The sequence below is a fragment of the Sesamum indicum genome, linkage group LG8 (genome assembly GCF_000512975.1).
Source record: "Sesamum indicum cultivar Zhongzhi No. 13 linkage group LG8, S_indicum_v1.0, whole genome shotgun sequence".
Lineage (NCBI taxonomy): Eukaryota > Viridiplantae > Streptophyta > Magnoliopsida > Lamiales > Pedaliaceae > Sesamum > Sesamum indicum.
The window spans coordinates 6,254,819-6,311,485 of NC_026152.1; the positions used below are offsets into that span (position 1 = coordinate 6,254,819).

General features: G+C 35.0%; 1 pseudogene; it reads right to left on the bottom strand.

Moving 5' to 3' along the window:
* On the bottom strand, positions 9,868 to 35,586 carry LOC110012419 (annotated as a pseudogene).

Sequence of the window (56,667 nt, forward strand, 5' to 3'; positions counted from 1 at the left end):
TAGTCATAGAGGAAGTAGATTTCGAGCAGGGGATATTGTTAGGCATGGCAATAGGGCATTAGTTAGGGAAAATGTTTCCGAAATTTGAAAATATAATAACATCTTTGAAGAAGAAAATGAACACTTCAAACAGTTTTTTGAATTCAAAAAGGAACACAAAAAATTAACGACTGATGAATCATCATCCTCAGCATCTTACGCAAAAATATTGCAAGAGGATGAACATGAATTAATTAATTATAAATTCAGTGAACATCATGAAGTAATTATAGTTCTTGAAAATGATGATTTAAGATGGAAAACTGATCCATGATATTTAATGAAGAGATACTTTAATGTTGCATCTTTTACCGCAAGGGCACATAAACCAAGGGCACATTATGAATGTATTCTTAAGGCCACCCAAAGTGTTGAAATTAATCACACATTCTCCAGTAATGAAAAGGAGTTTTAATTATTCGAAAGCAGTAATCAAGAAATTCATCACTACTGTAGGATGAGGAATTAATCCATTAGGAGAAAAAGAATATTTTCACCCAAAATAAAAAAATACTATATAATTCAATTATTGGACTATGCTGAGACATTTAATAAAGCTTTTAAATTATGAAAATTATAAGAGAAAACATACATGATTTTTCAAAATTTGCCCACTGGTCTTCTAGCAAGAAATATCGAATTGGGTGTCTCAATGGTGGATAAGTATTATTTGGCATAAGAAGGAGTACGCACTACTTGTAAGTTTTCTTATTTATACATTACTACTGCTGAAATATTTATAACAATGGAGATAGCAAGGCTAAAAAAAAAAAAAAGTATCTTTTGTTACTGATGAATATATGGAGAAACTGAATAAACATAGGGAAAAGATACTTTGGGTCATTGATTTAAATTATAGGTTTGAACAAGGTTGGCCTTGCCATTGCTGTCCGGTTTTGCTGCTCTTTGGCGTTGTTTTTGGGCTTTAGTGTAGTATCTTTTGATCAAAATTCATGCCTATTAATTTAACTCAATGTAAAAGGATCCTGACTTAGCCTTCTCTTACATAATTTCAGTTCTCTTTTTATCTGTCATAATAAAAAATATTCTTTTATTGCATTCCGCCTGCATGGTCGGTTTTTCCTACCACCTACATGGACGCATTTCTTCTTGTTTATTCTTATGCATTCCACCTACATGGTCGGTTTTTCATACCGCCTTATTGTCAGATTTACGGATTGAGAATGAGAAAAAGAAAACTTTAGTACATCACTTTGTCTCGGTTCAATTTTGGTACACTAATTTTGGCAATATCAATTTTAGTACACTATCATCAGCCTATTTTATAACCTTTTTACCCTTTCAAAATAGCTTAATAATCCATTTTCATGCTCTTAAAACATCTCAACATACTTCCAAAATAAATTAAGAACCCATAAATTCATACCTTGCTTTGACCGCTCTTTTTCCGGGTATTCAAAGTCCTCGGTTTAACAGATTTCTTCCAACCACACTACCACAACAGATGGTTTCGCTGGCATTTGGCTCATTCAGTAACAAAACAGCTTAGTCCTATTTTGTTTCCCACCTTAGGGCGTAAAAGGGACTCCAATATAGGGACCTAATAGAATTTTGAACAAGCAAGTTGAATAGAAGCCTAATTTTTATTAAAAAAATGTATAGAATATTACATAAATATTATTCCTCCATTGGAGGAGACAACTGTTTAGCCTCTTAAATTATAGAGGGTTTGACTTGTTGGGGAAACCCCCATAAACTGAAAAATTAAATCACTAAAAAAGATTAAAAAGACTTAGAACTCTAATGCATTGAAGAGCAGGAGAAGTTTTCTGATGATCCCCCTCTACTTCATTGCATCTTTATTTATAGGTATCCGCGGACTTCAAATTCGGACTCCAAACTAGTTTTTTGATGATGTCATTACATTCATCATCATCTTATCTCTTTCGAATGACGTCACTACATTCGTCATTGCCGCGTCCTTTCCAGCTATTAGTTATAATGGCTTATCGATAATGTGATTTCCAATTGGCTTTCCTACTTTGCTGACTATTGGCCTTTGTCGTTTTCTACCGACAGTCTTATCCTTGATCTTCTACATTCTTTACTTTTTACTTCTTTTTTTATCTCCAGAACATCGCTTCTCTTAAAGTGGGGGTTGTTTTGCCATGAATCAAAGACCATCCTACTAATTCATTCCAGAAGTTTTGAAATTTTCGAAAAACTTGGTGATATAGTATTAACTGAAGCAAGAGCTCCAAAATCATACCATTCTCAGAAAATCTTCTGATTTTGACCCTTCTAACATCCAAACCCTATATTTTTTGAATTTTTTGTTAATGGTCTTGTCTGGGTTCACTCCTTTGCGAGAAATTAATTTTTTCCACATGCGTTGATATTCCTGCCAAGTAGAAGAAGATATCAATTCGTTAGTATTAACCTTAGAAGTGTTTGTCATTGGCCTAAGGCTAATCTCCCCCTCTTTAACCCTAGAGGTACTGGGTTGACTTGAATCTACAGGAGTTTGCACTTCTGTGACTCAACTTTTGCCATTTCACCAGAGTCTGGTAATGGTCTTGTGCAAACAGTACCTGAATCCGACACTACAAGTTTAGAGCCTTGTACTCTAAAGGCATGTTTAGGGTCATGCTCCCTCAACTCGTGAGTCATCCCTGAAGGTGATGCCTTCCGAATTGGTTCTCTTAAGTCGTTCCATAGCGATGTGGATGCTAATAAGGAACTCCTTATTGCAACCTGGACTATGTCTAGATCAACTATTTGGATTTGTCCGGCAACTTGGGCATTCACCGCTAGCTATTCGAACTTCCTGTCAAGCTGCTCGAGGTTTTCCTAGAGGTGCCTTAGTCTCAACATGATGAAGTTTGCTTCAAATGCCTCCATCTCTTGTTAGGAGATTTACAAGACCATTTTCATGAGATTTTATAACGACAATATTATAATAAGCCATCTGATAATACGAGCTTTCTCTATCTTTGATTAGAATTTATTTTTTAAGAAAGCCCTAACATTAATATATCAACCTTTAAAGTAAATATTTTAGCAAGTAAAAGTAAAGGTCATTTCTTAAAAGCCTTCCAAATCGCAAAGTAAGCAATTTCATAAGTTACTGGACCTAAACAAAAATAGACATAGTTATCGGACAAAAATTAAAATTAGACATACTTAACGGACTAAAATAATACTTTTTCCTTTTACTAATGATATTATTCCTAGTTAGCACAAAATATTGATCTATCGATGAGCTCATGAGTACGAGCAATTGTAATGCGCTCGATATGTTTGCAAATTTAAAACTAGTATGTATAAGTGTGCAATCAAATAGAAATACTTTAAAATAATTTTTATTTTTAAAATTATATGTTTTCATAAAAAATTGAAAAATACTAAAAAAAATTTAAAAAAATGAAAAAGTTATAAGAAGTTAAAATTAGTGAAAGCTGAGAAGAGTTGTCAACTTCGCGATTAAAAAACATGGGAGAAAATTTAAAAGAAATTATTGCAACAATGCGGAAAATAAAATAGATAAAAATATGAGACGCCAAAAAGGTGTTCCCTTAATAATAAAATATTAATTTTGCTACACTTTTGTCGGTTTAAAAAAAAAACTAAAAGTAAATAAATAATTGACTAAAATTAACAAAATAAATTAGTAATACGCCGGAATTACCGATTATTGCAAATTAATTATTTTAAGGTTCTCATCTTAATTAATACATAGTATAGTTATGCATAAAAATCGCAAGTTGTCAAATTTCTTAAAAAAGCCAGAAACTATATATATTAAAGGCATCAAAACCGCCCAAAGTAGCAAACTCGTTTAAAAAGAGGAACACATCAAAGTATGGAAAGTTTCTTAATGCGTAATAGATGTTGATGGGCTTCAGTTGATTTTTCTACTCCAAATTATGGAAAAATTCTAATGTGAATTCGACTCAATTAAATTTAAATCAGTTTATATGGTAAGTATAATATATTTATTGTGTGATTGGTATACAGATAAAAAAAAATTGTGATTGATTTCGTCCGAGCAAGAATTTGCTTCAAATCAAGCTGTATCTTTTATTTCAATTTAAGAAAGAATTTTATACATGCAGTATACACATTATTTGGACGTATTATACTGATACCCTCTGATATTAGATTAAACTACATAAACACCATCTGTATTTTACAAAATTATTGTTACACCCCCTGAGGGGTGCTAGTGTAATATTTTTCGGACGGTGCTTCCATAAGTTTTATATTTGAATAAGGGGTACAGAGGTAACTAGAATTATAATCTCAGAAAATGTAGCTGCAATTCTACAAAAAATAGAGAGTGTTTGTGTATTTTAGCCTAACCTTAAAAGATGTCAATATAATTTATCTTATATATTATTCAAAATAAAAAAATACAATAAAATTTGGAATAGAAAATGAAGGGTATGGATGGGGTTTGGAACTGCGCATGCCTCAACTTACATAACATGTCATGTGGTAACTGCTTAAAAGTGAAAGAAAGAAAGGGGGTTTCCGAAATGGGGTGGACATGGAAACTAGACAACAACATTACATAACCGATGCCCATCAAGAAAAAGTCACTTTTTGTCTGAGTTTAGTGCATGTGTGATGTGCCTATGTTTCCATCTAACTGAACAAGAGTTAGAACCTAAGAAGGAAAATGGTTGAGTAGGGAGGTTATCAGTTTGTTATTTTTTTTTTTAAACAAAAACTACCTAAAGATAGGGGAGCTTTTCGGAGTCCCTAGTCTTTTTATATTAAAATGCATAAAAATAGTTGCAGTGGGGAAGCTACCTCCATAGAATTTCTAGCCAAGCCATAAACAATGAGTACTACTCCCTTACAAATAGAGCAAAATTAAACAAGGAGTACTACTCCCTTACAACAAAAGACAAAAACAGGTTTATAAGAAAAATATAGCGAGCCAAAAATATTTTTGTTATCCCACTACATCGTGAATCGCAAAACACCTAAAAATAAATCTCTACAAAAAAACCTAGCCAGAATGTGTGTAATGTTCCAAAAGGATAAATAAATGACTATTAATATTAGCGTGGAGATCATGTCTGTATGACTGACAACCGTTGAACCTGTGAAAGGGGTTCAAAAGACCTGCAAAAAATATAACAGCAAGCAACCAAATAAATAAGAACAACAGAAGTGACAAAATCAGAAGGTATCCAGAGAAATATTAGCTACAACGCCAACCATATGAATGAGTAACCTCCAAAGAATCCATATAAGTACAATCCCATAAACAACATAGAAAAAGTTCAGATAGGACAACAAGTATGAGCAAGGAACCAATCAGTAGTGAAATACCCCTAATTTCAAGAAAAATATTTTAACTGAAATTAGAGGTACTAGTAGTTTTTATTCTAATAGCAGGGAAGGAGCAAGCGTCAAGTCTAATCAAATCTTTACCTATGATATTATCAGGAATAATATGGTGAGATGCTGATTGAAACATGCTTGATTTGCAAAATAATCGGTCACTTGGTTACCCTCTCTAAAGATGTGTGATATTTTAAATTCGATTTGGGACAGAAGATAACTAATTTGTTGCAATAGATTTTGAAGGTGTCATGGCCCTTGGGGGGGAAGAGGAGATGAGTTTGAGGGCGATGTTGGCATCTGTTTCCACCCAAATTTACCTAATGTTGCTACGAATGCACAATTTAACACCTCTATATATAGCTTTCAGTTCTGCTGCTGTGTTGAAGATGAGGCCAAGATATTCTAGAAATGCGAGGACGGTTTGACCTAGATGATTTTTTATGTTACCACCTGCCCCTACAACGCCTGGATTTCCTTTTGAGGCCCCATTCGTGTTCAATTTGAACCATCCCCTATCTGACTTAATCCACTTAATAATTGAGATTCTGGATGATATCTTATGAGGGGGGAGTGCAATTTTAATTCACACATAATGGTTACTTACACCGCGATATTAATTTCTCAAATTACTAAAAATGTGCTTGTGTATTTTTAAGCACTCCTACTCAACTTTTAATTTATATATCTATACTAATATGAAAATTTCACTCACAAACATCAGTTTGTAAAACAATGATAGTAATTTTTTTTGAGGTCGATAATATCACTAAATTAGTTTATTTTTAATTAATTATTTATTTCTTTTAATATATGCCATAACGACTAGTATATATATATAAAGGATTTATTAGAGAATTTTTTTATGTATTTAATTTTTGTATTTTCCTGAATCGCATGAACTTTACAGGCATTCATAGATTAAATGAATTATAGGACCTAATGCAAAATTTCAATTAAAAAAAAAGTTAGTTATATTTTGGCATCTGAACTATGATCATTTTTATATTTTAACATCGATTTTTTTTTGTGCCAACATAACATATCAACTTTATATAATTTTGCACTTTGCCATTTAGAAATATGTTTTAACCAAGTTTATTTTTGAAAAACATCAAATGTAGGGCGCATGTAATACTTCAAGGTTATGTGATGTGATATTTTTTTCACATATACACATTTGATGTTTTTCCAACAGAAGAATCAATGAAAAAACGGTCATATATAGTAAAATGCAAATTTCACGCGATAACATTATGCTTGCACAGGAACTATTTACAGTGTATAACCAAGTGCATCTCCCCCCTAGATGTGCCGTTAAGGTGGATATTCGGAAAGCCTATGACACAATGGAATGGGACTTTCTACTAGTAGTTTTACACATATTTGGATTTGTAGCACAATTTATTCGGTGGATAGAAGAGTGTGTAACAACATCCTCGTTCTCGATGGGTCTGAATGGGAAACCCCATGAAATTTTTACAGGTTCACAAGGGTTGAGGCAAGGTGATCCCATATCGCTTTACCTATTTGTTCTTGTGATGGAGGTGTTACATCTTTTATTCCTACAGTTGATTGAACAGGATGGGCGTTTTTCATTCCATTGGAAATGTACTCCTGCTCGACTTTTTCAGCTTGGTTTTACAGATGATCTGTTGCTATTTTGTAAAGCTGATATGAATTCTATAGGGGTCTTCAAGCAGGGCCTAGATATGTTCACATCTTGGTCGGGTCTGTGGCTTAATGCACATAAGAGCCACCTTATTATCTCTCACTTGGCACACGGGATTCGAGAAGTGTTGTTGGCGATGCTGGAATTTCAGGAAGGGCAGTTATCGATGAGATACTTGGGACTTCCGCTCCTCTCGTCTCGATTATTGATAATAGATTGTTAGCCATTGTTATTGAAAATTGACCAAAGCATTAAAGGATGGGAAGGTCTGGCGTTGTCGTATGCTGGGAGGATTTAGATCATCAAATTTGTCCTTATGGCGTTGAACATTTACTGGGCCTCAGCGTTCCTATTGCCTAAAGGTGTTATAAGGGAGATTGAGAAGCGACTACGAGCGTTCTTGTGAAAAGGGGGGATGACTAGGGGCTATGCCAAAGTAGCATGACAAGATGTATGTAAGCCGTTGTCGGATGGTGGTCAAGGCTTACGAGACATTGCTATCTTAAATCGGGCTTTAATGTGTAAGAAGCTCTATGACATTATAAGGTGTGATAGGACGTCTATTTGGGTGGAGTGCCTCTATCATGAGCAGTTGCAAAATACATATATTTGGGCGGTTCTAGACCGTGGGGGTTTGTGGGGTTGGCGGAAATTACTTCGTCTACGATCACTTATTCGGCCGATGGTGGACTTTCGGGTTGGTAATGGGGCTACGTTCTATCTTTGGTAGGATCCTTGGCACCATCTTGGGCCCCTCATTGCTAGATTTTTCCATGGACCGCCACTCCCTGAGCTTGGGATTTCTACCAAGCTCAAAAGCGTTATCATAGAGTGACAATGGCAATGGCCCCTCATTATAGACATTGAGTGGTTGGAGATTCTACAGTCCCTGCCTCAGATTCATGGTGGTGTTGATCGCATCATTTGGTGGTGTGAAATGCTAGTCCTACATCCACATCTCTATACAGGTCACTGGTTCCTCCAGGACCCAAGGTAGGTTGGTCTTCACTACTTTTAGGTTCCCTCAAGATCCCCAGGCATAATTTTATTCTATGGCTTGCTATATTGGGGAAGTTTTCGACAGCTGATAAACCATGGTTCTCTTACCTAGGCGCTTGTGTTCTATGTGATGAAGGCGCGAATGAGACGCATAGGCACTTATTCTTCCGATGCCGCTACGCCCGATGGTGCCTTATAGTTATTCGACGATCTGTTCGCTTCAATTGGCCGAACCGAGACTGGTCAATGGATATAGATTGGGCTACAAGAGAATGGAGAGGGCAAAATATTATTAATCTGACTTATCATACGCTACTGGCTTCATGTGTGTATCATATTTGGAAGGAACGAAACTTGAGACATTTTGAGTAGTCTGAGCGAGAACCGACCGAACTTGCTGGACTCATTGTGGAAGAGGTTAGACAGAGGATTCTTAGTGCTTCTTTAGCTTTCTCTGTTAGTTCTTGTGCATTATATAGACTTTGGCGTATCCCTTGGCCTATCGAGGGAGACGCCACTCATTGAGCACTGTTGTACTGTACAATTGTACTATTTATTTAATGAAAATTACATTTACCTATAAAAGATGCAATTTTCACAAAATTAAAATTGTTAAATTGATATAAAAAAAATTTCAATGACAAAATATAAAAATAAATATAGTTGGAAGGTAGAATATAATTTATCATTCAAAACATTCTTAATTGCCTTAGAAACACCCTTCAACTACGTAAATATATAACATAGATAGAGTGATGATGACATAAAAACTATATTTTTTATCCCTAACTCTTTAGGGTGGCATTATTAGGTCATTTAAATGTCAATATGACAAATTTACTTCATTATTATTTCAAGTTTGTGGAATCCTAATCTATTACCCACCAGAAAAAATGTTAATATCTTTAGAACCTGATTGTTCGAAGGTTAAGTCCTGTAACTTAAGAGAGTGAAATTAATTTTATTCCTACAAATTAATTGGCAGCAAATTAATCTTTATGCGCATACGAGTCCAAATTTTTCCTCCAAATTGAAAAATCTCTAAGTTTGTGTACGTGTTAGCACCTTATCAAATTCTATCTAGAACAAGAATTTCTAACAAGCAATGTACTAAAAATTACGAAAAAGTAAACTAAAATAAAATAAAATTGCGACCACAATATTTGAATATTTTGATAATGGAACTCCTACGATTAGGACCCAAAATGCTGTTCACGACCCCGACCATCTATGGTGTAAAAATAATTGAAGTATTGTTAATTAAATAAACCCTGATACATTTTGTACATTTTCAATTATGTTGAATTAGTAAATTATTGGGTAAAAAAAATTTTTAGTCCCATAAAATAAGGATAGAACCTGTTTTTTACCACAATTATAAAAAATATCATTTTTAGTTTCATAAAATTTATAATTAGATATTTTTAGTCTCAAAAAATCTCGTGCATTGTAGTTTTGGGACTAAAAAGGCGTTATAATTTTGTGACTAAAAATGCCAAAATCATATTTTTTGGGACTAAAATAAATTTTAGTCTATTTTATGGGACTAAAAAAATATTTTGCTCTAAATTATTCGACCAGAATATGATCTGACCCCACTACATTACAGAAAATTTTTATGGCTCAAATTTGATTGAACCAAATCAATCATAAAGTAAGTGTATCACACTTACTGTGTAATAGATAATATTTCCTAAATTATACACCAATCGCATAATAAATATATTACACTTATCGTATTATTGGTTCAATTTGAAGGAATCAAATTGGAAGTAGAATTTCCCCTGCATTACTTAAAAATTCCACAAATTTCGTTGAATTCATTCATACTTCAATAAATGTTACCTCGCTGAAGGAGTCGGGCAGAAAATGACGACGTAGTCCGCGGACTCGTAGGTAAACGTGTTGGTGCCGTCATGTAAGCATAGTTGTAAGCGTGCGGGCACGCAGTCTTGAAGAACTCCGAGTATGCGCTCAGCTTGCAAATATCCGGTGTTGCGTACTTGCCGCTGCAACAATAATTGGGATCCCCGAACGCCTCGCAGGCGCTCCATGCATGGTCTTCCTCCTCCACCGCCCCGGCCATTAGTGCTAACGGCGTTCAACACCTGCAACTCCGACAGACATGAGGAGTTGAGGTCGACGATGCAACCCTTGTTCGAACAATTTCCGCCTGTCCCGCCCTGTGGGACCACCAGTTCCCAGTTCGGGCTGGGCTGGACAGGAGCGATTATATATATTTTTTGGAAAAATTACATTTAAATTCATCATTTCTCACATTTTTGGACTCCTAAGAGACCTAGTCTCATAGGTCCCGAATTTTTTGCTGCTAATTTTGATAGATTCGTTGGTAACTTGTGGCTGGTGTAGAGTCCCTGCATTTTCAGCAACCAAGCTATGCATCTATAGTTAGGCTCAAGCTTCTTTCATTCAACACACCAAATTCGAGAGCCTCTTCTCTACTTTCTTCCTCTGCTTTCACTCCTCTTCTAAGTGTTTTTTGTTCGTTGTTTCAAGTTTTCTTCCACGAGTGCGCGTGTAATAGAGTTATAGTTGTGTTAACCTTGGGGAGCGATCGATTTATACTATCTGCACCATGGTAGTACCCAAATTTCTCTTTCAAGGCAGTGGTTTTTCACGGCACAGTCTTTCATTTTTCAACAGTTGAAAGCAAAAATTTGTTATAATAGCTGTTCCAATTGCTAAAACACTGCCCGACCTCTCCAAGCTAGAGCCACTTGACGGGACCATCTATAAACAGGTCACAAAAATTGTTCATATTTTTCGAACAATTGGACGTGGACTATGTGTTCTAGAATCCACCGAAAACTCCAGCAGAAATCTTCACTCTTCCCATTACTGCAGCAACGATCCCCACAGAAGGGAAGACCCAAAAATCTGAGAATGAGGCAAAAATATAATACGACAGAGACGATAAAACGGTGAGAGGTCACCTGCTTAATAATATGAATAATTTTCTGTTAGATTTATTTGTTAACTATAGGAGTGCCAAAGAAATCTAAACTAGAATGGAGGCAAGATACGGAAGTGATGACGGTGGAAGGAAAAAGTATGTCGTTGGTAAATGGCTTCAATTTCAAATGGTCGATGAGAAGCCTATAATGGGCCACATCCATGAGTACGAGAACCTAGTGACTAAAGTATTAAGCGAGGGCATGACAATGTGTGAGATTTTACAAGCCAATGTACTACTTGAAAGATTCCCTCCTACTTGGAGTGAATATTGAAACCACTTGAAGCACAAGAAAAGGGATCTTACCCTCCAAGAATTAATCAGCCATATGAGAATGGACGAAGCAAATCGCCTAAAAGATAAGGAAGCTTCTCTCTCTTCTCTTTCAGTTAAAGCTAACCTTGTTGAGTCTGCTAGATCTGAAAATAGGTTTCACCAGAATAAAGGGAAATTTTTTCAAAAGAACAATCAACATAAGACGTTCAAGGGACCTAACAACAAGATCCAAAAGAATAAAAAATCATGCTACTGCTGTAGGAAATTAGAACACAAAGCGTATCAGTGCTACCAAAGAAAGGATCAATAGAAGGCAAACCAAAAACCAACCACTAAATCTACTCCACAAGTCAACCTAGCTGAAAATGACATGATCATTGCTTAGGTAGTTGTAGAAGCCAACCTAGTAGAGAACAAAGAAGACTGGGTACTAGACACTGGTGCATCCAGGCATTTCTACTCCAACAAAGCCCTATTTCATGAACTTAGTGACGCAACAGACGGCGAGTGTGTCTTCATGGGAAACTCTGCAACTGCCGAATTCTTGGGTAAAGGAAAGATCTTTCTTAAACTTACTTCTGGCAAAACACTTGCTTTGAATGACGTATTATATGTGTCTTCTTTACGTAGAAATCTAGTTTTTGATAGTTTATTGAATAAAGCTGGCTTGAAAATTGTGTTAGAATTTGATAAGGTTATAATCACTAGGAATAATAACTTTGTAGGAAAAGGATACTTAGTGAACACCATTTCCACTGCTATTAATAAAATTTATTCAAGTTCTTCTTATTTGATGGAATCCATTTATATTTGGCATGGTAGATTATGACATGTGAATTATTCCTCTATTAAATGGTTGAAAACTATGAATCTTATAAATTTTTCTGACACAAATGGATGCTCTAAATGTGGAGTCTGTGTAGAGGCAAAATACGTAAAGAAACCTTTTAAACCCATCACATCTAGAAGTACTGAATTGCTAGAATTAATTCACTCAGATCTAGCTGCTTTCAAAAACACATTAAGCAAGGGTGGTAAAAAAATATTATATCTCCTTTGTTGATGATTTTTCTAGATACACTAGGATTTATCTATTAAAATCAAAAGATGAGGCTGCTGAAATATTTTTGAAATTTAAGGCTGAAGTTGAAAATCAATTAGATAAGAAGATTAAAAGACTTAGATCTGATAGAGGTGGAGAATACAATACTAAGCTCTTAAAAGAATTTTGTGAGATTAATGGAATAATCCATGAAATGTCTGCACCTTATACACCTCAACAAAATAGCATAGCCGAACGAAAAAATAGAACTCTAAAAGAAATGATGAATGCTATGCTTTTAAGCTCATGTATGCCTGATAATATGTGGGGGGAAGCAACTTTATCGCATGGTATATCCTTAATAGTGTCCCACATAAAAAATTGAATAAAATCCCTTATGAATTATGCAAAGGGTTTGTTCCTAACTTTGAACTTCTTAAGGTGTGGGGTTGTCTATCTAAAGTAGCATAGCCAAAATTTAAGAAAACAAACATAAGACCTAAAAACTTTTGACTGTGTGTTTATTGGATATGCCCAAAATAGTGCCGCATATAGATTCATGTGTTTAAATGATAACTCTCTTTGTGAATCAAGAGGTGCTGAATTTTTTGAACTAGTTTTTCCTTCGATTAAAACTACTAGAATGGACGCTACTCTTCAAGCAATAAACCTTTGTTAACTTCCTCTAATTCTGTAGTGAATGAACCTAGAAGAAGTAAAAGATAAAAAATTGAACGTAGTTTTCGACCAGACTTTCTAATTGCTTTCTAACGAAATACCAAGGAAAGTTAAGTGAAGACTTTGTTTCAATGTTTCTAGTTGAAGATGATCCTAAGACATATACGGAAGCAAAAACCTCCATAGACTCTATTTTCTGGAAGGAAACCATTAGAAATGAACTGGACTCTATAATGTTAAATTATACTTGGGATTTAGTGGATTTGCCTATAGGAAGTAAGCCTATAAAATACAAATGAGTCTTCAAGAAAAAAATGAAATCAGATGGGTCAATAGACAAATTTATGGCACGATTAGTGGTTGTGGGTTATACATAAAAGAAAGGCATAGACTATTTTAACACATACTCACCTGTGATAAAGATTGAAAGCATTAGAACTCTAGTTGCACTATAAGCTATTCTTGGCTTAATAATCCATCAAATGAATGTAAAAACAACATTCCTAAATGGTGACTTGGAAGAAGAAATATATACGGAACAACCCGAGGGATTTATGGTACCTAGCCAAGAAAATAAAGTTTGTAAACTTAGAAAATCACTATATGGACTAAAACAAGCACCCAAACAATGGTATGAAAAGTTTGATCATATTTTAAAAACTAATGGATACAATGTATCAGATACATGTGTATACTCAAAATTGTTTGGGACAGAATGTGTTATTATATACCTATATGTCGATGATATGTTGATCTTTGGCAGCAACATAGAAATCATTGAGAAACCAAAAGATTCTTAGCAACACAATTTGACATGAAAGATTTAGGAGAAGCTAATGTAATCTTATGCATTAAAATTGAAAAAATTGAAAATGGGTTCTCTCTTTATCAGTCACACTACATAAAGAAAATCTTGGACAAGTTCGGTGGTCAAGATGAGATACCAGTCAAAACACCTTATAACCCTAGTGTATGTTTCAAAAAGAATAAAGGTGGCAGTGTATCACAAGATGAGTATGCAAAAATCATAGGGAGCATCATGTTTCTCATGAACTACACTAGACCTGACATAGCTTACGCTGTGAGAGACTAAGTCGTATACCCATAATCCCAATAATGAATACTGAAAAGCACTACATCGCCTATTGAGATATCTAAAGGGGACTATAAACTTGAGTTGGCACATTAATAAATTTTACCGCAATGCTAGAAGGATTTTGTGATGCAAATTGGGTTACTGATAATGATGAAGTAAGCTCAACTAGTGGATTTATTTTTACTTTGTGTGGGGGAGCTATTTCCTGAAAATCTGCAAAAAAAAACTTGTATAGTTCGCTCTACTATGGAATCTGAATTTATAGCTCTTGAATTGGTAGGTCCAGAAGCAGAGTGCCTGAGAAACTTATTGGGAGATATGCCCTTAGAGGGGTCAACTGTGCCAGTGCCTCTGTACTATGACTCCCAAGCTGCTATTGGAATTGTCAAGAACTATGCTTATAATGGCAAAAGGAGATATATTTGGATCAGACATGAAGCAGTAAAAGAACTTCTAAAGAATGGGATAATCTCCTTAGATTATGTGAGGTCCGAGAGAAACTTGACAGATCCTCTCATGAAAGGACTTACTAGGAGAATTATTTTTGAGTCTTCGAGAGCAATGGGGCTAAAACCCGTTGATTGATGGAATATGGTAATGACCATAGAAATCCATAGCCCTGTGTTTGGGTGGTCCTAATAAGGACTTGACAGATAACCCTAACTTTGTTCAGGAAGATAGCCTCATAGCTCAGTTGTTGAGTAGTCTATAGACTTGATTAAGCTATTTGGATGAGTGTGGAGGTGGGTCGCCTTCTATGAAAGGAAAATGAAAGTTCTTTCTGGAACACTCATTAGTACCCAAGATATAAGCGCATGGCCATTAATAGCGCTTGGAACTTTATCACGGAACAACGAACACTAAGGAATTCTTAGGTGATTGTGGGGGTCTCAATTTCAGCTATCGAACGTTCAAGAGTTATATCACTATCGTTAGCCAAATTGATTGTCTCCCTTCACTATGCATTAATTTAATCAAAAGATATTAATGCTTAAGTATATTTTTTTCTTTACTCAGAAATCATATTCTACTTCTACACTAGCCATTTGTGGGGGATTGTTGGGAATGACTAATGCACCTTTCCTTGTCCCACATAGAAAACATAAACAACTTTTCTCCTATATATATTAAACCATCTTGCTACCTTTGGAATGAGAAGTGTGGGTAGGTGGATTTTGGAAGAATCATCACAGGCGCCCGCCCGCCCGTCCTATCCCGGTCCGGGTGGGGCTGGGCACTCTCGATTATATATATTTTTTCAAAAAATTATATTTAAATCCTTCATTTTTCATATTTTTGGACTCCTAAGAGACCTAGTCTCATAGTTCCCGAATTTTTTGCTTCTAGTTTTGATAGATCTGTTGGTAACTTGTGGCTGGTGTAGAGTCCCTGCATTTCTAGCAACCAAGCTATGCATCTATAAATATGCTCAAGCTTCTTTCATTTCAACATACCAAATTCGAGAGCCTCTTCTCTGCTCTCTTCCTCTGCTTTTCTCCTTCTCTTTTGAGTGTTGTTTTGTTCGTTGTTCCAAACTTTCTTCCATGAGTGCGCGTGTAAAGAGTTGTAGTTGTGTTAACCTTTTGGAGCAATCGGTTTATACTATTTGCACCATGGTAGTACCGAAATTTCGCTTTCAAGACAATGATTTTCCACGGCACAGTCTTTCATTTTCCAACACCAGCATGGGCAGATTATAGCCGTCCACGAGACTGATGTCATAGAAGTGGCTGGAGGTGCCGCCCCTTTGCCGCCGAACTCAAGGGCCCTGAAGCCGCAATCTCTGGTTACATAGGTGAATTTCCCTATGGTGGAGTCTTGGGAACAGAGGGTCCGGCCTCCCACATGCGGCCAGACCAGGAGGTGGGGACAAAAATCGAAAATGAATCGATGGGAATGAGGGCAAACCCTGTGGTGAAAGTTGCGGGGTGCCGGCGTTAGACAATATCCCCGGCCACACAGTGTAACTGCACCTGTTTATGAATGTAAATGTTGCTGAGAACACACTGCCTGCTGTATTGCGAACATATTTATTCTATAATTAATCACTTTTCTAAATTATACATCAATTAAGCGATGAGTGTGTTGCATTTATAATCAAATAAGTTGTTATTTCTTAACATATTTTATTTTAAATATTTGTAAATATTTTTATAAATAATACACATTAGTTTAATTTTAAATAATAATTTAACAGATAATCTTTTTATAATAAGATAAAATAACGTATTATTACTTAAACTTTTGAATAAAAAATATATATGACCATTCATACTAGTCGAATATTAATATAGATATATAATTAATCTTTGTTTTTGTTAATGCAATGACTATTTTTAGTCATATAATTTATAATGTCTTGAATTATATTTTTTAATAAATATAATATCAATACTAATTTTATTTTTATTTAACTATAATAATTTATTATTAAATGATAAAATAATTTTTTTAATATTAGCAAAATTAAATAGCAAAAGAATTCTTTAATTCTTACTATGTGTGTGTCTGTGAGCGAGAGAGAAAGAGAGAGAGGAGAGTGTGCGTATTATATCATAGGGGATCTTTTATTTTACGATATATTAATTTTATAAAATTTATAATAATATGTTACAAAAAATGTTAAAAAATCTAATTTTTTTAAAGAGCTTATAAAATTCAAAACATTTTATTTTGAAATTTTATAAGTTTTTTTTAAAATAAATAGCTAAACAAATATTTAGAGCTTATAAACTCTCAATTTGAAAAAGAAAATTCATTTTTATGTTGATTGAGATTCATACATATTCTTTTTTATGTATATTTTGCATTTTAAGACATAAAATATATTTATTATATATATATATTCTTTCTTTTCTGAATGTTTGGTTGTCATTTTAGTAACATCTCTATTTTTTATTATAAAAAATAACATTATTAAAATACACAATAGTTTTTAATAATCGACAAATTATTAAAGTACACGAGCTTTTTCAATTTTACTCTTCATTAGTAGAATATTTCATCCATTTTCATTAAATTACGTTGAAATTTAACAATGAAAAACCATAATAAGATCTATTTAAAAGATGAGAGACTGTTACAGTTCATTTGACAAATGAGGGACGAAAAGTGAAAATAAGGGGCAATTAACAGTGGTGGGCGTTCGGATCGCGACCCAATCCGAAAGGGTTCGGGTAGATCGGATCGGATAAATTTTATAATGTTTACAATTTTATCCAAATCCAATTTTGAATAGATCGTGTCGGTTATTAGGTAGAGATAAATACCTAATCGGGTTAATCGAGTACCCGATATCTAATTGAAAAATAAAAACATAAAATAGAAAATAGTTATTTGTTGTTACTAACAAAATAATAAAGTAAAAAAGAAAATGATAAATGAGTGGTTGATCAATTTATCAAGTTATTGATATTACGAATTGAATTATTTTGTTTATTAGTTTGAATTAATTGTGATGTTATATTATCTTTTAACTTAATAAATTGATATCTTGATTTATATTAAATTATTGAATAATATTTTAATAATAAAGTCACATTATGCGTACAAATTACAATTTATAAGTATAAAATTTTCCAAAAAAATACATGCTTTTAAATATGTATTGGATGCTTCTATTTTCTTCAAATATAAATTAACAAAAAAAAAAAAATGGGTATCCGATTTCGAGTACCCGACTTTAATAGGTACCTAATTTATCGGGTTTGTGTCGGGTCATCAAATATACTACCCAACAAAGTCGGGTACCCAACCAGAAAAACCCGAAACACCTGACCCTCTTAGGGTTGGCACACGAGTAGAGTCGGCTCGCAAGCTTCGAGAGCCGGCTCGATTTTGAGCTCGACTCAAGCTTGAATTTTGAGTTATAGCTTCTAAAGAGTTCAAGCCCAAGATTCTAACGAGTTTGAGCTCGAACCCAAAATACGTTGTTCAGCTCGCGAGCTTTTCTCAAATTTTTTATTTTATTTATATTTTTTATTTTTAGATTTTTTATATATATTTAACCATATATTATAATTATTAAGTAATATCACATATTTTAAATTTAGCTAATGATAAAATAAGCTATTTTATTTATATATCTAGTCTCTATACAAAAATAAGCTTAATCAACAAATCAGTAAATTCATAGTATATTTTGTTTTATATTAATTATTGGCTTTTAAAATTATCTAATAGTCGAAGAAAATCAGGTAAATATTTTTGTTAAAAATAATTTGGACTTGTCAATCTAACATAACTTCTAAAATAATTCTTTTTTAAATGATAAAATTAAAAAAAAAAAAAAAAGAAAAAAGCTCGAGCTCCAACCAAAATATTTTGAGCCTGTTGAGTTGGAGCTTGGCTGAATTCGACTCGTTTACACCTCTAAACCCGCACCCACCGCCTCGTTTACACCTCTAAACCCGCACCCACCGCTAGCTATTAACGTACAATTGGACAAAAATGGAATGAAAAATATAAATAAGGGACTAATAAAAAGATTTTGCCTATTATAATTTATATATGTGGTCAAATACAATACACGTAGATATAACACCGAAATAAGATAGAAGTTCCAGCTGAGATGAAGCACAATATCTCTAATTAACTCACTTAACCTTAAACAACATATACGCAGGATTACCATTTAATACAGATAGAATTAACAAATTTTCAACATCTTTCTGCACTACTGTTCTCCCTCTAGAGTGGAACTTCTATGGTGGAACTGAGGGATCTTCCTTCGCCCTGCAGTCTGTGGACTTTGCCTCAAGCTGCTGCTCTAACAGCTGAAGAGAACCTAGCAAGTTCTGCGTCATCTCAGCATCCATCAGACTACAATAGCCGTTGAAGACGTGTTTCTCAATTCTTATGTTTTTGTTAGGGAAAATTGCATAATACCCCCTATATTATGCTAAAATTGCACAAAATTTAGTGTTAAATAAATAGTCATAAAAGATTCCGTGAATTTTGAAACCCTACAAAAAAAACCCTCTCCGCCCAAAACTGACGTAAGGTGCAGTATACGGGGTGGAAATGAGAGTAGGGGCCTTTTTTACCCTATTTTAGCTTTTTTCATAGTGCAATGGTTTAAATACCCTTCTCCTCCACTACATATACAACTTGACATCCTCCCACAAATATACTACACAATAATAGGGTTTTAAGTAGGCAAATATCCAATTTGTCCCTTTTGTTTGAATATAAATAAAAATCACTTATAATATTATATATTATTAATTAAATTAAATTATTATTTAATTTAAATATATTTTTAGTATTTATTTATAAAGTATACTAAATAAATATAAAAGTACTTAAAAACTATATCAATTTTTTTAACTTATATAAAATATTATATTAAAACTATTTATATATTCAAATCAAATATTTAATAAATTTTTATTATTTTTAAATATTATTAAATTAAATACTTTTACTAAATTATTATTTAATTTAAAATATATTTTAATGTTTATTTATAAAATACACTAAATAAATATAAAAATACTTCAAAATTATATCAACTTTTTTAACTTATATAAAATATTATATTTAAATTTTTAATATATATTTAAATTAAACATTTAATATTTTTTATTTTTTACTTAATTTTTGTTTATCTTTCTTCTTTCCGTCATTTTCTCACTCGTCGACGAGTCGCCGATGGTGATGAAAATGGACAAGCTTGGCCTCATTGGAATCGTCTGGACGAGAGGAGTAGAAGGGTGATAGTCTCGGTCCGTGATTTGTTCATACGGCGGTGAATCAACGGCAAGAACTTCATAGTGGCGATTCGTCCATTCGTCCAATAATTTAAAATTTTTGGATCTCAGCAAAAACTTGATGAAAATGAGCAAGTTTGGTCCCATTCAAATCTTCAGGTCGAAGCGAGTCTAGTGGTGGTGGTCCGAAGTTGGAATTCATTTGAACGGCGACAAATCGAAGCTAAGAAGCTTTGACAATCATGCTCGGAGCCCACTCTCTCTGGTCAATAAAAATTCAAATTGATAGTATGGATGTTTGCCTTAGGGAGAAGATTCGAATGGTATAAGCCATGACAAGAAATTCTTTCAGACGACGCCGGAATCTTAGAGAGAAGATTTAGGAGAAATACTATATACGTTGTATATAATGCCATATAAATATATATAAATAAAATATATATTTAAATTACTTAAGATCTGGATCGTTTATCTTTTATATTTAAAGATCAATAATTGTTATAAGAAGGGTATAACGATCAATTTAGCAAAAATTTAACGTCGTTAGGGTTTACCTAATTGAATGGGAGAGTATGCAACATTTCGGAAAACACAGGGTGTTTTTTGCCTATTCTTTTAGCACAGAGAGTTTTTAGCTAAATTTTGAAAACATAGGTGGTGTTTTTATGCAATTTTTCCATTTTTGTTATAAGATGGTTAGCATTTTTATTAGTACGCCTGATGATGTCATTGCTTTACTCTTTACACTTGGCAGCTGACATACCAAGTTAGGAATCTGTTAGTTTCTCAGTCAATTTCTTCTTCTTCTGCTTCTTCGTTTTCCTTCTGTACCTATTTAAATGAGTCTTCAACTCAACTCAATCAATGCAAGATACAAAATTTTACTCTCCAGATTATTAACATTATGCATCCAACCCTGCATACAGAATTCTCCATGAGTTCGCTCATTGATTCTAACATGGTATCAGAGCCATCGTATTGATGGTCTCTGCATATCAACATATTTTGATTTCCGCATTACATGTTCCCTAGTAACAACAAGATGGCGAGTCCCGCTTCTAAATGTAAACAAAGCCTACTCTATTGTTTTGAAACTGGAAAGGCAAAGGCAAGTCAATCTAGAATATGCACAAGTTGGTGATAATGCTGCAACGAAGGTGAGAACTTTGGAGCACAAAAGGAATACAAGAGACAAAAACTTCATATAATGGGTGCAACAGGTGGTGATTTAGTCTCTCATCTAATGGAGGCTTTGAAGATCCTGCAGAATAAAGTGGCACAGGATCCAGTACAAGTTCACTTTGCAAAAATGGATGAAATGTCAGGTATGGTATTGCAAAATAGTGATTTAAACAAATCGCATCCTAGGACTTGGATAGTAGACACTAAGCCACAAGCCATATGTGTGGACATGTGATGTTCTATTCTCTTACCAATCTAAACACTTTTGTTCCCATTCACTTCCCATACAAACGTATAACACTTGCAACTCGGTAAGGAAACATAAAGCTATCACCTAATCTAACAGTCAGAAATGTCCTTCTTATTCCCAGCTTCAAATACAACTTTCTTTTTGTGTCTCAATTGTGTCGAACATTACCTATCAGTTTCCTTTTTCTCACTTCTTTATACGCTTTGCAGGACCTGAAGGCTAAATGTATTCTGGCAATAGGGAAACAGATAGGAATACTCTATTTTTGGGATAGTAACTCGTTCATTTTAGATTTCGTCTCTGCCACTATTAAATGATTGCTTCAAAAATCAGGATGGCAGACACTTAGCTAATTTCCGTCTACATTTCCTTAGCTAATTTATTTTTAATTTAGCCACAGAAAATTCCGTCTCTGATGTTGTAAATAGGAATTTTTTTTATTTATGAAAATAGTAAAACACAATAATAAGAATTTTTTTATTTATGAAAATAATAATTAAGTTGAAAATTTTTATATGACATGATAATATATTTATATATTTGTATCATATAATGTATTATTTAATTTTAATTAATTACCATAAACTAAAAGTAAATCTTTTATTAATTTTTTTTATTTTAATAAAAAACACTCGTTCCTCTTAATGTTATCTCTCACTAGCGACCACCCCTCTCTTCTTCTCCCTTGCCTTAACGTTTTCTCTCTTGTCAACTCATTCTTCCTCTCACCAGTGACCATTAGGGGTGTTCATAATTCGATTAAACCTACCGAATAGAACCAAATCAAAAATTCTATTCGAATAAAAAATCAAACTGAAAAATTCGATTTAAGTTTCGTTCTTTTTGGAAAAAAATTAATTTTCAAATTGATTTTTTTTACAGACGTATTGAATCGAACTGAATCGAAAAATTGAATTTTTTTTATATATATGTATTTTAATTTTATTAATTATATGATACCATATAGCCATGACCGAAGGTCATGGAAGATCGAAAATCTCAAAAGAAAATTTAAATCCGACCATAAGGCGATATGAAAAATCAGCCATGTAGACGGAATGCATAAGAATAAATAAAAATAAATCCGATTATGTAGGCGGTAGAGAAAACCGACCATGCAGATGGAATGCAGCAAAATAATATTTTTTATTATGACAAATATAAAGAGAATCGAATTATATAAGAGAAGACTAAATTGAAAACCTTTTATATCGATTTAAACTAATAGGTATGAATTTTTGTCAAAAAATACCATACTAAAACCCAAAAATGATGCCAAAGAACGGCAAAATCGGGCAGCGATGGCAAGGCCGATTTTGTTCATACCTATAATTTAAATCAACGACCCAGAGTGTCTTTTCCTTATGTTTTTTTAATTTCTCCTTATTTTCATCAGTAATGAAAAATACTTTTTTTTTTTACATTTATATAGCCATGCTATCTCCATTGTAGTTGAATAATTCAGCAGCAATAATTTGGCCTTGCATTAGGCTAATCATGACAGAAGCAAGAATGAAGGTAACAAGTGCAGAAAGAAAAATAAGGGAACTTACAAGTAGTCTGTATCCCTTCTTATGCCAAATCAAACTTTTTATATAACTAAAGAAACAAATTACAAGTGCCTCTGCTTTAACACATAAAGATTGCTAAGGGCCTGCGAATAAAAGGGGGAGGGGTTATAGTTATAACCAAATGGTCTGGACTTGAAACGATTTTTTCACGTACGCATGGCTTTCATCTGCCAAGTGTCACTTCATTGTTGACACGTGTGATTTGGTCAAATCTCTTGACTTCCTTTGCTGTCACTTTATTTTTTCATCAGTTTGGAGAAGCTGCTTTTATCTGATTCCGATCCTAATTTCTTACGGTATTCTTTATCTTCAGAGGATTCTGAAATTTCCATCTTTGATTTGCCCTTCAAGGTTTCTTGGATTCCTTTGAATAAATTATCAAGAAATACCTCTTGAAAGAATTCCTCCAATGGATTCTGAGATTCTCCAGCGAGACAAGAAAATTTATTTTCTCCATTTTTGCTTGAAGTTTTCATAGGAGAGGTAATTCCCGAAAGATTCTTTTTGAGATTATTTTGCATTTGCTTGAGGTATTCCTCAATCATTTGATATTTCATGATCACTCATTTCTTATTCAGGATCCTCTGGGAAATATCTTCAAAAGAATTCGGTGCCTGATTCTCTTCTTTCTCTGCAAGAATTTTATATTCTTGCAATTTTTCTTCCATCTCGTTAAAGATTTCTTGACCATAGTATTTCTTGGTCTCGGGATCAATTTGCATCAACCTGTTCCAAAATTTTGAACAATATCTTCTTTTAATGTATGGGAGCTTTTGTAGGGTAATTCCTACTTTTGGTAGCCATTTTCAGATCCATGGAGTAGAGAATTTCATAAAGAAATAAAGAGAAGCCATTCTTTCAATCCATCTTCTCGATTTTTTCAGCTTGGATTATTTTTGGCGAATAATTTAGCCATTCCGTATAGTATTCCTAGAAATTTCAGGAAGAATAGATATCGATGGACCAATACTTATCCACCACTGAAATACCCAATTTGGTATTTCTTGCTAGAAGACTAGTGGACAAATTTTAAAAAACCGTGTATGCTTTATCTTATAATTTTCATAAAGAAAAGCTTTATTAAATGCTTCAACATAGTCTCAATAATTGAATTTTATTGTATTTTTTGATTCTGGGTGAAAATATTCTTTTTCTCCTAATGGATTAATCCCCCTTTCTACAGCAGTGCTGAATTTTTTGATTACTGCTTTTGAATAATTAAACTGCTTCCCATTACTGGAGAATGTGTGATTAATTTCAACACTCTGGGTTGCCTTAAGGATACATTCATAATGTGCCCTAGGTTTGTGTGACCCTGTGGTAAAAGATGCAACATTAAGGTACCTTTTTATTAAATACCATGGATCATTTTCCCATCTTAAATCATCATTTTCAAGAAGTATAATTACCTCATGATGTTCATTGCACTTATAATTAATTAATTCATCTTCATCCTCTTGCAATATTTTGCGTAAGATGCTAAGGATGATGATTCATCAGTTGTTAATTTTTTGTGTTCCTTCTTTAATTCAAGGAACTGTTTGAAGAGTTCATTTTCTTCTTCAGGGATGTTATTATATTTTTCAATTTTGGAAATATTTTCCCTCAGTAATGTCCTAATTCCATGTCTAACAATATCGCCTGCTAGAAATCTACCTCGTCTTTGATTAGAGGAGGAATTCCTTCATCTTTCCCATTGGGGGAGCATTCCTGAAAAATAAAGATAATTAATTAGCTAGCATAATAACCAACAATTTGCTGATGGTATAGCAAATTTTCTATCTAAAGTTGTTTAATATGATTTTCTGCAGTGACGTCTGCATCTGGATATTGTATGAGAATGCCAGAAAGAATCTCCTTGAGTTTGTCAATTCGCTTCCTGATTATTTTTTGCTTCTTTTCAATCTTGTCTTATATTCAATTGGTTCATCCCAATATTTGAATTGATAAATAGGCCAATGTATTCCATTCATAAAAAATCTTTCCCCTATGACTAATTCTTCCATCCAAAGATTTGGAATTTTAGAGGAAATATTCATCCCTCTAAATATTTCTTTTCCAAATTCATCAGGATTTATTTCTATCAATACATTCTCTTGATAGGAAATTAGGGAGATTATTTGTCTCTCCTTTAATATGCTCAATAGAAAAATTAAATGGGGCAAGATGTGCTTGCCCTCTAGCAAATATTTGTCTAGAAATATCATGTTTAAAATCTTTATTAAATATATTAGCAGCAGAACAATCTGTCCTAATGGTAAATAGTAAATCATCTTGAAATTTCAACACACATTTAACAATGGAAGAACTTCTTTAGCAACTGTAGCATAATTTCTTTGGGCTGTTTTTCATTTTTCCAAATGGAATCTAACGAAGTATTCTTGCTTATTTTCATCAATTTGTTTTAGTATTCCTCCAAATCTAATATCAGAGGCATCTGTTTCTATTCTCTTCCAATTTGAATTAGCAAGAGTTAGACATGGTAATAATTTTACCTCCTGTTTAATTAATTTAAGTGGTTTTGTATGTTCATTAGTCCATTCTGATGGATTCTTTTTAAGTCTGTCATATAGTATTGCTGTGTCTTGAGCAAGATTCTTATAGTATGGGGCTATATAATTTAAACTGACTAAAAATCTCTGTAATTGCGTTTTATCAATGATTGTATCAGGAAATTTATCTGCAAATTTAATACTCTTATTGATGGGTATAATATCCCTTTTTTCAATATGATGTCCCAAAAATCTAAAAAGATACTTATTTTTAATTTTGATAAAACCAAAATATTTCGAATAACTAAGTTTTTAAACATTTCTAAATGCTTAAAATGGTCTTCTATACTGTTTGAGAAGACTAAGTTATCATCAATATAAACGATAATAAAAAATTAGAGAATTGATTAAAAATATCATTCATAATATTTTGAAATTCTGAAGGTGCATTTTTTAATCCGAATGGCATAACATTCCACTCATAATGTCCAAATGGGACTATGAATGCCGTTTTGTACCTATCTGATTTATTTATTTAAATTTGTCAATATCCTGATTTTAAATCAAATTTTGAGAAAATTATTACCCTATGTAATATTGCTAATAGATTCTTTTTATTAGGGATCGAATATCTTATCCATTTTAAGATTTTATTAAGAAATTTATAATTTATCACAAGCTTGGGTTTTCCTCTTTCCTTTTCTGCATGCTTATTAACATAAAAAGCAATACCTAATTAGGCTTTTCTCAATTAGGAATTTAATCTCATCTTTACATAATTCTCAATATTCAGTATTCATTTGGCAAGGTCTTGCCTTAGTAGGGATATTTACTTATGAAAATTCACTTTCATGGGAAGGCTAACAATATATTTTTTCCTATGCCAAAATGCATTGGGATGTTCATCACATATTTCTAGTTCAAATTTATTTTGAATCATTTTAATCTTTCCTTGTAATTTAGGATTTTTAAGTAGTTCATTTATTTGTAATGAATTTATTTCTTTCTTAATAAAGCATATTTGGTTGGTCTTAGATATTATTAAATCTTTTATTTCATTTATAACTCTGTCTATTGGTTGGGTGATGAATTCAAATTTTATTATTTCATTATTAAAGGTTCCTATTATACCTTTTTCATTAATATTTTTTATCGAAAAAATCTTTTTAAGGAAAGGTGTTCCAAGAATAATTTCATTTGTTAAATCTTTTATTAACAGGAAGCTTGTCGGAATAAGTTTTCATTATTATATATGTAAGCTTTTGAAATTATATTCAGTTTTTGGCCGTTGGCAGATGATAAAGAGTGGGTCGTTCTTTCAAAATACCTAGTTGGTATAAGACCTTCTTTAACACAATTAATATCTGCTCCATTGTCAATAAGAGCAGTAAATATTTTTCTAAAAAAATTGTTATTTATTAAAAGATCAATTTTAACATTTTATTTTTTTACTAGTGACTATCTCCAAAGTGGATAGAAAATCCTCCTCATATTTTTCTTCTCCCATTTCATTATTCTTGCTAATTTCAAACATTTCAACTCTATTAGTAAGAGACTGATTGTATTTTCTAATATTTTTTATCTCTTCTTTTAATTTTTCTACTTCTAGTTTTAGGTATTCTAGAGTAGAGGGATTATCTCTAATAGTATGCTTTTCATTAAGCAATTTCTTGACTTCAGTTATTGTATATGGTTCAAAGGGTTCATTAATAGTTAAATCATAAAACTGGGTTAGACTCAGATGTGGAGGCTTTATTATTATTATCAATTTTACTCAGAATGATATCCCTAACTTCAGGATCTTTTATTTCTCTAAGTAATTCGATAATATAATTATCAGTGAGAACATTTATTTTTCCCATTTCTTTAAATTTTGTCATTAATTCATAAAATTCTTGATGTGAATTTTCCTCCAGCCTACATGAACAAGAAGGTTCTTCTTCTTCAGATTCAGAAGTGGTTGATGAGTATTCAAAATTTTCTTCAATATTTTTAAGTTCACTTTGGTCTTCAGATTCTTCTGATTTAGAGAATTCTTCTTTTTCAGAAAATATTACATTGAGTATTTTTTATTTTCTTTTTCAATCTTCTAGCTTATTTATTTCTGCATCTATTTGCAAGATGATATAGCATCTTCTTATTTTCTTTGTGGTAATATTTTTAGCTTTCCATTCATTTTTTCTAGCTAAGTCTTTTTCTTTCTTTATTTCTTTTCTAAATTTTGTCTTTTTATACCTCTTTTCCTTAAATCCCGAAGTTCTATTCCTAGAGATTTTTTATCTATCGGATGATTTCATTTCCATCCCAAACTGAGTACAAAATTGTCCTAATTGGTTTTTCTATGTTAAATTTTATCTTTTAATTTGTCTATTTAGTCTAATTTCATTGCATAAATTTAATCCTTCCTGGATGTAGGTTTCAATTAACTTCCATAAGTATATTGACTATAATTAATGTGCAAGTCTCCTTTTCTCAGGACATTTCTAACACTTTCTGCAAAAAGGTAAGGGAGGCCATCTATGAAGTTAGACTTCCAATGAGCATCATTTGACTCTGGGAGTTGCATAACTCCACTAAGGAATAAGTCTTTATACTATCTAAATAAAGTTAACGTCTTAGATTTTAGATTTTGTAATAGTGTTCGAATATTTTCACTATTATCTGACCATCTACCTGTAAAATATTCGACAATGTTTATAGCTAATGTATAAACAACTTTCCCTTCTCAGATATTAGTTTCAATTTTTACTGTATTTAATATTTCATCTTTATCTGCTTGGCTGAGATAATTATCCCACCATCCTTTTAATTAGCCAGTGAATCCTACTATGATTATTTTAGCAATAGCTTTATCGGAATTATTATTTCCTTTACAGATAGTACTATACATCATCATTCTATATATAGTATTATAAATTTGTCTTTCTGTAAACCCATCAATGTTCCATTCATAAATTTATTTTTTATTATAACTATTTTGGTCAATTATCTCTTGTTCTTCATAAAGAACATCTTAGGGTGTTGGTTTAGGATAATAGAATTTTGTTTGCATTGGCTTCCTAGCGAAGTTTTCTAATTTGTTAATTTCCTCTATGAATTCATCTTTATAATCCTGAGGATCTACGTCATTATTTAGAGTATTTAATTTTAGAGTTTTAAATTTTATTTGTGTTATTGTAACTATTAAAGTATCATATTCGATTAATTTCGAAAATGCTTTAAAATTAATTTTTATTTCATTGGAATTCATTTTGAAAGGCTGTTGAGGGGGAAAAACGTTATTTAGGATTTTTCTATTCTCTATAAAATATTTTCTCTCTTATACATTTAAATATTATTTTGAATATTTGGTTATAAACCAAGGAACAAAGGTAACTTTCTTATTCCATATGGCTAATTCCTTATAGAATTCATTTGAAATTTCATTTTGTTTCTCAAGTGCGAAATTTTTAAAAAACCATTTCCTAAACGGTTCCCATCTTTTTTAAAAAATTCTCCCTTAATTTCTTTCCTAGCCAGGGATCCAGGACTAAAATCAAATATGTTTGTATAATTTTCAAATAGAATTTCTATTTCATAGGCAATTATATCAGGTGTATTCATTTATAAACAAAAATCTATTTTTGAAGTTAATTCTTCATTTAGTTTAGAATCCTTATAGATACCTTTAACCATATTATTTGGTTGTATTCTTATTTCTTCGATCTTATCATAATTTGAGTTATTTAAATTAATTTTCTTCTCTAATTTGGGATGTGGATGCTCTGGATGGGGTTATTACCTTTATTGGTGATATATAAGACATATTAGAATATCTTGAAGAATTGCTTCTTAAATATTTTGATTGATTAACAAAGTCTATTATGACATTTCCTTCTGGATTTTGTAGAATATTTGTATACATACTCTCAGTATTACTTCTAATGGGGACTTTCTTTTCAATTACCTAATGTTCTGGAAACTCTACTTCGTTCCATTTTATTTGTCTCCTAGTATTGATCCTTGAATTTTGTAAGTTTGTTTCAAAGAATAATGTTTGTTCAAGAGATTTATTATCTTGTGTCCTACAATTAGGATTAAGTGTCTGGAGAAGTTTATAGTATATTCTATAACATATACATATTAATTCTGACCAGGTGCATAATTATATCCATGGATTTTAACATTTAATATTAATGCATTGAGTATATTCACATCAGACATTGATAATTGTAGATTTCGGTAAACATTAAAAAATACTGGTCCATGAGCCAGACTAAATTGTATTATTCTTATTTGAGATTTCTTCGAGTCTAAATTCCTGGCATCTCTTAGGGCAGTTAAAAAGCTTTCTGGTAAACCTTCTAATGTTAGAGGCTTAAAGGCTATTTGAACAAAACCTATATGTAGAAATTTATATTCTTCTTGATAATACCTTATATCCATGGCATCCAAAAGTTTTATTACTTTTTCTTTATTATCAAGACCAATAGATTCTTCAGTAGTTTTATCACCTGCTTAGTTTTCCAAAAATCAAATCTTCCAAAATTGTAAATTAAGCTATGATTTACTCTAGGTTGTCCATTTATTTAGTTGATCTAAATTTTTTAGGAGTTCATACTCCCCTTTCTTTTCATTCTTTACTTGACTACTATTATTATCAAATAAATACTATATATTAAGCAAAGAAATAAAGTACTGTTGAATTATCCAATACAACTTCAACAATATGGCTAATAACTAATATATTTAATATTTATTTAATTTATATACAATAAATTATATCAATATATATATATATATATATTGAGAGTTAACTAATTTGACTCATGAATGACTTAAAATAATTTGAGAACCCCTCTCTCTCTCCTCTAACTCTCAACTTGAACCCTCTCTCTCCTATAACTCTCTCTCTCACGGCGGGAAGGAGAAAAGAAAAAAGAAAACAATCTCTAACTCTCTCTCTCTCGCTAGCGGCGTAACATATAATTTTTTTTACAATTTCTAGAAGAAATATGACACCCCAAAAATTATAACACGTACACAATGGTAGGATTAATTGGTAAATTTTTATAAAACTTAGTTAATTAGTAAATAACTTATAGGTCATATTTGGAATATAATAAAACTTAAATGAGTTAAATAGGAGTTCGTTATAACAATTGAGAGCAAATTATATTAATTAAAAAAATTTAAGAATGACGTAAGGGGTATTGTGAGAAAAGTTTAAACTAAATTAAGTGTATATATATATTCATATATATGAAAGTAGCATAAATTGTTGGATGATGGTAGTTGGGCACGTGTCCCCAATTTTTATACATATACATGTAATAGTTGGGCAAGTGCCCAACTTAAATTTGTGTATACATACTACATATATATTATATATAACAAAGGTGCAAGAGGTCAAAAAAGAAAAACAAATCTTTCCTTCCTTCAGTTTACAATCAGCAGAGGCGATTTCTTTCACGATAGTTAATCCAGATTAATATAGGTGAGTAATTGATGTATTAAAATTATTATTTATTTAGTGTGTTTACTAAATGCAATTTCTACTATTTAATTAAATGTTTAATCGAAAAATTTTACAAATTTGACTATTTAAATTAGTGTCGAATTGAATACCAAATCAGATATAGAAATTGTATAGTTGGTTAATGTATTATTAAATTTATTAAATTTAAATATACTATAATTAATTTATATAATTCCACTAGAATTATTAACCAAAATACGTAATTCTGCGTATTGTTGTTTAATTAAATTATATAGTAGCGATGAATTGATAGAAAATTCATAGAAATATTCCAAAAATTATATTTAAGAAATATTATGTTATTAAAGAGGAAAAACCTAATTTAGAAATGTTATTAAAAACTATAATTATAAATATATAAAGAGTTTGGTTAAATGAATCCCTACAAATTAAATGATAAATTATAAGTATTTTTATGAAGACTAGGGTGTCTAATTATTGATAAGAACTAGAGCGAAGATTTATATTTAAGTAGAAATGATTTGTTTAAGAATTAAAATTGTGCGAATAATATTTAATATTCTATTTAAAAGAAATTACGATATTTTCGATATATTAACTGTATGTGTAACTCATTATAGGATACGGGGATAAAGTGAAAGGACTGTCAATTATCGATTGGAATAAAAGTGTTATAAGGTCGAGGTAAGTAAATAATTGGTATTATCTATATATGTCCCCTTTATTTGTGGTATTAATGCTATATAAATCTGTGGTTCATGCTAAAGCTGATTTATCTAAAAATATATCAGTGGTAGATGATTTAATTTGATTGACGATATTATATTCAAATATTATATTTGTCGTATGATGTATGTGAAATAAGAGAATTACATTGAAATATTATATTTGTCGTATGATGTGTTGTGGGTGTCTGATGTGGGTGTCTGAAAATGAGAATATATCAATATATGATTTTATGTTACTAGTTGCTTATAAGAATGGTGATATATTAAAATGAGGAAGTGGTGGAAATTGAATATAATTTTGATGTGAATACCCCTTGATGTTGTTGAAAAGCCTGTAGGGCAAAATGAAATAAAAAGAACTATGATGCGATATGAGAAAAAAATGAATGAAAATAGCTATGATGCGAAATGAGATTGATGAGCCGACTGTCAAAGGGATTCACTTGAACTCATATAATGGTGAGATTAAGTTGATGGGAAAAACACAATATCACCTTCTGGTAAGCAAACTAGGAAAAAGAGGAGTTTAATTGATTGTTTTACTGTGAGTTAGTTATGTTGGAATTAAATTGATTATATTCAATGTATGTTGCCTACTTATCTTGTTTGGGCTATATTTTGAAATACATGTATAGATAGGGCTGGTTATTTACTTATTGAGCGGTAGGCTCACTCCTCTGCTTACATTTTTTTCAGGAATAGACTTTGAGGTGTCTGTCCCTCAAAGGCTAGGTCCAAACACTATATTCAGTCAGCTCGGGGCAGTACGCAGTTTTCTCCTCATTGTTGGTTAGAATACAAACACATTTTGTTTGTATAAAGAGAATCTAAAAGGGTGGGGATTACTTGTAACGGATCACCTCATGGTGTTTGATATGTATATATATATATATATATATATAATGTTATTGGTTGATTATGCTTATTATGACGTTGGGATTACGTGTGCAAATTGATTAAAATATAGCTAGTAGCGATAGGGTGCTACAAAAAATTTGAATGCTTTCAAGGTGTTTATTGAAATGCTTGATTAAACATCCTTATATTCTTCTCATCGAAATATTTATTTATTTTTTTGCTGAAATATGTTGAAAAACGAACTATTTGACTGATTCACATGCGAAAGATTTTCTATTTAAGCATACTTTGACTCCTTAGTCTGAATAGGAGCAAGGCAGTGGGTGAGAAAAGTTTCAGTTATACGAAATCTTTGCCAAAAGGTAGCTTTTGTTTTTCTAATTATCTTTTATTAAAGAAGAAAAGGAAAAACCCTCTAACTAAATGTATCTGTCTAATCTACATTTCTATCCTGAGATGTTGGTGTTTTATGTGAGAATCACATCCATCTGACTCCTTGTTCGATTTCTAATTAAGTGAATCAAGTAATCTTCGGATCAAATGATGATTGTGCACTTTTCTTTATTTTACTTATTTAACTCTGTCATGGGTTTATGTTGAATTGAGAAGTTTTGAAATTTGTTTTGTATTTTTTTAATTGACTTGAGAATTTTTCTTGAACTCAATTTCCCTTAATACATAATACACACACAGAGGAAGATCAGGATATTCTTCTGGGAACGAGTTCTGCTGGAAAAAAAATCAATTGAATAAATTGATTAATAGAATCTATCTACATTTATCACTTATTCTGTACATTGATTTTTCAAGTTTCAACTACAACTTCTAACAAGCTATGCCTATAACCACATTCACTCGGGTTAATTAGTAAGTGTACTTATAGTGTTACTTGAAAATTATTCTTATCCTTTAACTATAATATGCAGCTATACATCCAAGAGTATACTTTGGCTCTGTTTACTTTTTTGCACTACTTATTCCCTTGGGATTAATTTCGGAATGTGTCAGATGGGATGGAGTGCTTAGCCGTTTACATACTCAGATAAAAATGCAGATTGTATCCTCACAATTATGTTTACCTGCATGTATTAATTCCACCCATTATTATTTCTGTTACCTTTTTGCCCCCTTCAATTTAAGAAATTACAGAACGCAGTTGTCTCCCAATACCCCCACCCTCCCTCTTCGTCTTTTCCCTTCCCTCTCTTTCCCCAATTTCTGCTTTGACATCGTTCGGCCGCGAAAGGGGAGCCTTCCTCCTAACCGTTCTAATCGACGATTTCAACCACCGTATTCTCGGTAAGTTAACCGTTATCCAAAGATTTTCCACAAACATGAATGTGATATGTGTACCGGTTGTAATCTTTACCCGACTCCTTATCTCGATTTTTAGGGTTTTTCTAAATTCCGTATTCCCTTCTTGCAGGCAGGCACTTTCGTGGCTTCCTAACCCTTTCCGAACATATCCCCAAAGGTAATTGAAACTCTTTATTCATTTCGTTTACCCGCCTTCATGTCCGTAGTTCTGATTTGAAATTTGTTGTGTCAATTTTGTTATAGCTCACCTACTACTACACTGAACGCAAACGATACTTTCTACCCTCTGCTAGGTGTAATTTTTTCGTGGTTAAAAGCTTTGCTCTTTGTCAAAAATTTGTCATACACCTGGTACCTGCACTGTCTTTTGTGAAATGCGTTATTGCATTTACATCATACTGTATGCTTTCCTTACTCTGACTACTGTCCAATGGTCCTGTGCGTCGACGTTACTAACTACAGTACTTATAAATACATATTACACATATATGATGTTTAGCTTACCCTGTGGTTCCTAATGTCCTCACGTTGCATCCCTTAACTGTTACTATCTAGGGCATTTATGATGGTTACCCCTCGTTGCAAAAACCATTTCAGTAGTAGCGATTCCGAAGGTAGAACCGATAGTAGGTACCGTTCTTCTGCGTTAACCGATTCTATTGTTTGTTTTTGCCGTTGTGGTAGGGATATTGTCTTACGCACCTCGTGGACTACCCTAAATCCAAGTCGAAGATTTCGCGGGTGCCCTGGTAACGAGGTTCGTTATTTCAGTACAAATTTACTCATGTGCATACAATGATCGCTGGATAATTCGTATATGCTATTCTCAACGTGTATGGATCCATCCTGCACTGTTGCCCATCCCTTATGTAATACATCTATATATGTGCCCAACGTACGATTCTTTATAATCAGGGTCACTACTGCGGCACATTCCAATGGGTGGACACCCCCATGTGCCGCAGGTCAAAAGAGATCATCCCCGGACCATTGAATCGTATCTCCGAGTATGAAAGCTGGATGAAACGTTTGAATGATCGCCTACAAGCGGAGGAGACGCGGCGTCGTACATTAATAAATTATTTGATCGTCTTAATCATTGCTTGGCTAATAACTGTTTCTATTGCGTTGAATATCTAACCTTTCTTAATCACTCCGACTGTGTATAATTTTTTGTTAGCTCAGGCACTTCATCTACACTTTACTTTGTGCAATTTTTAATGTCACTTGCACTGTAGTCTACAAGTAAGTTCTCATCAATCGTACGGTCTAATTTTTATTAAACTATTTCTTCCACACTGTATATGTATGAAATTCCACATGTTCTCAATATTGTTATGTTTTCCATTGTTATTAAATATAACTTGGGCCTTATGAGTACACTGCACAATTAAAACACTTCACTTTGCGACTAGAACTGGGGTATTCCATTGTATGGTGAGGTTTGCATTACTTATCATCATATGTATTAAAACATCTGCACCTGTACTTTTTGCATCCAGTCCGAATATTCCAGTATCCCTCATTCAAATTGTGTAGTGCATTCATTCATCCAACAACCTATCCACCAACTACTTCATTTATTGTGCCATCACTTTAAGCATTAATTGTGGAGCTGCAGATGTGAATAAATTTGATGAGAAATGTTCAAAATGTCGGCGGCCTGCACTAGTTTATACATCTGCTGCATATGCATTTACTACTAATGCTTGTCATTTCCTACACCACTGCCACACTTTGCGATTAATTACTCCCATCTAACTTAATATAATGCGACATGACAGTTTAATTATTGGGGGGGTTTTCACTTGGCCACACTGACAATTGTACAGTTCTCTCCATTCATTGGCCAAAACATCAAGTCATAATCCCCAGCAAAGCCTATAAATGTGACTGCATTTTTCATTTCTGATTTGCAACATCCTTTTTCTACTTTTGTACACCCCCCAACATACTTTTTCTATATCGAATGATGTGGCTAGACGGGTTCTACTACCAGCGCTACATGTTCTATTGTTCGAAATGGACAAAGGACGTGGAGTCAACGTTTATTACTAAACTTCTGAACCATACCAAGAAAGGTCGTTTTCACCCCGACCATGAGAACACCTTCGCGATAACTGATGCGTTGGACGCGGTCCACAAATTTCACGCTGTGAAGATTAATCTTGGTTGGGGAAAGTACGTCGTCAAGTTCCTATGCGAGAGGCACGATGTTTTTGGAAAACTGATTGCCCGCCGGGATGTTATCTGCAACACCAGGCTACGTTTAGTCACAGCGCTTGACTCAACTTGGAAGGAGTTCTGCAAGGTGATCTATTTTTTTAACAATTTTATCTACATGTTCTTACATTCGTATATCGCGGACAACCCTTACAATGTGCACTTGTGTTTTTTGTGATGTATGACTTTCTATTTGCAGGAATCACGCATCGGCAAATGCTACGTGAATGCTTACGAAGACAGGTGGAACGATCTCTGTAAGCTTTTTGCCGCCGGTGGAATCAGACTCCGCTTCTGTTGACGATGCAGGTCCTGAAATGGAATAAGGGGATTCAAAGGAGCATTCTGATCCTACTGTCGCCCTTCCACCTTCGAAGCCTTTGGGAGTTGTAGAAGAAGATCCTTGCCCCTATGACTATGTCTCGGATAGCCCTACTTCGAGCTCATCCCTTTGGAATTTCTTCGATGATTGCTATGGGTGCGAGGATTATGCAGACTCGTTGCAGCCACTGCCAGGTGTTCCAAGTGGTGGCCATAAATGCTCATACACCAAGTGTGGGAGCCCTGGCGCTGCACGGTCTGAAGGGCAAGCCAGATCGTTCGCGTCGTATCAAACTCCAGTGAAGAAGGTTGATTGAGGCATCAAGAGTTTGAGTGCGTTCTGTTGGAGCAATATGAGGAAAGGGTTTGAGGAAGGAGGTTGTTGGAAGTGTCTGCTCATGCATGCATGGGAACGTTTGTATTATATTCTGTAGATATACATATATATATGTAGATATTAATGTACGTATGACAGATTGCGGACTTTTCGTTGGGACTTATGTTGTCTGTTGCCAACATTGTCTCATTCCGCCGTAACTTAATTAACTTTCACCTTTAGTATGTCTATAAATGCTTTTCATTGTGTATAAGACTGTAGGCCACTAATTAGAACTATCATATAAGGCAGGGAATGTTTGTTAGTCACTGTTGCAGGTTGTCCTTTTTGGTCTTATATGATTCCCTGGGTTCCATATGTTTTGTGGACTACCTGTACGTGTTAATCGTACTGTCCGTACTAATGTATAAATTCTATTAATTAATGAATGTACGGATGGTTTTATGTATGTAGCCAAATTTTATTTACGTCTTCTTTGCAATCTGCATTTCTGTATTCTTGCAAAATAATTTTTCCAATCTGCAATTTGCAATCTCCACTTGTATATTGTTCTCCATAAATGAATCCACCAAACATCTTGTAACTCATTATGTGAAGGGGGATATTAACTTTGTCCCTTTGTTGTAGGAATGTAAAATGAATGCGTAATAAATTACAACATGGACTTCATATACAATGTTACTGCATTATCAATAATCTAATTTTATGTATCCACACAAAACCGTACAGTACGCACACATTGCAGACTACGACGACACTATGTCTTGATTTGCAATGCAGTCTTAAGTATGCAGTTAATTATGCAATGTGGCCATTTCTTCTTTCATCGAACCCGGCTCGAATATCTGCTCATTTAAAAGGCATGTCTCCTGCCTTTTCCTGAAAAGTGCGTCCATCTCTTTCACAAGCCCTATTCACCTTCGTCCTCCATTCTTTGTCTTCACCCACCATGGTACGCTGCTAACGTCGCCATATGTCGCGCCGCAAATATCCCATGGGTCAAAAGCGGTATTTTTATACCCCCACCTGGACCAAGAAAGTCGACACCGCGTTCTGCACCTACCTTCCAATCCATGCGCTCATGGGTAGTCGACAGTCCAACCCGTTACTTCCCGATAACTATGCGTTCAGAAACTCTACGGATGCAGTGAACGAGTATGCCGGCCGCGCCTAGTCTTATGATTTGTTCTGATCCAGACTGAGGCGCCTGCGTTTGAGATTCGACACTTTCAGTAAGCTGCTTCAGGAAACAAACATACGATGGAACGAAGAGGCGAATAGGATGTCCGGTACAAGAGAAGACTAGCGCCGGATCATATGGGTGTGAGTTCTTCCATATGCATTCCGAAACTGTTGTTTGTTAGTCAGTTGTAAATTTCGCCTTTCAAAACCCTACATTCTGCAGGAAAGGCCCTTCGCCAAGGCTTATTACTACTTTGGTCAGCCAAAATGGGATCAGCTTCGGGAGATCTTCTGTGGACGCGAGCTTGCGTCTTTCTGTGGAAACACTGATGATATTGACGCTTCAGTTCGGATGGGCCTTCCGGATCGGACGTCGTATACGTGGGAATGAAACCTGATGATGAGCCGGAGGTGATTGATTTAATTACCAGTGAGGATGATAGTTGATTCAAGTCTGTCTGATATGCGGCCTTACAAGGATGCTTTGTTTTGATGCCGGTGCGCACGCAGGCCAGAAAAAAATTTGTCTGTCTATGTACAAACGTTTGACGCTAGTCTTTTTTTTTTTTTTTAGGTTTGTGTATTGCTGCTGAATATTTTTCTCTTTTGTGTTGTTTTCTTTTTCCTGGTGGGAATATGAATGGACGGTCATGTATGGTCTTCATGGTTTAGTTTTTAATTTCATGTAGTTTCCCTTCTGCAAAAGATCATCATCCTCTTTTTCATTCGTTCATTTGTGTTCATTGTAATTCACAGTAATCGTGGGACAACACCAAAAACTATTTTAAAACGTCCTGATCAGACTGCATGTAACCCACGTTCGTATTTTTTCGGCATGCTAAGCCTTGGGTAAATGTATGCGTGCGAAACCCTTGTTTATGGGGCTCTAGTGGCTTCCGTACGAGAACACAGAACACAGTAATTATTACTCTTGTAATCCTTTGCTACGCAGACGAATCTCGTGAACTTCCACTGTCCCAAAACACGAAAACGAGCACCGCCTCTTTTCAAGAACAATAATGTCAAGAATAAAATTAAAGGAGATTTGTTTGGATGTCCAAATACACGCATACGACCACCGCCAGTTTCCACATACAATAAAGTGAACACTAAAATTCAAGGTGATGTGGCCATCGTTCACCTTTGTTGACTAGCTGCACTTGATGAACCAGATCCCACATTTCTACATAAATACATACTTCCTTGGTACGAGTACCACAACTGCATAATTACAGAATGCATGTGTACATAAATATTAATTAATTGCGGCAAAAATACGAGATAAAGCAATAAATCTTCTTTAATTCTGCGGTTTCCAAAGCCTCTTAACACACTTCAAACGACGGAATGATGAAGAGTTGCGCATTACTGCCTGAAATTGTAGAGTTACCACCCAGTTCACAAACGGTCACCTAGACATTTACTTTTAAACACGTCATTCCAGTCACTCTTCTACCCCTCATTTTGTCCCACCCGAGTCACTTGACCCTTCTTCTTCAACACAATACCCCCTACATCATTCGAAAATTCCAGATTCCACTATGCTGCAGCGGAATATCCCGATGGGTAAGAGCAGGTACTTTTACACTGCGACGTGGACGAAAACGATAGACGACACATTCTGTAACTATTTGTTTATCACGCTATCATGGACAGCTCGTTGTGCACCGCTGCCCAAGCCAAAAGGGAGTTTTCTAGGCTGTCATGGAATTTGGATTTCTTCCGAGACAGACTCAGCTTGCTTCGTCTCTGATATAAGACGTTCAGGAAGGTGCTCGAAGAACCAGGCATCACATGGAACAAACAAAGCAACCAGATGAGCGGCGGGATGCCCCAGTGGAGGAGGCTCATACGGGTATGGTTGTGTGTACGGTTATTTGTTTGGCATGATGTATTTACATATCATCTTTCTTACTCAAAATACATGATTTACAGGAGCAGCCGTTTGCTAAGGCATACTTCTACTTCAGGGAACCGAAATAGGAGCATTTGGAGAAAATATTTGGTGGCACTGCGCTTATCCCGTTGCAGGAAACTTCCATGAAGATTGATGAATACGAGCCCAACGATGAAGAACCAGATTTTGTCTTCTTGGGGAAGAAACAAAGGATCGAGTCGGATGTGATTGATGTGGTGTCCAGCAAGGACGAAAGTTGAAGGATGTAGAGCAAGGATGCGTTGGTCTTGGTCTGAAGTGTTGAATGTTTTGTTTTTTATCTGGTCGTGTCATAAGGGAAGGGAGAACATTTTCTTTGATATGTACTCGAACAACTTATCGCTTTCTCGCTGAATGTTTTGTTTGTTGGCAATGCTTGTGAACATATATTCCTTTTTGACGTTGTTTGAAATCATATGTGGTGTTTTAAATCATTGAGTTTTACAGGCAATGTTCGCTCGAAGGCTCATCACAAAGATGCAAGTTTTCACTGACAAAACATGCACTTTTCGACGGTGCTGATCTGATACGTTGCATATAGGGACATATATCACCCTTATGCGTGTTTTTTAATAGATTGCAGGTGGTATGTATTTGTTAAAAAACATACTAAAGATGGATTTGATGTGTGACATTGATTGACCCATGAAGGAAGCCGGTTCTTCTGGAATTGAGGATTCAAACCATCTACATGCTGCTTTTGCTTCACAGACATATGCAGATTACTGTGTTTGTGGAGCTGGTGTTGTTGCATACGATGGACCGAGATAGAATGAAAAGAAGAAGAACAGATCGTGTTTTGTATCACAGAGCAGCATTCACATTTTCTTGTAATTTGTGGGGTATTTGTACAGTCAGACTACTTGTTACCAGAACCTTAATGTTGAAGCACACATCGTCTGCTCATTTTGGTCTATAACAGAACACAAAAACTTAATGCAAACCATGGTTTTAGTCAGTTTTCTCTATGAATTTTCTTTCAGTTTCGTTGCTTTGTTACAGTGGACATTCTACAGCGGCCAGCCTTAATGTTAAGGCTGTCCTCCTGCCACAGATAACAGAACACAAAAACTTAATGCAAACCATGGTTTTAGTCAGTTTTCTCTATGAATTTTCTTTCAGTTTCGTTGCTTTGTTACAGTGGACATTCTACAGCGGCCAGCCTTAATGTTAAGGCTGCCCCCCTGCCACAGCATTTGGCTTTTACACAACCAGTCAAATGAGAGGCTGTTGCATCAGGCTTTTGCGTGAAGCCAGCCGCAGCCAGCCTTTCTTTAATGGTTGTGAGCGAGCAGCGATGGGTCAGTCAATGTGACCCATCACTGTGAATTTTTCTACAAAATATAATAAAAATCACCACCCAACCTTTATAAATTCAGCGCATGATGCTTTCAATTCTCATTACACATTCACAACGAAGCTTTGTATTTTACTTTCATTCAGAAACCTTTTCTTCTGATAATTTGTATAGATATTCGCTGTTGGGTTTCACTTGTTTCTTTCCCCTTGCAGATGGGTACACGCTGTGTGTACGCTATTTGTTACACAAATATATTATCTGAACAAGCCCAATATACGCCCTATGATACTCCCGAAGGTTATATAGCCGCCGTAATGAAGATGTTTTTGGTGGATATACCACTATCTCAGTTAATACGTCGCCAAACATGTCTGGATCGTATGTCCATGGAAGCATATTCACCCAAACATCTTGAAACTTCAGTGCAAGTTCAGTTTGGGGGAACTGGTTTGAGGGGTACGATCAACAACATAAACGTGGGAGATGAATAAGAAGTAAGTTAGAGACGTATATTCGATCGCATGTGTATTTTCCTATAACTGACGAATTGATTTTTTCCTTGTCATGGCACTGGTCATCGGAATGTCGGTTCGATTGTGATGACAATGAGGTGCAAATTGAGCCACTGCAAAATGTGGGCAACTAAATAATAATACGTCGGCATCAACGTAGCGAACGGAATTGTGAAACTGGTGGACATTTGTCCCATGTAATTGTTATTTTTAAATGTAATGCAATTATAACATTATATTATATTTGGCCTTTATTCTAAAATTATTTGTATATACGTATGTGTAAGGCTGGGTACACTTTTACTTCCCGACTTAGTTGTTGCTGGTAGTAGTGAGGAGAAATATTATACGTAGCACGTCCTTCACACACTGATGTACTGTCTTAATGTATGTGTACGTAAGGCTGCCAAAATGACCGCTTTTTGGAGTGGTGAGAGCAGCAAAATTACATAAAAACTAAAACCAAAGCAGACAACACTATTGTTTTTTTTCACCTCCAATTGAGCTTCTTCGGTGATATCATGTAAGGGTGCCAAAACGACTGATTGTGGCAGTGGAGAAACCACAAAAAAAAGCCGAAAACTAAAAGGGTGAAAAAAAAAATTACTCCTGTGGTTTTCCACAGCCAATGGAGCTTATTTAATGAACATTAGCATTCAATGTAGGAGAAGCAATTATTACTTGAATGCAAATGGATAGAAATTAGGTGCTTTTTATGTAACTGGTCACTGCCATCATGTAGCCGTCCATTAGTTTCCTCGGTAACCCTTACCCAGAACACCCGCCATTTCATTCCTTCCTTAACTCTGCCACCAAACACAGACGCTTTTTCCCCCACCAGCAACGGTCAAAACATATTTAGCCATGCCGAGACGGAGAGTGCCCATGAGACAGAGGAGGTATCTTTATACCCGGACATGGACTAAGAAAGTGGACCAAGTTTTCTGCGATAGCTTGTACTACGACAATAAGCGGGGGATTACCCATGCGGACCCCATGTAGCCGGAGAACGAGTCTTTGTAGAGTGCTGCCGATGCCGTTAACAAATTCGCCAGGAGAACGTGGTCCATGGACTTCTTCCGAAAGAGATTGGACCTGCTTTGGCTGCGGCACAATACATTTGGGATGTTCCTGGACGAACCCCACATCGCATGGAACAAGGAAACTAACAGGATGTCGGGACGGAGACAGTATTGGAAGGATTCATTCGGGTAAAGCATTCCTGAATCCGACTCGGTTGTATTTTTTATCTAAGCAATAGTTTTTGTTTGTTCGAATTTTTTGGTTTGCAGGCAAATCCATTTGCGAAAGCGTACTACTACGTCGATGAGCCAAGATGGGAGCAGCTGAGTAAGATTTTTCTTGGGGAACTTCTTTTGCCTTGGCGTTCGATGAGCAACGACATTGAGCCCATGGAGAATGGAATGAATGTTGCAGAGTTTGAATTCATTGGGATGAAAGATAATGTGGAGCCTGAGGTTATTCTGGCGGTGCCAGTGATCAGGAGAAGTGAAGGAGGTGGGATGGTTTCCATGTTCAAGGATTGATGGCGGTGGATTATCGGTACAAGCCGTAAGAATAAAAAAAAAATTGGTGCAACAAAGGCGTTATCTATGGTCCTGAAGTTCCTTTTGTAAAAATATATTTGCCTTATGGAAACGAGAATGAATATGATTGCAAAAATGATTTGTTTGGATAGCCTAACATGCATCCAACCCTATGTTGTGTTATGTATGAATTGCATTATCTGTTTTGTTTGTTTTGTGACCTTAATGAAGATCGTCCCATTACAAATCACCCACGCGCGTAAGGAATTACGATAATCATACCGGACGCAGAATATCACTAAATAACCGCTGATTACCAATGAACGTAATGATAGCCTGCACCGTCCTCGAAGACGCGCCTAAAGAGTAATAATTGCGCGGTCGTGTGGCGGCAGTAAGGGAAGTTGGGCATGCCTCCAATAAATACGGCATCCCCTCGCATACCGCAAACTGAAGCAACCCCACCCAATTTAGAAGTAATTGGAACTTAAATCTGGAGAAAGTATATTTCACTTTTTGAACAGCTATTGTCAAAAACAAAATGATGAGACGCGGACATAGGGGACAGGGGCGTTACTTCTATAGTTCAAGTTGGACGCAAAAGGTTGACGACGTGTTCATCGACGCACTCGCATTCCAGGTTGGACTGGGTAGACCCCAGTCAGATCGACGGCGGACGAATATGATGTCCTTGACTTACGCTGCCACCCAGGTGAAAAGGTTCGCCGGAAGACAATGGCCGATGACTTTTTACAAAAAAAATACTTCACCTCGTGAGGTTGCAATACGACACCTTCAGAAAAGTTCTGGCGGATCGGTGTATAACATGGGATGAGAACACGAACCGGATGAGCGGCAGCAACGATATTCTGTATGTGTTTCAAACTTAAGCCTTAATATACTTTATGTAGGTTTGGTACCATAGCAATAACTTTGTCAAATATCCTATTGTCATGCCATAACCCGGCGAACATTGGCCACACTATTGGCTAGGGCATATCGGTACGCGGTCGAACGCAGGTGGTGGGAGATGAAGGAGATTTTCTGTGGCGATGACGTTACTGCATCTGACGCAACCACGTCTGAAGACGGGGATGATAGCAGCCATGGCGAATCTGGGAGAGATTCGAGGAGACTGCAAATGCAAGGGGAGATTGAGGTAATTGATTTGGCGACAAGTTCAGAAGACGAATGACGGTCGCCGATCAAGGGTGGAAAAGGCAGAAAATGGCAGATCGTTTAATATGGAGCGAAATTGCATAACCCATATTTTGTGCACGGAATTATGTCTGTTACTCAGGTGTTGAACATTATACAACTTATCATTTTGTTACTCCACACTTGTATTTTAGGGTTTTTGCTTAGCACTCGGTGCGTCCGATGAATTTGGGTTTAAAAGACATATTAGGATGTTGTATGTTTGGAAATGGCATTACGAGCTCCATAAAGATGTTCTTATGGATTTACTTGTGGGGTGTATTCCCACAAAATACTTTAAACAAGTGCCAAATAAGAAAAAAAAAAGTAAAAAAAATTATTGTTTCTATACTGTAGTATGGACGCATAACAAATGAACAAGAAAAATAGCTGAATACATTAGTCATAAGCATTCGGTTGCAACATTCTGCAAGCATTGTTCAGTACATAAATGCAGACCAAACAAAACATATGAGTTCAAAACAAATACAACGAGGATGGTAAGTTTGTGCATAGTGAGAGATGGGGTATGTAGCAGAATATAGTGACATTTACAGGCATCAAACCCATTCCAGCCCAGTAGGACGCTAGATCTTTCCTGCAAGTATTAGACGAACGAATTTCACTTTAGAATCCCTTGTCAGCCCCAGAAAAAAGCTCCATCTCCTTGGGATCCTTCACTAACCTATTTGCCACCATCAACTGTTCGTTCTCATCAAAGCCTTCCAGCTCTCTAACTTATTGCAAGATCATCGAACGATGTTCCGAATCTCCAAACTCATTTTCAAGGACCCTAGTCAACTTTTCCAAGCGCGCGTTGGCCGATTCACAGAAGTTAGTCACCATCTCAACCAATCTTGGGAAACCATCATGGACATCACTCGCCCTGTGTTTCCTCAACGAATATCCACCAGCCCGTTTGACTGTACTATATGAATTCTATGTAGGATCAACATTGGGATTGAAAGAGGAAACTAGTTCATCCTCAAGCCCTACATCAGATGGCTCCGGAATACAGTCATCCTCCCGCACATTACATTCTTGCGTCTCAGCAATCTCCTCGTTCGTATTGTCGTTGGCCTCCTTAAATGGGCCCGCGCTTCGTTCTCCAATTGCACGGTCCCTCCCAAATATTTCTCACCAGGCAGTTAAAAATGGCCATATTTATTATCTCATCCCCTTGGCGGATGGATCCATCTGGAACAGCATTACGACGAAGGTAAAAAAAAGAAGTGAAATGAATAGTATGATATTGGTTAAAGCAAGGAACAAATGACCGTGTTACGTTCATACCTTGACGTAATCATCCCAGATCACGTCGTCTTCAATCTTTACCATGTTCCGGCTCTCGGTCCAACCAAACCCAGATCTTGTAAGCATAGTGGTCAGGGTAGAGTACTGTTTCTTCCATACATGCAGTTTTGAGCTGATGTGTGGTTCGGCCTTTATATTGGACTGTGGGAAATGCTTCCTGATGTAGGTCTCCAACTGGCCCAGATACCCGTTCCTGAGGCCATTATCGCATTTCCAACCTGTTACCACCAAATTCTTCAGTGCTGCAACCGGACATTCCTCCTCCAATGTAGTCCACATGCCGCGGCCTGAAGGCCTATCTCTGTTCCCACCACGACAGCGCAGCATGCTGCTACCCTCATCAGAACCAACCTCCATATTCTGATTGAAGATCGAGCGGGAAACCGTGATTAAACCTGCACCAAATAATGTATCATTAGGTAAACTGTCTGAATACAATAGAATATTACTCAATTACGTGAACTAAACAAGGAATGTGAACTGCATTCAAACCATGAAACCAAATAACAAATGAAAAATAAATAGGATGGGTGCGAAAAGAAGGAACAAATTTATTGTGAACGAGTAGCCATCGAAGGAAAACAACTAAACAAACAAGTGAAAAGAACGAGGATATAGAACGCTTCAACGACGATGCGTCTCCACTATCAATACACCTAATGCCATTACGCTCCCGTGATTACAGCTCAAATGTCAAATAACAAGTTTGACGTTAGGGACTATGGGAAAAGACTCTAACGAACGAAAGCCTCATCGTTATTATTGTATAAGAATGGCTCATCAATGGTGGTTTGTCCACTCGTTGTACATCGACGTGGCCAGTGTATCCCTCCAAGTGGTGCACGTGAGGCTGGTCTCTATGTTCCAGGCAATTTCAGGCTCGTTGTCCATCTCATCAAGTCCGACAGTAGGCAACTCATTTTTCAGTGGGTCATCGGGCATTTCTTATCTTAGAAAATTATGCAGTAAGCAGCATGTCAAGATAATCCTGGTTTGCAACTTGATAGGGTAGAATGACTGACTCCTCAAAATACCCCAGCGCATTTTAAGCAATCTAAACGTACGCTCAATCACGTTACGCGCAGACGCGTGCTTCAGGTTGAAAAACATCCGATGGTTCTGGGGTCCTCCTACGTCGGTGGCCCACTCTCGTAGATGGTACCAAACACCTCTATACGGGTCAAGAAGCCTTCGGCATTTGCATATCCATTGTCAACAAGTAGTAATTACCTGCAGAAGGCATAACCGACCGGTATGTAATATTTTTATCAATCTGAAAGCCGAACAATAATATCAAAGGCGTAGAGAAGTTATAGCAAAGTGGTTGAGACGTCATACAGACCTGATGAGACTTTGAGACCACCTGGTCTATGGACGACATCACGTAGAACACGGCTATCCGCCGCACTACCCCCCCATCCGGAAAGCACGTAAATGAATTGCATGTTTGGGTTGCAAACACCGAGAACGTTGGCAGCAACATGACCCTTGCGGGTTCGGTACCTTCCCTTTTCATCTTCAGGTACGCGAACGTCAATGAAAGTCTCATCCAATGCCCCCCGACATCCCTACATAACGGCGTACAATCGTGAAGGGGAAATGGCATATAATATTCAGAACAGGGGCCGGATAGACAAGTTCAAAATTATGTGTGCATTTGGGACCAAACAAACAATACGAATTGTACCTTGAACCATTTCCAGTGGGGGTCCACGCATTTGTTGGTAATGGGAGTTGGCCTAACCAAGAGGACATTGTACAACTTAATCATTGAATTCAGGACACGGTGAAAATGTTTGTGGATCGTGCGGCCGGAACGTATAAAATCATGTTTCACCACGCTATTCTTTTTTGTGATGGGACACAATGCTAAGGAAAATAGCTACCTGCTCGGCTACGCTAAGGTTTGTGGTCGGGGTCACACCACCTGAGTACTAAAGCATGTAGCACAAGCGACCAAAGACGTTGCGGTCCATCTGGAGATTGCGCAGGCATGAGTCATTTGAAACGAAAACTAGCCTATGAAGATGGTGAATCTGGTCCGGGATCCTAGTACTCATCACGTATCTCGAGGGCCACGTAGACGTCGGTTAGGATTTCGACCGACAAGGTATTTGGTAACATAAGAGATTATAGTCATAGCGACGGCAAGCTCGTCGATGATTTGTTGTACAATTATTAAACCTAATGTAACTCTTTGGAATGACCTCATCCTAAAGACCAAAAAATTATATTGAATATCATAAATTTTTGGGAAAGACAGTACACCAGGAAAATGGAGTGTCTACGAACGTAGTCGAAATAGCACTTTAAAGAAAAAAAAATTATAAATAAAAATGTTCATATCTAAACACACAACGAAAATAAAGCCGACGACTGTAACAAAAATTGCATGCAATGAACTCAAAAGTGTTAATGGTGCAAGGTATATGCAGTGCAAAAGAGAAGGCCACGAAATCACACGAGCGAGAAGGCACAAGCGGTGTGTAGATGAAAAAATCGACAGAACAGCATGAACGGTCGAAGGATCTCAGAAGGAAGTACATAGCACATCACAACTTAATAAATATTGCAGAAACAATGGTAAGGACGAGCTGAAGGGTTTCAGATGAACTCACCGTCAAATCTCGTATTAATCCCGAGCTAATTGTAGAAGAAGACAGAGTACGTTAGACGGTGGACTGAACAGTGCGGAAGGGAACTCCGATCCATATTCTTCGCCCTAAAAGAGGAGAAAAAAAAAGATTAAGGATAGCAGAGAAATAAAACAATTTACCATAGAAAATGAGATTCGAACAAAAACCATGGAAGACACAAAGATGAAAATGCAAAAAAGTAGATACACAGGCAATTTGTGGGCCACATGCAAGTCACCGGACGGGAAGAACTCACACTGCCGGCAGGAACACAGTGTGGATGTAGAAGGAATCCTGTAGAGGGAAGATTTGAAATGATGTGGAAGGCGTTGGTGGGAAATGATAAGTAACAGAGAATTCGGTAGGTGGACCTGGGCAATGTCGTCATTTCCAGTAGAAAAGCGAGGATACAAATGTAAATTCGGCAGGTGCAGAAAAGTGGAATAACTCAACGGGATTCGAATCCCACCCCCCTAGCCCGGATTCATATCAGGGTTTTTATCCATCCCAATATCGGGCTTTTGTCTTTCATCCCGGGCACAGTTTGGAAGTAAACGATGGGCTAACCCCGATTAAGGCGGAAATCCCTTGTATTCCACGTTAGTAAACACGGTCTTTGTGTCCTAGATGTTTTTTTTCCCAACAGCTAGTTGAAACTTTATATTCAGCTGGTTGCTTCAGAAAGAAACAAGAGGTGACAGTTGGCTATGATGGGTAAAAACCCATTTTACATGTAAAATGCCTAAACTATCCTTAATGAAGGGCAATCCAGTTATTTAAACTACGCCTGACCCGCGCATTGGGGAAAGGCGGTGCGGGTGACCCGGGATCCGGATCTGGGTATTGCAAAAAGACCCTGACATAAGAGCCATCGGATCGAGAGTGAAAGTTCACCGAATGGCGACACGTGGCCCATACAAAAGTATCTACCTGGGCCCTATAAATACCCGAGATGCTATAATTGAGGTGACTGATTCTAAGATTTTTCGACCTACAACCTCTAATCACATATTTTTGACTCGATCACTAACTTGAGCGCCGGAGGGTCGTTGTCGGCACGTACCCGACGAGCTTCACGTTCTTGTTTTATTCTCAGGAACCCAATACTCGATCTTGGTGGAGTTAGCAATCATCCGAGAAGTCAACCTTCGAGGTCGCTGAATTCGAGCAAGATCAGGCTACTTCTGCAAATGGGTGGCAGTTGCTTCTAATATTGTTTAACGAGCACAATTGTACCACACACCATCAACATAGAACATATACACATATAAATAGATATGGGGATATGTAGACACAAAATGATACAAACACACATAATAGAAGGGAAAAGAGGGAATACAACCATCATATATTAAGGAAAATTGAGTTCAAGAAACAGGAGTATAAGGAGAAAGTCGACACATATCAAATTTTACTATAAAATCCTTTCTATTTCGTCCTTTATCCTAATATTCAAACTTTGTCCTTTATCCTAAGCATGTTCATATATTAGAGGTTGAGTTACCATTATATCAAATTTGATTGAATGTTAGTTCCTCTTTTCTTATATCAGTAGATAATAAACCTTGGTCCTCCTTTCTCTATCAAGTATATCTAAAATAACTAAAATTGCGTTATAATGAATATTGGCTGTAGTTGGATGTGGAGGCATTTGAATGATAATGGGTTTCTTTTAGACGAATTCGTAACAAAGGTTGATCAGGAGTTCTTGAACTTTGCCTTTGATAACCCACCATTTCTGAATAATGGAAAAATCAAATGATGCTAAAAAACAGTTAGATAGAGAGCCAGATATGTGTGATATGATTGATAGAGGTCCTTATTGATTGAATAATCAATTATGAAATGAGCTAGTTTAGAAGTATTGGGCCTCAGAAGATTATGTAGGAAAATGTCGAACTGCCCAAAAAATTCGTTTGACTGAAAAAGATGGTTTATCACAAAACACACTGGTGGTTCTATTCCTATAAGGGCACATACGCAAAAAATGGTAAGTTTTAAGTATAAAGTTTTTAGATATCTTTTATGCAATTTTTTGACATGTGAATTAATATTGTTTTGTAAACTATAAGAAAAAGAACTTGATAGAGAAGTGACTAATCTTGAGGTATTTCAAAGGTGCCATAGAAGAAATAAAGGATTGGGGAGTTCATCAGCAACAAAACCAAAAGAATTAGTGTAAGTATAATTTGTCATTGATATTTAAATATTGGTTAGTATATATGTTGAGAAATTTTGTTAGACTTTTATTACATAAATATTCCTTTGTATCTAATGTACTTGTACAGGAAGAATACCTTGCAAAAACGGGTTGTACTAATGTTTCTTCCCAGTCTTCATTCGATATCTCAACTTGGTATGATATCACTGGAGGTCTTTCTAAAGGATGCTTATATGGATTTGGAAGTAGCTCGTCATCTACAAGTGCAAGTTCAGTCAGTTTTACTCTTAGAGCATCTGAAAAGAAGCTTAATAAGTTAATAAATGTTGTGAAGGACATGCGCTCTAATGCTATAAAGGTGAAAGAAGAATTTTCAAGACGAGAAGAAAAAAAATAGAAAAATGCTTTAAATTGCTCTTGAAGAAGCTCGAAAGAGGTAGAAGGAGGCTTGAAAGAGGGAGGCAGAGCTACAAGAAATAGTTTGAAATTAGTTCAAGATGTGGGATATACAAACCATCAATTTGTTGGTGGGTTTGGACAACAGGAGCAACAACATTTCAGGAAAGATCATTACTTTATTTTTTCTGTTGGTTATTTATGACTTAGTTTATGTTGATTTCGGTTGTATTTTGACTTACTTATGTTAATTTGGGAGTGCATACATTGATATTATTTGATAGTATTTGGATGATACAATAACATCAATTATATTATTGTTGGTTGCATTATGAGTATCTTTTTTGTGAATATTTATTGTTCTCGATTTGAAAATTCGAATTTTCGTATTGATTGAATGTATTTGATGTATAATGATCAGGATATTAATTTGGGTATAGAAATTAAAAAATTTGTCAAAAAAAAAAAAACTACAGATGGATTAGAGATGGAAAATTTTGGGAGTTTAGAGACCGAATCAGAAACGGTAATTTGTATAGATGAAAATTTGTAAGGCTTTACAGATGGATTAGAAACGGAATATTTTGTGTGTTTAAGAGATGGAATTAGAGATAGAATTAACAAACAAAAACTTTACCTTCAGATACGATTAGAGACGGAAGTACTTTATCCCTCATGCCTTGAATAATTATATTATTCTTAATATTTTTTAGTATTTTTCAGGTTAAACTATCTTCAAATTATCTTCTAGCTAATTAAAAAAATCAATATCTGAAGAATTTAAATAAAAATAAATAATATATATATATATATAAGAGATACATGCACAATAAATATAATATCTCAAAAACTCATATATACTTTTAAAAATAAATTAATAATATATATGCTTAACCAAAAGTTAAACGTTTTTAGGAAAAAAACGCAAAAAATATATTATTTCATATTTTTAAAAAATATTTAAAAATAGATATGTAATTACTCTTTGTTTTCTAAAAAATTAAATAGTTAATAACTTAATTGTATTACTAAATTAATAAAACCTTTTACATAGAAATTTTTTGTGTATTTTTTTTTACTAATCATCAGTTAACTTTGATTCCATAAAATATAATAAAATTTGAACTATTTAACTTATTAATGATATTTTACTTTATTACAATTAAAATATATTTTTTTAATTAAGAAAAAATTAATTATAATACAAATTGCTAAAAAAATCTTTGAACTACAAATATGTATGTATATAATTTAAGGGTAATATTATCCAAATATTTCATTATAGAGTGTAAGCATTATATTTATTAGTTTAGGGGCTAAATGCTTTCTCAAAAATAGTTCAGGGACACAAACTGTATTAGCCCTAATTATGATTTTATAGATTAAACCTATTCCTTTTACTTATAAGTTTACAAGTTAAATTTGGTTATGAATTGATCAAGTATATATAAGATAAGTTTAATTTAAACAACTAACAAAATATATTTTGATTAGAAAAGATGAAAATATAATTATGTGTCAGTATTAACAATTAGAGCTGATTTATTACTTCTATGTGCTAATTCTCAAATTTAAAATATTAAATGGTTTAGGTCTATAGTATATCCTTCCATTTAGGTGGTGGCTATGTTTATTTATAATAGGGTTAAATATATTTTAAACCTTAAAATATGCAAACCTCATCCATTACTTCCCTAAACTAATTAATTAAACTTTCACTTACTCCCATCTCTTTGTTATAATCATTTAAATTAAACAAAAATGAATAAAAATACCCTTAAATATGAATAATATTATATATTCATTTTGATACACTCATAAATTTATAAACTTGTGTTTGTACATTATACGTACTAGATATAATTTTAATAACAAAAAGTAAATACAAGTGACCGTCGAACCTATCATTTTGGTATCTAAATATCAAATGAGGTAATTTGAGGGTTGATAAGATAATTTCTTAATCTAACTTTTGGTCCAACAAATTAAGCTTTTCAATTAATGGGCAATACCTAGATCTAGATCATATTAATAGTTAGTAACTAGACTCGTACCTAGTATTTTACATTAGATCCAGAATCGGATAGATACCTATTGAAATAATTATTTTGAGGATGGATAGAGTCTATACACTAAAATACCCATGAGTACGAAAATCGTTATGAGTAAATTTTTAATATTAAAAATGCATTTCTATTCATTTATTTAAAATTATTGAATTTATAAACTTTTGTTGAATCAATACAACTATTTATCCACTCAAATTTGAAGTAATTATTTTGTATTTAATTAACTTATACTAATATAGTATTAATTTATAAATATCATAATTTCATCAAATTTGAGGTCAAATTGATTGATATATTTTATTATAAAGGGCATTAAGGTCAATACAAAAAATGACGGAATTTGGCACGGTCAAGGCAACCATTCCAAAACCTATTTCACATCAGAACGGATTTTGTAACACATAAGGAACGTATATTGAAAGAAGAACGACCATACCGTTCCAAAATGAGTTCCAAACAAACAGTTACTAGATTCGATCCACACACCTTTCCAAAATAGTAATGGTAAATGGTTGGAACTATGTTTAGAACACAATATTAGAACTATGGACGGTCTGAGTCAACCGTTCATATATGTGTGGCAATGGATGTCCAGAAAATGACAGTTCGAAAATGTATTCCAAAATGAGTATAATTTGGAATGAATTTCGAGCACCCTTAATCAATATTGGAAAACCCATTCCAAATTATTAGTTTTATTTAAAAAGTGATGTGTTTCTAAAATCGTCCCTCAACCCAATACACATTAGAATAGTTTTTTTGTATTATTTCTTTAGTATTATTGAGATCGTTCCAAAATGAAATACAACGACTATATTTCAATAGTAAAAAAAACGTTCCTAAAGTCGTCTCAAGGACCAGTCGAAAATCTAAATTAACGGCTATTTTTTAACGGCTAAATATGTGTTCCTATACCCATTCCAAACACCATTCCAAATTTTTCTATATAAATGTGTTCTTCTCTTTCCATTTAATCTCACTATCTTCTTTCATTCTTCTTATTTTCTCTCTATTTCCTCTATCTCTCTCAAATTTTTTTGATCTCTCACTATCCCACTAATATTTTTGTACTCTTATTCGTCAATCTGTTTCGAGTTTTCGTTGATATTTGAAGTTTTTTTGATCAGGTAACAACTTTAACCCTTTATTTATCAATTAAATGTAATGTTATAATATATATATATATACATAAATGTGTGTGTGTGTAGGACTCATCATTATGTTAAGACAGTTGAGAATATGGATGTATGAGAAGAGCCTTCCGAATAGGACGGGTCTTAGTCCTGAGTTTCAAGATGGTGTTACTACATTTATAGAATGGGTCAAGTCTCAACATGCATATTTGGACGGTGAGAAAATTAAGTGTCCTTGTCGTAAGGGCAGAAATAAAGTTTTCAAAACCACGGACGATGTAAATTTCAAATTGTTTATGAAAGATTTTCTGTCAGAGTATTATAATTGGACTTCTCATGACGAGGAGAGAGTGCAGAAGTATTTTGATGCCATCATGGTAACCCCAGTACAGGAGGAGCAAACTCCCATTTTTTATGTTATGGAGGGTACGAGTACGCCTTGGGTGATGCGGGGTAGATGGATTGGGCGCAGAGGATGGGTTTTTATGCTGCCAAGCCGACTGTCTGGTCTTCTAATTATAACCAGGATGGTGTGCCTGATGATGGTACGAGGTCGTGTTCTTTTGATGCAGGGCTTAGTTCATATTACGATGGGGTCCAAACGATTATCTATCTGGGCTGGTAGATCGGTTTCACGATGTAGTGCATGCTACCGAGCAGCCGTTGTATAATGGTTGCACCCAATCTCAATTGGGGGCTGTAGCTGAGTTGGTGAATCTCAAACCTGATGGCCATATTTTTTAGCATACATATGATCGAATATCACAGTGGGTTGATCATATATTGCCCCGTGACTATACCCTGCCCTAGGATTACTATAGTACGAAGAAATTGATAAGAGACTTGGGTTTACCTGTTGAGAAGATTGATGCGTGTTAGAATGCTTGCATTCTGTACTAGAAGGACAACATTAATTTGAACTACTGCAAGTTTTGTGGAGAAGCTAAGTACGAGCCAATCAGGGAGCGAAATTCTAATTGCAAGAAAACACTGTATGCCATTCTTATGTACCTACCAATTATCCCTCACCTACAGAGATTGTATACTTCAGAAGCAATTGTCGAGCAAATGACGTGGTATGTTAACCATCAAAAGGAGGAGGGATTCATGTGTCATCCTTCTGATGCAGAGGCATGGAGGCATTTTAACTGGATATATCCCGATTTTGCAGCAAAGCCCCACTATGTTAAATTGGGTTTGTGCACAGATGGGTTTGCTTCGCACGGGTGGTATGGTCGTGCGTACTCGTGTCAGCCCATTATACTTATTCCGTACAATCTCCCACCGGGAATGTGCATAAATTTTAAATATACGTTCCCGACGATGGTGATTCCCGACCCTTCCAATCCGAAACGTGTCATTGATGTTTATCTGGAGCCGCTGATCGAGGAGTTGCAGAATTTGTGGCATGTGGGTGTACTAATGCACGATAATCTGAAGAACAAGATATTCCCAATGCGTGCCACGTTCATGTGGACTGTGAACGACCATACCCGCTTATAGGATGCCGTCTGGATGGGGTTCCGCTGGTGTTATGGGGTGTCCAGTTTGTATGGAAGACACATGCATTCTACCTGCAGAACGATAGGAAGGCATGCTACTTTAACTACCACAGACAGTTTCTTTCCCTGGACCATCCGTACCGTAGGAACAAGAAAGCATTCACTAAGAACATTAGTAGAAAGGAAGGTTGCGGCCAAATTGACGGGAGGTTGCAGGGGCTAGTTCATATTACGGTGGGGTTCCCTACGATTAGGGTCCTACAACTAAGGTCACAACATTCGTGCTACTTTGTAAATAGTTAAAATTTTCACACTGAGGTGCACAACATAGGCAAATAAACTATGAACTATGGGGTGTGTGTTAAAAGTTCATCATGTACAGACATGGACTGTAACTTCTATGGGATTCTCGAAGTGATAATTCAGTTCAATTACTCACTTATTCTAAACATACAGATCATTCTGTTTAAATGTCGTTGGGTCAATCACGTGAGAAGTACGAAGCTACATCCTCGTTATCACCTTGTTGATGTAAATTTCAAGAAAGTATACTAAAAGAACAAAGCATTCATCCTGGCACAATAAGCAGTACAAGTCTACTACACGGAGTACCGTAGCATGAAGAGAGACAAAGTGGACCACATGGCTGATTGCAAAATAAGACTCAGAAGAGTCATCGATGACTCTAGATGGACCGAAATTGTGTTTCAAGAGGATGAAACAATATCTAGTCCACAAGTTACAACGGATAACCACAATTATGACCTGCATGACCTAAACGGTATTCAATTAGTTGTTGATCTTTCTGTTGCTAATCAACAATGAGCACATACATCCCGATCGGGGAAAAATAATTTTGGCACATATTTACAAATGATATTTAATAAATTGGTATGGTCTCATTAAAATGACACCAAAACAACGTCATTTCGAACGAAACGACATAGTTTTGGTTTGTTTTGGAATGGTTAAATAATAGGAACGATTTTTTAAAAAATTCTCGTCAACAGAAACTACTTCGTCTTGACTATTTGCCCATTGCAGAGATCAATATCTATACAATATTTAGCAATTCTTTTTCTTTCTTCCTCTCTCTTCTCATTCTCACTCACTCTCTCTCAAAAGCTCGTTCACTCCATCGCCGTCAGTCGTCCGCCCTCGTCATCCTCACCACTGTAGAGGTAAGCTCCTAGTCCTACGATTTTTTTTTCTTTTGTCATT